At 38.3% G+C, this 60,948-nt stretch overlaps 10 protein-coding genes and 1 pseudogene across 12 annotated transcripts; 1 reads left to right on the top strand and 10 right to left on the bottom strand.

The window, feature by feature from the left end:
• On the bottom strand, window positions 1,029-2,114 carry LOC18771569. The gene is made up of 2 exons (XM_007203687.2): window positions 1,517-2,114; window positions 1,029-1,403 (listed from the first exon to the last, which is right to left on the bottom strand). The coding sequence occupies exons 1-2, from the start codon at window positions 2,036-2,038 to the stop codon at window positions 1,350-1,352; spliced, it is 576 nt and encodes a 191-aa protein (XP_007203749.1). The 5' UTR covers window positions 2,039-2,114; the 3' UTR covers window positions 1,029-1,349.
• LOC18770769 (calmodulin-like protein 1) lies at window positions 7,153-7,993 on the bottom strand. The gene has a single exon (XM_020568581.1). It carries the CDS (start codon window positions 7,938-7,940, stop codon window positions 7,371-7,373), a length of 570 nt encoding a protein of 189 aa, XP_020424170.1. The 5' UTR covers window positions 7,941-7,993; the 3' UTR covers window positions 7,153-7,370.
• LOC18771741 (protein DETOXIFICATION 49) lies at window positions 12,123-13,855 on the bottom strand. Its single transcript, XM_007203675.2, has 2 exons — window positions 13,721-13,855; window positions 12,123-13,605 (listed from the first exon to the last, which is right to left on the bottom strand). The coding sequence occupies exons 1-2, from the start codon at window positions 13,853-13,855 to the stop codon at window positions 12,193-12,195; spliced, it is 1,548 nt and encodes a 515-aa protein (XP_007203737.1). The 3' UTR covers window positions 12,123-12,192.
• Window positions 17,256-19,907, bottom strand: LOC18770989 (eukaryotic initiation factor 4A-I). Of its 2 annotated transcripts, XM_007204675.2 has the most exons (7): window positions 19,775-19,906; window positions 19,619-19,667; window positions 19,404-19,541; window positions 18,727-18,960; window positions 18,035-18,074; window positions 17,856-17,953; window positions 17,256-17,685 (listed from the first exon to the last, which is right to left on the bottom strand). In XM_007204675.2, exons 1-7 carry the CDS (start codon window positions 19,834-19,836, stop codon window positions 17,668-17,670), a joined length of 639 nt encoding a protein of 212 aa, XP_007204737.1. In that variant the 5' UTR covers window positions 19,837-19,906; the 3' UTR covers window positions 17,256-17,667. The 2 variants fall into 2 exon arrangements, with proteins under 2 accessions (XP_007204737.1, XP_020424961.1); XM_020569372.1 differs by lacking the exons at window positions 17,256-17,685; window positions 18,035-18,074 and having other exon boundaries at window positions 17,862-18,034; window positions 19,775-19,907.
• Window positions 22,190-32,338, top strand: LOC18771198. Of its 2 annotated transcripts, none has more exons than XM_020568356.1 (9): window positions 22,190-22,381; window positions 22,579-27,900; window positions 27,988-28,241; window positions 28,324-28,456; window positions 29,131-29,329; window positions 29,427-29,753; window positions 29,845-29,958; window positions 30,141-30,835; window positions 31,131-32,338. In XM_020568356.1, the coding sequence occupies exons 2-9, from the start codon at window positions 22,768-22,770 to the stop codon at window positions 31,779-31,781; spliced, it is 7,506 nt and encodes a 2,501-aa protein (XP_020423945.1). In that variant the 5' UTR covers window positions 22,190-22,381; window positions 22,579-22,767; the 3' UTR covers window positions 31,782-32,338. The 2 variants fall into 2 exon arrangements, with proteins under 2 accessions (XP_020423945.1, XP_020423944.1); XM_020568355.1 differs by having other exon boundaries at window positions 29,845-30,045; window positions 31,131-32,258.
• Window positions 32,439-33,569, bottom strand: LOC18770086 (ethylene-responsive transcription factor ERF109). The gene has a single exon (XM_007204110.2). The coding sequence runs from the start codon at window positions 33,467-33,469 to the stop codon at window positions 32,669-32,671; it is 801 nt and encodes a 266-aa protein (XP_007204172.1). The 5' UTR covers window positions 33,470-33,569; the 3' UTR covers window positions 32,439-32,668.
• On the bottom strand, window positions 35,839-38,772 carry LOC18769715 (putative pentatricopeptide repeat-containing protein At3g05240). The gene has a single exon (XM_020569002.1). It carries the CDS (start codon window positions 38,770-38,772, stop codon window positions 35,839-35,841), a length of 2,934 nt encoding a protein of 977 aa, XP_020424591.1.
• Window positions 39,348-41,197, bottom strand: LOC18769161 (probable calcium-binding protein CML20). The gene is made up of 7 exons (XM_007202608.2): window positions 41,084-41,197; window positions 40,730-40,850; window positions 40,594-40,630; window positions 40,494-40,521; window positions 39,968-40,120; window positions 39,746-39,848; window positions 39,348-39,657 (listed from the first exon to the last, which is right to left on the bottom strand). The coding sequence occupies exons 1-7, from the start codon at window positions 41,084-41,086 to the stop codon at window positions 39,593-39,595; spliced, it is 510 nt and encodes a 169-aa protein (XP_007202670.1). The 5' UTR covers window positions 41,087-41,197; the 3' UTR covers window positions 39,348-39,592.
• On the bottom strand, window positions 42,104-45,797 carry LOC18769492 (annotated as a pseudogene).
• LOC18769442 (red chlorophyll catabolite reductase, chloroplastic) lies at window positions 47,260-49,085 on the bottom strand. The gene is made up of 2 exons (XM_007202364.2): window positions 48,677-49,085; window positions 47,260-48,121 (listed from the first exon to the last, which is right to left on the bottom strand). The coding sequence occupies exons 1-2, from the start codon at window positions 49,028-49,030 to the stop codon at window positions 47,507-47,509; spliced, it is 969 nt and encodes a 322-aa protein (XP_007202426.2). The 5' UTR covers window positions 49,031-49,085; the 3' UTR covers window positions 47,260-47,506.
• Window positions 50,216-52,740, bottom strand: LOC18769662 (heat stress transcription factor B-1). Its single transcript, XM_007202310.2, has 2 exons — window positions 52,115-52,740; window positions 50,216-51,298 (listed from the first exon to the last, which is right to left on the bottom strand). Exons 1-2 carry the CDS (start codon window positions 52,316-52,318, stop codon window positions 50,603-50,605), a joined length of 900 nt encoding a protein of 299 aa, XP_007202372.1. The 5' UTR covers window positions 52,319-52,740; the 3' UTR covers window positions 50,216-50,602.

Raw genomic sequence — 60,948 nt, 5'->3', positions numbered from 1 at the left:
AGACAAGCTACGTGCTGGCACTGAGGTAACAAATCTGCATCTTTGACTTTAGGTTTGGGATAACTAACTGCAATTAACCAATAATCATCATTAAGAAAAAAGTAAAAAATCAATAAAAAAATGTTGCGGCTGTTGCTGTTGTGTGGAGGGAGATTCTGTTTCCATCAGAGTCCAGCAGAACAGAATTGTGGCAGTGAAAATCAGTAAATCACGGCTATTGAGGGAAAGAGCCAAGGAGGGTTGGGTGCATACGCTTTAATGCCTCCACTCACAGTCCTCTGTAGTGGGATGGGATCTTTTAGATTTTGACCATCAATCTTGTAACCCTGTTCTTGTTTTGACCAACTCCATGTTGGCCACTCTTTTGGCCCTGCCTTCGCATGTGGCACAGATCTAGCCTGAGTCTGCGAGACAATTCATAAAAGCTTGAACAACAGCCTTGTCTTGGCTGTCACATTTATAGTAGCCTGCCTGTTGCACCATATGCACTGCATTGAACCCTCATTCATCTGTAAGGAGTAAAGTTCGATTTCTCCTTACTTTAATATCGCCTGTACCAGACAAACAAAAACGAAAAACAAAACCCTCACTCGCTCATCCAAGACTTAAACTTCTCTTCTTGCTGTCCAACCTAGTTCTGTATCAGACAGATTACCCCTATTTCATGCACTAATTATTTAGTATGCTTAATAACAACATTTTTATTAGCTAATCTGCTGATGTAAAATGTATCAGATTGACACAGGAAGTTTTGTTGGCTAAAGAGCCTAAGACATTTATCAACTATGACCAAGTTCTGATATATCTTCAATACTTGGTGTTTAAGTCTCTTTCTCTCTCTCTCTCTCTCTCTCTGGGCAAAAGAATGCTAAACATGAAGAGTAGATGCAACTGTATTAAAATTAAGAAGCTGAATAGATCCAAGTGAAACCCATAATTAATAACTTTGGTGGGAAGAAGAATTATGATCTAACGATACACATCAATGCTCAAGGTGTTTCGTGTACCCCAAAAATAAGAGCTTGACATTGCAACAGGTTCTTCAACTGCAAACATTTTGTACAGTGAACAGCCAAAAGACCAAATTCCGATCCACAAACTAAAAATAATTCAGAACCACAGAGAGAGAGACTCTGAAACAAAATACACCAGAAAATATATAGAGGCTAATTTGATTAACCGGCCACTAACAGAAGTCAGAACCTCTATGTTTAACCAAAAACCAGTAGTAAAAATACAAGAATAATAATAATCATCCTCCTTTTTCTGAAGCCTCCAAAAGGAAAAAAGAAAAAGTACTTCCCACACCTCTACAATTTCATCACCACACACCCCCTAAAACAATGCCTCTATATTCCAATCTCCACATCTCTCCAACTTGACCCTCCTTCATTCAAGACCTCCTGCAACAACAAAAACCAGAACACCATGTCATCATACAAACTCCAAATCCATGCCTACATACACAGAAACTTCAATTGGGGTGAATTAATTTAATTTAATTTAATTTTCTCACCTGTGAAGTCTGATTATTAACATGATGTTGGGGTTCCTCATGCACCACCACAAGACCAGAACTCCTACCATCCACAGACCCATCATTCCTGTGAGCTTTCTTGGAGCCAATGTGGGCCCTCTTCCTGCCCAGAAGCCCCTTCCATCTTGTTGATGATGATGACCCCTTTGGTGGCCTGGATGACACTTCATCATCATGATCCTCCCCATGAAGAAGCTCATCTCTGAGAGTGGTAGTGCTCCTCTGCATCTGTTTGCTGCTGCTGCTGCTGGTGCAGCTGTCCTTGAAAGGCAGCAACCTTCCCTTACAGAAGAGCTCATCAGCGCTCATCATCGAATAGTTGGTCACTGAGAACTCAAAATCTGAGGAAACTGGAGCTTCTCTGGAGCTCCTTTCATGCTTGATGGCATGTTGGGCATCTGCAAAATCATTAGAGAAGGAGATTCTTGGGCTCATTGGAGCAAATGGATGATGACCACCATGACCCTTATGCTCTGAGTTGTACATGTCTAAGCAGGCCATGAGATTTCAAAACAACATGGGAAAAAGATTGAAAGGAAAAAAAGAATGTGACCCTATTGATATTATATGAGCAGAGCAGAGGTATGTGTGTGTATTTATATCTCAGACTGGTGATCTTTTATGCACTCATAAATTTGTAATTTGTAAATTTATTTTTATGCATGCATGCCTGATGTGATGTTTTTGTCATGACATGATAAATTGGGCATTGAATGGTGACCAATTAAATCTTTGAGAGATACAGTCTCCAATGTTTCACTGCTTTCCCTGGATGTTGGGTGAAGTTGCCAAGAAGCACACTTTTCTTCCTTTTTATTCCAGTTCGGTAAAAGAAGAAGCTCTCTAACCAATCCACCCCTAGTTGCATTCTTAATTATGATCAATACAGTGGATATATATTTATATATAACTTTCAAGAAGATTCTAAGAAATTATTGTTTGGGTTAAAGAGGCATTTTAAAAATAACTCATTTTATTATATGAAACTTGCTTGCACAACATCAAATGTACCAAGCATGTACAAATAGTACAAAGCTCTGAAGGTCATTGATTTGGTGAAAGAAAGAAGAAGATTATAATAGTAAATTAATAATGATGATGAGTCATCTTGTTCATGAAATCATTACTTTTTTTTTATATCCAGGGAAATCATTACTTAATTCACCAATTTTCAGACTGAAACAAAACAACACAAAAATCAAATAGCATATCTTTTCTTGATTCAGGCTGATAGAATCAGGGGTTTTCACAAGAAGGGCATGCAGCAGTGATATTGAAAAACATGCGCGCAGGTTTTTGCCAAGATAACAAAAATGTGAAAAAAAAATTCAGAACCAGAAAAAAGTGAGAAAAAAAAAAACTGGGGCCATGAAAGATGAGGAACAGAATGGGAAGGGAGGACAGTGCATAAATGTCCAAATTGATAGATGCTTGGGGTACTTATAAACTTGGGGCCAGCCAGAGTTACCGGGATTGTTTACATTTGATCCCATTGCTGGATAGAAAGCAAGAGCAGCAATGTTTTTCAAATTAAAAATACAAAAAAAGAAAAGAAAAAAAAGATGGGTTTTTCTTCTTTTATTTGTGGTAAATTAAATATTAAAGAGGTAAAACAAAAAAGCTTTAAATGTATAGAGGAAATGCAATGCAGCAATGGCAAGGTTTGGGGCACACAGTCACAGTGACACAGAGAGGCACAGTGGCTAGCAGAGGCTCCAGAGGGTCATATGGTTGACCGAGATTTGACTGCTAAGTAGAGGTATGCAGTGAATGAGCTGGCGATATCGACTGGTCAAAAGGGACCACGTGACCAGGGGGTTGCCTTTGCCCTTTTCATTAAATAAATAAATCATATAAATTACACATAGTAAATTAAAATTAGAAGATTGCATAAGAATAGGAGGATTTGCTAATTTGGGCACCCCAAGAGATGAGTGGTCAGTATGTAATGTATGAGGCATGTGTTATTTGTTTATGTATCTTTTTTTTTTTCTTTTTTTCTTTTTTTCTGATTTCCAAAACCCTAGTGCCATTTGCGTTAGGGTTACTTGTACAGTGGAAGAGATCACGTGAGCACGTGCAGAGCTAATTTCCTTTTCCTAAGATAGTGCCTGGTGATGGTCTCGTTTTGCTGTTTGCCACTGACACAGTTGCACCATTTCTTCCTTGAGAACGTTTGGGTTTTGGCGAGGGAGGGTTTTGGTGCATCATATTATTATAAAGAGGTTTGCCAATATGCCATTGCCAACTAGTTGAAATATGGTATAACAGTAAGACATTTGATCAACCCAAACTATTACGGTTTGATTTGATTTTAAAACGTTTGATTTTTTTTTCTCTTGGTTAAAACAAAACTAAATAGACTATTACGATTTCGATTGATTAATTTGGTCGAATTGATGCCTTACCCTTAAATCAACAACTAGATAATGATGATTTTTCATGCATAAAACATTTTATCTTTGTTAGTGGGTCGGGCTGTCACCTTGCCTTATTGGCTTATTCATATGCTTGAGCGAGATGTAAACATTGTGTTGATAAATAAAACTTTATTATCATTTAAATTAAGGGAGTTGTTATTAGCACTCTAGAAAATCTATTTTGCTCTCTAACTAGTGCAATACGACTTTCTTAAATTTGCCAAAAACTACTTTCTGAATCAATAAAGTTATTCATTACGAACCCTAATTCTTCCCTCCATTTCTGAATCAGACACAAGTGAGCCAAGTATGTTGATGAGAGTTTTACAAGGCCATACAATTCACCTCTCTTCTCTGTCGGTATCTTCAATTAAGAAAACGTCTAACTCAACATGATATGTTGACTGAGTTTTATTAATATTTGATAACTAATGCGAGTGATGATCAACCAACTTGTATCTTTGATTTGGAAGATACGGATATTGGGTATCTAATTAAATCTCACACATTAGTTGGCAAAACTCGGTGCAAACTAGGTTTTTATATAATTAATTAGCCAGAACAAGAGAAATTAGACTTTTATTTCATTCACTTCAATGGCTTTCAAGAATGAATAATACAAAGGGATCTTGTCATTTTGGATATCGTACAAGTCAATGATTCAAAGGATAACTATTGGGAAGAAGAAAGAGGCCAAGAGAGGAGAAATGGAAGCCTTTGAGTACTCAACTTGCAGGCTAAAAACATGGCTGTCACTCACATGGTTTAACCTTTTCTTCTGGTGCCATGACAATAAACAAAACACTTTTCTTCTTCTTCCTAATGGGTCATTCTAATGGGGAAATGACACGTGGTGGATTCCTATAAGCACGTGCCTTGGAGTGTGGACCAAAAACCCCAACACAAAAGTTTGATCGTGCAAGGCCCCTTCTGCTGAGCCTGAGACTGAGCCTGAGGTAAGTGTCCATATCAGTTTGGTCCCCCCACCAGGCCATTGCCCATTAGGCCATGCTTGGGGTAGCTATAGACATTAGAAAGAACTTGGATCATATGGGCTTCTAATACTAACTAAACTTGCTTTAGGTCTAGTGTTTGGGCTGAAACTGGTTGATAAGTCCGTTTACACACACACACACACCATATATGTCGATATTTCTTTTATTTTATCCACCGGTTCACGGCAGGGTCAATGGGTTGGACAAACGCAATTATTATTTTTCTCCTTATCATCGCCTCAATCTTCAACATTAATCATAAGATGTTTGATGAAATATCTCTTAGGCGGTTCAAAAGTAAAGGAGAATACTAAAGTTGTGAGGTACCTCAGGCTGCTATTGTGAGATTATTGCACGAGTGTGATAAAATTCTCGTTTCGTCACTGTATGCTATTCTTTCTTTATGTGACGATTTTTTAGTTACATTGCATACAAGGGATATAATCTAATCTAGGCACTTTCTTCAGCATTTGTGTATGAGTTTATTAGCTCACTTGAGGACTATGTCTTTTACTCTATAGGTTATATCATTAACTTGCTACCATCTGAGCTTTTGCTTTGTTCTCTTCCTAGATTGAATCATCACATAGCGACCAAATTTGTTTATGTTTCCCCAAAGATTTACTCCCGTCCTCTTATTTCTATTTTTTGTCCTATTTCTCACGTGCTTGTTGTCATATACTTGGAAAAATATTAAATCAATTGTAATGATGTACCAAAAAAGCAACAATAATATTAATAATCTTCTCCTTTTTGTTGTCTAAGAAAAGAAATACTACAAGACAACAAAAGAAAATCATTATGAACTCTCTTCCTTTCAGTACATATATATATATATATATATAAGGATTAGAGATATCAACTTGTACAGGCACAGGGCACATGTGTTTTGGGTCGACCACACCATGCATGATCACCAACAATTATTTTCAAGAATCTTCATGCCCAAACGCTGCTGTGCATAGCTCACCAGCTTTTCAAACTCTTTGGGGTTGTCTATTTGGCCACTCTTATTGCAATCTGCTTGCTTCATTCCTTGACGAGCCCTCCACCATCCAAACCAAACCCTCAGGCTGTGGAGAGCTTCTTTCAGCTCTTCGCGGCTAATTTGCCCGTTGTGATCGCTGTCAAACCGGTGAAGCCACGCTTTGAACTCATCCACTGTCATCTCCTGGTCGGGCTGCACCTGCAAACAACTTACTATGGCCATCAACGAATTTTTCTCTAAGCAGATAAAAATCTCTTCAAAGAAGATAGAAAATGGAAATGTAGCTAGATGGGCAAGCTTTGTTTGCTTCTCTTCTGTTCTCTGTACAAGTACACACGACTCTTAAAGTGGCTTTAAAGTGGATTTTACTAGTGGAGAATCGAATTCATTTTGCCTTTAGTGGGCTTTCTTTTGGCATCTTTTAGCACAATCGCTAATACTTCTTCAGGGCCATGAGTAACTTTATTCTTCCAACTAGGCATGGGAACAACAATGTTAAGTGTAATTATATAAAATTCTAGGCATATGTGACAGCTGTTTAATTTTCTTAAAAGGGTTATATATTAAACCTCCATGGCCTATTGGGTCAGTGCCATCTGTAATTATTAGTTTTAGATTGGACTTCAATTGAAAAGTGTTTGATCTTGTCCACACAGATGAGAATCTTCATTCAAGAGCCATCCATACTTGTCTGCAAATTGTGCATCTAATCTTGTCATCCTGTATTGGATATGTATCAATATCAGCTCGTCTACTTCAACTCTTTCATTTCTTCATTTCAGTTATGTTTCAAATTTTATTCATCATATGTTTCACTGCAGCCTGGCACCTTGTTGAAAAAGTTAAGCAATTTGATTTCCGTGTATGTTTAAAGTGTCGGCATAAAGAACTTCCTTCTTTTTGAAGTGCAGAGTTGCTTATTTGCATCAGGCCCATCTCAGCACACTGATTCTAGGCATATATCTAAGCTTTTGGACTCTTCGTACCGTGGATTAGGCCGTAATGGCTAAATGACATTAAGTACTCTTTGTAGAGGGAGGATTTGAACTTTGGACATTTTCCAACATTGGAAAGAGAAGTATCACTAGATCAATATGTAGTCGTTGTTTACTTCTAATCTCATCAATTTTATCATATGTACATATATATATATATATATATCAAACTACTGACAATATTCATCCCCTTTAGATTGATTTAGTCATGAGCTGATCAGTCCAAGTTTGGACGTGAAGGCTAGCAAGTGCTAGCTCCAAAACATAATGGATGTCATTATTTTACTGTTTGTAAAGGTAAAAGCAAAGGAAGACAGCATATTATTCTTATTTAAGAACATGGGCAGACAACCCTTACAGGTATTATTATAAGCAAGACTAAATATATGGCCAGAACATAGGATATGAGATCTAAAATTTATATAAATGATCTCTTTAAGCAGTTGGTTTCTTGAAGTTCCCCATCATTTTGGAAAACTCATTCATGTCAATTAAACCATCACCATTAGTATCCACTCCTTTCACCATGTTCCTGCAAGCCCCAAGACTGCAATTCTCTCCCAGCTTCTTCAGCACCAGAGACAACTCCTCTGCACTTATCTTCCCATTGCCATCCAGATCGAACAATCGAAATGCACTTTCGATGTCAGCCTCTCGTGCCTGATCAGCTCCCATGTTGAACATCTCCGCAAACTCCTTGAACCCTATGAACCCATCTCCGTCACTGTCAAGGGCCTTAAAGGTCTTGGCAATCTCAGCTTCTGCTATTTCTTTGTCAAGGGTCTTCAGGGCTGACTTGTACTCTTCCCTGCTGATCCTCCCATCTTTGTTGGTGTCAAATTTATCGAACACATATCTTATCTCCTCAGCTTTTGGCTGGGATGAAGGCCTTGACAAGCTAGACCTTTGCCTCTCTTTGGAGAAACTCAACTCGGGAGATGGTTTATTTGGAGGCTTTCTAGGAGAGCCATATTGAAACCTGAGAAAGCTGAAACTACGTGACATAATTTTTTTTTCCAAATGGTTCCAAATTCTGATATGTTGATGGAGGCTACATGCATTAACTAGTATTTATATAAGCTCTCTGGATTTGTGTTGTTTGAGGTCTGATCCATTAAGGAATAGTATAAAGATAGACGTTCACGCGCATTGTTCACATCAATTCTGATTCAAAGTTGAGGGAAAAAAAAAGGAGCACATCTGATATTGGTCTTTGTTTCTTATTCTTTTTCCACCCACATTCACTTTCCAAGTTCATTTGAAGAGAGAAAGAAGAACCAGATATGGACACATTACATATATTCTTACCAAGTTGTACATATCTTGTTGATTCCTATTCTCCTATATGATATGAACCCTAATTTTTGGTTTGCCATGACGCCACTAAAAGTAATAAAGTTGTAGATTCTTGTGTTACTTGCGTGGAATCTTCTATATGATTAAGAAGAAACAAACATCACATTCGTAAAGGTTGCGGATCTAATATCGGTACAAGCAAATATTCTATCTCAAGAAAAAAAAAATTATTATATATGTAATGTCCAATACTTGAGTGAGATATACTGAAGGGAGATATTGTATTTGATTTTAAATTGGGAAATTTACTCATAAAGAATACAATACATGAATAGAGAGAATAAGAAAGAAATATTTGAGAATTTTACATTAGAGTTAGTTGGAGCCTCTATTCCCTAGTTTTCCTATTTTACATAGGAATTTAACTTATATTTATAACTTGAAATCAAATTATTTTTTTTCTAAGAGATATTGTGGGAGGAGCATTACTTAGCTACTATCGTTTGTCAATAAAAAAACATAGGAGGACTCTGACAACATTTTAAATTACATGGAATTTGGAAACACTCATGATATTTTTTTTACACAATTGATGATAAGTTGAGTGATAACTCACAAAGATTGATGCACGCATGAGACAGCAACTGACGTTGCGCGTAACTTAGAAGAGAAAAGCTCACCTTACTAAGTGGTTGAATGCTCACTTGTGATTTGCAACTTGGTAAGGTGGGCTTTTCTCCTCCAAACTACGTGTGATCCGTCAATGTCAGTTGATGTCTCCTCCAAATTAAAAAGGATCACCGTTTCACATTCTTCAGGGGAACTTAAAAAGAGTCATAGCGCCATAGTGGCTAAACCCATAGTGTTGCACTGGCTAAACCCAAACCCAACATCTTCCTTGTATATATGGGCTTAAAGACATCGATTATTTCATAGCGACGACTGTGTTTCATGGCGGCTGATTCCACATCCCAAAATAAAAGAACAAAAAAGAATCATGAGGGGAAAAAAGGGGGGAGGGAGGGAAGGAGAGGAGAAGATAAGGGAGGTGGGTAGGGAATGAGGTCACCTACCCCAAAAGGAGGCGGCGGTGGGAATTTTTCCTTCGGGTTTTCTTAGAGAGAGTTAAGGGTTTTCTCTTTTTAAATAGCATTTTGCTTTAAATAAATAAAAACATAGTAATTTTATTGATAACACAGAAAAAAGTACAGAGTAGTCGCAATGCCAAAATGAGTACAACATCTCCAGTGACCAAATACAAAAATAAATTGGTTTGATCTGGAGAGAATTACGCATGCCAAAAAAACCTAAAACCTTCAATCAAGCAGAGAAAGCCACCTATACTCAGACCTACAATACAGATCCACCGCACAACAGTAGTAACGACAAATCCACACCGAAAAGTCGAACTCTAAATACAAACATCAACAAACTCCTATTGAGTTTCTGAGAATTATTAGACTAAAATAAACACATAAACAAGGAGACATCTTCTTCAACACATCAAAGAGACTCGTAGCAGCAACATGACAAAACCTCTTATTTTGCACAGGCAAAACCTGATCTCACACAAACAGGCAATAATCACTTCTCCAACTCCAAACACTGAATTGGAGCAAAATCCCTGTGAGTGGACCAAAAGCTGCAACAAAATCATGGCGTCTACGGTGGATTGCAGTACTTGCTTCAAAAACACAACGAAAACCAAAGAAAAAAACTGGGTCGACAACACCATACTGTAGCCATAGGCAATGGCGAAGCCAAGATTTCATGTGTGTGGGGGCCTCTTACATATTATAAATAATCAAAACTACGAACTCACAATACATACGAAAAATTATATATATATCACATATGTCAAGAATTATATTGCTTATTGGTTGCAATCATAATTGTCCTTGACAAAAGGATAGACAAATGCATTCTGAGCAAGAAAAATTGCAAGAGATAGACAAAGAGTAGCGATTTAGCAAATATATTTAAATCTTTTCCCCCCATTAAGCCCAATAGAAAGAAAAAAAATCAAAATTTCACAAACTAAAAAAAACCTTAGGTCCCTTCATGCATTCATATCATACATGAAATAAATGTTTTATGTAAAAATATTGACTAAATATGAAAAATGATTTTTTGGAATAATCATTTTCTTAAGATAATTTTTGGTGGCTTTTATTCCTTACACATCAAATAAGAAAACCGAATTTTACTATAGTAAGACATTGTTGTTACGTGTTAAAAGAATATCTTTTAAGGCGGTCATGCACCACTTGAGTCATAAGCAATATCTTTATTATGTTATAATATTGTTCTAACTTCTCCGAAAAAATGTATTTCTATGTTGTCGTTACGCATTTAAACAATATTTCTTAAAATAACTTGGCAACCTTTCCATCCTAGTCCCCTTTCTCCCAAAAAATACTCTTAGAGCCTTTTCCACTTTGAGGGGGGAGGAAGCCATTGTTCTTCTCCCTTCTCCCCTCTTCTCTTCCTCTCTTCCTCCTTTAACCTCTTCCCCCATTTTCATAGACAAAGGGTTTTTCCTATTTGTCTTAGTTTTATTATGATTTTCATCCAACTATTATAGACGGTTGCGGCTCAGCGTCGGATCTTCACCTGCATTTCGGCATTGGATCTCCATCACCATTTTTTTTGCAATTTCTTTATGTTTGGAATAAGTTGCAGAGACTCTTTGGGTTCTCTGTGTAGTTTTCACCTCTCCTTTTGTGAGAGTTTTTCATCTCTCATTTGTGAGAGTTTTTCATCTCTCATTTGTGAGAGTTTTTCATCTCTCCTTGGTGAGAGTTTTATTTGTATTGTTCTGGCTTGATTTTTTCAAGCTTTATTTCTTTTTTATTATTCTAAGTTTGCAATCTTAGTTGGGATGCCTATACCAGAGTTTCTTCGATCTTGCCTGATCGTTAGTGGAGACATACCTGATTTTCTTAATTTTGATATTAGACCGCTCCGTTATTGTAATGGCCATTTTGTGACTAGTTTTTATTGGCCCTTTGTGGCTAGTGGCTAGTGACTTTTTTAGCTGAATTATGAATGCAATCATAGAATTTCTCAAAAAAATAAAAATAAAAATATTTCTTAATGTGGCCCCGACACCATGTGAGTCATAAACGACATCTTTATTATGTTATATTATTGTTCTAAGTTCTCCGAAAAAAGTGCTTCTATTATATTACGTGTCTAAACATTGTGTCTTAATGTGGGTTCAGCTCCACATGAGTTATAAGCGACGTCTTATTTGTTATGCCTTAAATCTAATCAAATTTTTTTTGAAAAACATAAGAAGCATTTATGGTGAGCCGTGACAAATTGAGTTATTATCAGGGTGTGACATAGAGATGTGAAAATATTAGAAAATGGATACAAATCTTGACTATATTCTCTTCAAAGTTGACATTGGAGATAGAACTATTAAATTTTTTGGATTAAATACTAATTTGGAATTTTATTTTTATTTTTACAACAAATATTATGACATAATAGAAATATTCCTTTTTGACAAATATAATTGAATTACTTCAACAACTAGTTTTTAAAAATCATAAATCATAGAAAGATGCAAAACATTAAATCGTTGGTAATGTTATGTTGTTAAATATGTGACAGAACACCGTGAGTTTAACATCACACACATGTAAAACAAAAATTAACATACTTGAAATCAACCTCTTTCTTCAAAAAAATTAACATACTTGACATTTTGATTGACATTTTAGTAAAATAATATCTGAGAATGTTATGCAAGTGAATAATACCGTATATGTCAGTTTTCTTTATTTAATAAACAGAGCCTTTTTCTTTTTTCTTTCTTTTTCGGACTGAAACAAAATCCTAGAAAAACAAAATTTAACTTTTTTAAAATATAAAATAAAAAAATTTAAATAAAAAAAAAAAAAAAAAACCATGCCCAGGGGAGAAAAGACTCTGTACAAACTCCATCGTTTGCCTAATTAATTAGCATAATTGCAGATATTAATCCCTCATTGGTCTCATCCTCTACATACTCCTCCACATTAGCACTGGTGAGCTCTTTGGATCTCTCCGCCTGAGCCGTCCAATCCGTCTTGATCAACACAATCACCATCAGAGCAAAGCAAACCAACTGGGCAGCCAGAAGGCCCAACCACAGGCCCAACAAGCCCAAATCCATCGCAAACGCCATAAAAAGCGACACAGGCAACCCAACAACATAAAAAGAACCCAAATTGATAGCCGCACCCAAAGTTGGCCTTGCACTGCCCCTCAGCACACCACAAACGGTGGTCTGCGGGCAGTTCCCGAGCTCACACAGCCCCACGATCGGCAACGCCGAAGCCGTCAGCGTTATAATGGCGCGATCGGCGGTGAAGATCTGGCCCCAAGCGTTGCGCATTGTCACCATGAACGTGGTTGATAAAAGTCCTGTGAGAACAGCACATGACAATGCAACAAATGATGACTTTTTAGCTTGCTTGGGGCGGTTGGCGCCTAACTCGTTCCCCACCCGAGTCGACACGGCTTGACTAAGCGCGAAGGGGAACTGGTAGGCGAATGCGGTGGCCTGGATCAAAATTCCCATGGTAGACACAGCCTCAGCTGCATTGCTGAGAAGGCCTGAGAGAATGATCATGATCTCGTACCACCACCACTCCAAGCACACAGAGAAGCAGCTGGGGATGGCTTGGCAAATAATGGGCTTCCAGTCTTTGAAGCAGAAATGGAGTGACCAGCCTTGCCATGTGTTTGTATAAATGCCCGAACCGCGTAAGTAGAGAATAAGGTAGAGGAGGATGATGAGGTCTGTCAAGACCCCGGCAAGCGCCACACCGCGAATGCCGAGGTGGAAATGACTGGCCAGGAGGTAGTTAGCGGGCGCGTGAATGGCGAGGGCCAGCGCGGCGCTGAGCATTAAAGGGAGGGTGACCTGTTGGGTTCTGAGGTGGATTTTAAGGGGATTTATGAGGGACTGGAAGAAGAGAGTTGGGATTGTGAACGTGAGGTAGGTTGTGGCTGTGGAGGAGATTGCTGGGTTTTGGCCTGAGAAGAGAAGGAAGGACTCACAGTTGAGCCACATGATGGAGATGGGGATGGAGATGAGGATGAGGATGATGACTGTGCCCTGGAGGGTGTGTGACATGAGAGGCCATTGTTGGGCTCCAAAGGCTTGGGAGGAGATGCCTTCCATGCCAGAAGCGAGGCCGGAGAGGACGGAGTAGCCGCTGATGTTGGCCACACTGATTGCTAGGCTGCCTCCTGCTAATGCCCCCTTACCTAATCTGCCCAAGAAGAACATCGAAATCGCCGCTTTCGCGTACACCAGAAGGCCCGCCAGGATCATTGGCAGGGCTATAGTGTATAGCTGCTTGATCTCTTGAACAACCTGGTGATGAAATTATTAAATAAAGTAATTAATTTAGAGATACACAAAAATACAAGGCGTACATGCAAAGGTTGTATGAGAAAAAAACAAAGTGTTGGCGTCATATAGGACTGACCACAGAAACAGCCGTGGGTTGGCGGTGCTGAGAATCTTGTCCACCTTCTTCATCATCCTTGACGGTGGTGTAGAACAGGTTTGATAAAATTGGAATATATAACCACGAAGCAGCATTAGCATTGTTGTACGACATCTCGTTGAATTGACAAAGCAAGAATTGGATTTTCAGTGTTTTTGGAGATCTCAATGAGCAGATTGATGAAATGAGGAGAGCAGAGGAAAAGGGTTGATCTCTGTAGCTTCTCAGGAATTGGTAATGTAATCAGAGAAACAACCTTCCTTATTTTCTTCCTCTCAAAATAAATATGTTGCAAAACCAGGGAGACTAGACACGCAGATAAATAAACAAGGTTTTCACCATCTGTAAGTGCCTGGTAAATTTTTTTTCTTCTGTGCTCTAGAATTTCTACAGGCTTTGTCTTTGTGCTGAGGGGTTAGTTAGGGTTTGGTGGTGAGAAATGGACGAGTGTGAGGAAGATGAAAATGGGGAAGTGGTGGTCATGAGGGTGGTTCGAATTCGTCGTTTTCTCCTCTCTGGATTTCTCAAAGGACTGAAATGTCTAGCTTTACATCAGATTGCACCACTCTAATAAAGTTGGTGGCAAACTGGCAATGCATCCAAATGCCAAAGCATGAAATGCTTGAATCGACTCAACATGAATGAATGTGATGACTAAGATGAGGATGCTAATTAGAAATTTAGGGACAAATTAACATCTTCTAATTTGGACTAAGATGTTATGAGTTGAGTTAACTGCTTGGATCAAGATTAACAAATAAAGAAAATGAGGAAAAGATCTGCAACTTTTTTTCCTTCTGTGTAAAGATTTTTTGTTTGGGCTAATTAATGGGTAAAGATTTTGGAATCGTAATATTATAGGAGGATACTCTACATATGGTAGATATAGAATGTTTCCATATCAATGCCTGAATTCAAATTTCAAAATCCTTTTCTTGTTTAACATTATTTGGTAACCAAATAGTTGAGATTCAAGTATGTAAAATGCAACTAATTAATTAATGTGTTATTACTTTCCTCTCAACAAAGAAAAACATAATATTTTCTCACTCAAATTTGAAAAATATTTTGCAAGTTATAATTGTAATTTCTTTTAAAAATTCATATTTAAGTGTTCACGAGTTCCGGTTTGTTGTTGTGATAAGAAGTCATCATGAGTTTTATCAATACACTTAACTTTCTCAAGTCACGACAAGATATACAGCAAAAATCGAAATCGATACACAGTTAAACTTAAAACAATGAGCGAATCTCTTTCTGATTGCAGAAAACAGGGTTGAAACAATTAATATCGCCTGACACAGAGAGATGTGGTCAACACAACTCGTAGTTAATGTAGTGAACGTGGCAAAGTTACTCTTACATCCGAGTGTCCGCGCATGCACAAACGTCCGCACCTATGCAAGTGATAATGTTCCATTTATCTTTTTATTTTTTTGTCATTATATATTGAGAAACTAAATAATCATGAGTACCTCCGGAGGAGTATTTTAGAGTAACCTGCAGCAATCTTGCCACGCCTTCAATTAGAAGGGTTAAATCATCCTCAACCAAGGAGGATAAGAGCTATGATCATCACGAGACTTTTGGCGACAAATTTGTGACGAAGTGAGCTTTCGTTGAAAATTCTTAGTACAACCAACGACACATTGTGTCCGTCGCCTATAGTTTGGTCAAATTTGGGTAATCACTAATATAGTATTATTTTTTTCTAGTAAGACAAAAATACCCTAAATCCACTAAAAAGAACGTGCCACATCAACATAAGAGATTACTTTTCTTCTCCAAGACTGAGCCGAACCCTCGAACTTAGTTTTTTTATTTTTTATTTTTTGTTAGAACTTAGGGTTTTTTTTCATGCATGATAATATTATCTGGAAAATCTTTTTTTGTTTTTTTTTTTCCTGCTAACCTTTGCTATATAGCCTATATACATGTCCTCTTTTTTCTTTCTTTAAGAGATCATTGTTAGATTTGTTTACAGAGATTTATTGGTCATCAAATTACTATTTAATTAGAGGGCTGCTAACATATACACAGTTAAGTTAAGGAGAAAAGAAGAATGAAAAAATTAGGTCACATATATATAAGCAAAGATAAAGGAAGTTTATCTACTTTATTCTCACGTATGCTCGGTTCCTAAACTATGCATTGACATGTATTTTAACTTTTTGATATGACAATACGTAATATACTTGAAATACCGTCACATTAACATCCCGATTTACATTTAAGTTTGTCTTGACCATGAGACATAGAAAAGTCTATCTACTTTATTCTCAAGTATTCATTAATTTGAAAAAATATTTATAAGAAATAGACCAAGTAAGTCATTATGTTTCCCGATCTCTAGACCACAGGGGTCCAAGAGATTATGATCACCCACCGTTAGATGTCAATTCAATGGTTCAAAAAAGTTTCCTAAAAGGAGTGCAAGAGCGAGTGAACCGTTGAATTTACATCCAACGGTGAGTGACCACAAATCTCTTGAACCCTTATAGTCCAAGAGATTGGGACTGTATGTTTTAGTATGTGTAGTTAAATGGGTTCATCGGCAACTTGTATTTATTTTCACACTAATAGTCCTGATCTCTTGAACTACAGGGTCCAAGAAATTTGTGGTCACTCACCGTTGGATGTAAATTCAATGGTTCACTCACCGTTGGATGTAAATTCAATGGTTCACTCACTCTTGCACTCCTTTTAAGAAACTTTTTTGAACCGCTGGATGTTACATTTAACGGTGGGTTACCACAGTCTTTTGGACCCCTATGGTCCAAGAGATCGGGACTGTTCACATTAATCCTATATTAAAGGAAAATACTTCTCTCCTTATCATGTAAATAGGAGCTCCTACATTTCTGTCAATAGTAATATGACATGTGTGCAGAAGTTTTTATTTTTGTATTTTTGATAAATTATTTTTGTATATATGTCAAACTGTGATTCGCAGAAAGAAGGAGTATCTCCTTACAGGATAAGTAGGCAAGCAGTATCCATAGTTAAATGAGCATATTGTTTCAGGGAAAAGATGCTCCAAGCGCCTATTGTTTTGGTGTGTAATGATGAACATAAAGAACGAGACAAATGCGTACAACCTGAACAACAATGTCCTCTTTAATTATATATCTCTTTATTCTTTTTCTCTCCTGTTTGAGAATAAAAACTAGTTGCAAAACAGATAAGAATTGTCATCAATTTCTACCATGGGCGAGCCTAAAACCAATGTTCTTTCTATGATCTCATCTCTTTCCTTTTGGAGCACTGCAGCCAGATGGCACCAAGCACAATCCAATGGACACCATCTGCATTTCATATATGACTTTCAATTTCGTGTTAAAAAAAAGCCACACAAAAAATACAACTTTCTGCCATGAATTGAAAAGCTTCAATTGTGTGGTTTATTGGGTGAGCTCTAATTGAGTCCCATAATATCTCCAGCCCACTCATGTGAAACCTTGGGAAAAGAATCGAGATTTATGTCATTTTCTTGTTAGAAAATTATAAGATGAGATTTAAGGGGCTGCAAACTAACAGATTGTTTGACGGAATCGAACAACATTGAAAGTAAAAAACATAAAACACTAAAACTGATAGTTTCGTGAACTCAAGCGCATTGTGATAGAAACCCTTTTCAAATTGAAAGCTTGGAAAGATGGATAATTTTTGACTCCTACTGGCCCAACTTCAAGCAACTCCATAAATACACAGAAAAAGACCATGTCCAGGGTCACGGGGGTTTGATCAGTATAAATTTTTATCTTTTTATTTATTTATGAACAAGATCAGTATAAATTTGATATGATTGAAACCTCCTCAAAACGCACCCAGATCACCTTCAAATGCTTCAACCAAATACCAGAGTGAGTACATGGGATCTCATCTGGTCCTTTAACATGTCCGCCGGCATAGCAGATCGTATGCCTTCATAAAATCTCAGAAATCTGCAATACCATGAATCATATATCAATATCAAACTGAGCGTCCATCTATCTGTCTTTTTATCTTTTTTTTTGTTTTTGTTTTTTTATAGGGGATGAGGAAACTGAATGTCTATGTATCAAACAAGATGACAAAATGAAATGAGGAAACATTGAGAAGGGGGTGAACTTACATTTATGGGCATCTCAGCTATGACCAGGTTGCTACTTTCTTCAATGCTTTTGAGAGTAACTACCTCACCCCCAACAACCATATTGATTACAATCCCATCTGCACATATTATATGAAGTTATTGCAAGACCGGGGAATCCCATACTATGCAACCAACAAAGCAGTACAGCTAGGAAGAACCTGCAGCCAAACAAGTCGTCAACCGCCTCATATATGTTTCCTGCAGAAAATATTGTCCGGAAAGAAACAAAAACAAACATTCGTTATGGTAGCAAAGCAAACACATGCACACAGGTGATAACTACTGTCAGAATATAAAATTGGCAATGATCAGCGACCTTGAGGAATGAGGATGGCATATAACCAGTAAATCTAAAAGTACCACAACGCACGGTACAAAAACAGCCAATTAAAAAAGTACAAACAATAAGAAATCAAACTTGAGAATGACAAAAACATGCTTCCCTTCTTATGGAAGCTTGGAATCTCCTAGATGCAGATAAAGAACATAAGGAAGCATTCTTAAAATGCTTAAGATCCAAGGAATGAAGCAAAGTTTATAAGAACTATCCAATGAACTGGCGAAAGAGTGCAACCCTTGCAATCTGAAATTTAAGCACAACACAACTAGAAAAACTTATCTAAAGTTTTCAGTTGTTTGGTTATGGTCTTAGTCTTCTCAATGCACTAACCTCAAAAGCATCTTGTAATCAAACAATTTGAAAACAGTGAATCAAGATCACGTCATTTATCTAACAATGTGCAGTCTACATCTACAATGAAATAGGAATATCTAACAGTTACCATAATAGAGTCAAATGCACAAGAGTTGCAGAACATTATAAGTCCAACAGGAAGAATGAGAAGTGCACCTTCTTTGTAGGCAACTCATAATTTATAAGAACGTGAGCAGAAATGGGTGACTCCCCGGAAGCAAGAAGTGGAAGGCATGCATCTGTTGCAACTATCATATGAGATTTTTGTTCATCTTTCACAGGCTCATTGTCATCCGCTGGTTGAGCACTGGCTTGTGGGTTCCACCTCATTGTTGCTTCCCGAAAGCGCTCTAATATCAAAGAACGGTCTGCTTCAGCAAGGTCAGTGTACTGGGATACAAGATATGACACGCAGACTAATTAGGAAACGTTAACAGTATAGGGGAGTTCCAAGTTTCAATGTCTCCAAACATGGGTAATGGCGCTGGGCATGTTCATGACATAACTAAAGAAATTACCTTAAAAGAAACGAAATATCATGCCTTGAAAGGCACAAAATCCCTTTAATTGTTAGAAACAAGTTTAATTCTTTACCCCATCCAAGGTCAGCAACAACCCAAGTATGTAGTTGAAAATATAGTTCAAGTGCTCCTAATTTTTCCAATCTTTGTGAAGCAAATGCTCCCAAAACTTATGCCCTTTTGTGTATTTAACAATCTAATGGTAAGAAAATTTGCAAATAGTTATGAGTTAACGACACTAGAAAGCATTCTTAATAACCCATGGAACAAAGTTAAATCCATAAAAATTATGAATGGCCAGTAAGTGTGTACCAGAGAAGCTAAAGAGATATAGGGGACGTTGGCGACGGCGGAGCTGACCGCGTCGAGCTCATCACGTGAGCTGCAGCAGACCACTATAGGTAGGCAGGGACGCCTACCCGCCACGCCAAACAGGTCCATCAATGTCTCCTGCCCAATTCAATTTACAATTTCACTTTCTTTAATTATAAACTCAATTATTTATAAGGGGAAGTGAAGAAAGAGACCATCTTGAACTGGAGCCTGTCAACGGCGAGATAGAAGTGGCGTTGTTGACTGCAACCAAAACTTGGTCTTGTGAGCAAAAATGGAAGATTGTACAAGAAAATTAAGCTTCAAGAGAAATTATAAATTAATAAAAGGAAAAGGAAAATGAATGAAACCTGAAATGGGAAGAAGGGGGGTGAAGGGGAGGAGAGGGGGTTTCAATGGCATCCACCGCCATTGCGTCGAAGTTCAACCAAACTCTCTCACTTTTCCCCTTCGGTTTCAATGGAAAATCCGCTTGGTATATTCTCGGTTATTTTTTAGTAACATACAGTGATGCTATAAACTATGGGTCATACATTATACTGGCCCAGTATGGATGCTAGCCCATCAATGAAAACTTTCTGTAAGGAATAGGAAGAAAACAAAATTGTTTGGGCCTAGTGTTGAGGCTTGGGTCAGGGCCCATATACTAGGCCCAAAAGGTTAGACTTGGACTTGAGTTTTGAGGCTCAAAGTCCAATATCAAGGCTCAAGGTGATTGAAGTTGGGATTGGTATCATGTTTGGTTTTAGAGTATAGTGCTTACTACTTAGGTCCAGCCTAGGTTTTTTTTTATTTTTAAAAAATTTATTTATTTAAATTTAAATTTTATTTTTATTCTTCTTTTGAAAATATAGTAGATGCGTTAATATGAGAGGCAATTACAAGATTACACATGAAGAACATTGCCTTAGAGAAGGGTTATTGCAAACAAGAAAGTATAAATATAAATAATAAAATACAACCAATACAAGAACAATGAGCAAACTCCATATGTATTTAAACCCCAGCTCACTCATAGTTGAAGATGAGATGGTCCATAAGAACTAAGGAATCAGTGCTGAACAGAGATTGTGTGGATAACCAACTCTGAAGCATCTTTGGGATTGGAAACACCAAAAAATGAAAGAGCACTTACCACTCAAAATCTACCTTCACTTTCATATGAAGTCACAGTATCTCCAACACTACTCACGATCCCACAACACCAAAGGATGGTAAATCCTACCAGATCCATAAACTCCACCTCCATAGAAAGATCTTAGAATAGCTACCACCAAACCCTTAAATTTCAATAGCACTGACAAAGGGTAAATATGGAGATCTACCAAGATCAAGAAAAATCAGCCCAAAAGGCTGAGTAGTAGTCCCTAAAAGCCTAGCGGGGGAGCAATAGCTCATCAAAAAACTAAAGGGAAAACTCTCCACAACATGACGGGGAGAGAGAGGCCCGGTTAATTAGCCTAAAGGAGATGATTCCAGGGGAAACCCCTAGAATCAAAAGAGTTTGCAATAGCTTTAGACAAGGTTTTCGGGTCGAAAGAGAAGAAGAGGAAGTTTCAAGAAGAAAATGAAGTTTTGGTGAAAGTGAAACTTAACTAGGTCCAGCCTAGTTCAAGGTTTAGAACTTAGAGTCTAGAGCTATGAGCACAAGTGAATCGTATGAATGACATTGATAAATCACCTCTAGGTTTGGAAATGTTCATTCCATTAATTTGGAGAAATCAAAATGCTCATTGCCAAAACTATATGGTGACAATTGTTTCTTGTGAATTTGTCATTCCCATCTAAGTGCATTAACTACATAATACGGTACAATGAACAATATAAGTGTTTGATGACAATGACTTTGTAAAAACAAACAAGAGTGAGACTAATGAGATTCTAATATGGTGCTCACTAAGAATTCTATAGTGGTTAAGCCATTGATTAACTTCATAAAATTGAGAGGAAAGCACATAATGACATTTTCTAACATTGAGAGGAAATTTCTCTAGACCAAAGACTAAAGGAAAAGATTGATGTTATTTACTACCAGTGTTCGATACTGGGTCGTTCATAGCATTATTATACCTTTCTTATTTATTTCAAGTTGGTTATTTGTCAGCACGGATTTAGCTTACGATGTATTTAGAAGTCCTCTTCCAAACGAGTATTTTACAAAAAGCCGACAAGGAATTCCATTAATAACTGGCCGTTTTGACCATTTGGAACAACTCGGTGAATTTAGTAGATCTTTTTAGGAGGCCCCAATGACTATAGATAGAACCTATCCAATTTACCACATAGTTTTGGATAGTTGCGAGTACAAGGCAACTCAGGTTAGGTCAACCCACACAAATTCCCCCGAACCCAATCCGGTTTTTAACCCAAATGGGCAGGAGCACTACGTTGGTATGACTCATCCACATAACATGATTCAAGCTTAGAGCTGACTTCCACACATACAACAAAACAAAGAAGCTAATAAAAATGGTAAATGAAGATGTCAGAAAGTCAAAGACAAAGCTACTCTTGTTTTTCCTTCAAATACAGAAACACAAAGCTACCGACTGTTTTAGTACTTGTTTCCCAAACTTCTCACACAAAAAGGGGGTCCAAATCTCTCCCACTCGCCCGTTTAATTTCAACGGTGTCCGTACAAGTGAAAGGATATTTGCTTTTAGCCTTCAGATAGAAGTAGGCGATTAATCAAAATCACAAAAGTATATGGGGGGTATAAGTAGAAATATCACAAAATGAAGGGGAACAAACAAGAAGACAAAAAAACCATTCCTTAGTTTCCTCTCCTCTCTTGCTTAGCTCATTTTTCGGTTTTTTTTTCTCTCTCTCCTCTCCTCTCCCTCTCCTGCTTTTTTTCTTTCCGGTGACAGTAGGGCTTCTTCTATCTTACGCTTTCGCACTGTTGTTTCTCCGCGGCGCACGTTAACCCCGCCGTTCTCTATCTTACGCTCCCGGAGGTAAGCTCCTTATCCTACTTCCTCCCTTTTCCATTTTTCATTTTCCATTTGATCTCATTAGCTCGCTCGCACCGAAACCCTAATCAGACCATAATCGCACTTTAATATGATATTGTTAGCAAGCATTATAAGTTAATTAGTTAAATTAATCGAGCTACGAGATCTATTATCTGATAATTAATGTTTTGATTGATCAGGGTTAGAGGGAGACTCTCTAGGGTTTGGTTCCGATTCTTTTATCATTTACTGTGAGATCCGTGAAAGGGGAACAGTGTGTGATTCAATATCTGGGCGGGCGGGAGCAGAAAGTTAGGGTTAGGGTTTTTGATGCGTTGGCGGACATCAGAGCCCGCTAATTGGATCGTAGTGTGGGTCAGGCGCGTGACATGGCTAATCCCGGAGTCGGGACCAAGTTTGTATCCGTGAATCTGAACAAATCGTATGGGCAGCCTTCTCACCATCCACCGCATCCTAGCTCTTACGGGTCGAACAGGGGCCGGCCCGGTAGTCATGGCAGTGGAGGAATGGTGGTCCTTTCGAGGCCTCGCAGTGCTAACAAGGCTGGGTCGAAGCTATCTGTTCCACCCCCCTTGAATCTGCCTTCGTTGCGCAAAGAGCACGAGCGCTTTGATTCGTTGGGTTCAGGTGGTGGAGCTGCCGGTGGAGGGGGTTCAGGTAGTGGGTCAAGGCCTTCTTCATCTGGTGTGGGGTGGACGAAGCCCACCGCGGTTGCTTTGCAAGAGAAAGAAGGGGCTGGTGATAATGTAGGAGCTGATGGAGTTGACCAGACTTTGCATGGTGTTGATGGGGTGAGTAGGGGGATCGGTTCGGGGACCAGTCTTTATATGCCACCTTCAGCCCGGTCTGGCTCAGTGGGACCCCTCCCTACTGCTTCTGCTCTATCTCATCAACCGACAGAGAAAGCACTGCTCTTGAGGGGCGAGGATTTTCCTTCATTGCAGGCTGCTTTGCCTTCTTCATCAGGGCCTTCACAAAAGCAAAAGGACGGTTTGAATCAGAAACAGAGGCAAGTTGTCCATGATGAATTGTTGAATGAGCAGAGGGATAGTTCTCATTCAAGTTTGCTTGTTGACATGCGCCCTCAAGTGCAGCCGTCTCGTCGTGGTATAGGCAATGGACTGAAGGAGAGTGGCAGTGAAAGTAAGGGTTTGGGTGGTAATCGAGCATCAGAGCAAGTAAGGAAGCAGGACGAGTATTTTCCAGGTCCATTACCACTAGTTCGGTTGAACCCAAGATCAGATTGGGCGGATGATGAGCGTGATACAAGTCATGGTTTCACAGACCGGGGCAGAGATCATGGGTTCTCAAAGACTGAACCTTATTGGGATAGAGATTTTGATATGCCCAGAGTAAGTGTTCTACCACACAAGCCAGTTCATAATCCTTCTGATAGGCGGGGTCTGCATGACAATGAAGCTGGAAAGAATTCTTCCAGTGAAGTCCCTAAGGTGGACCCATACAGCAGAGATGCAAGAACACCTAGCAGAGAAGGAAGGGAAGGGAACTCGTGGAGAAATACCAATCTTCCAAAAGATGGAATTAGTGGTCAAGTTGGAAATGAAAGAAATGGTTTTGGTGCAAGGCCATCGAGTGTAAACAGAGAAACAAGTAAGGAGAACAAGTATAGTCTGACAACCGTTCAAGAAAATGCTCAAGATGATTTTGTAAGGAGGGATGTAGGGTATAGACATGGAGGGAGACAGCCCTGGAACAATTATACGGATTCATATGCAAGCAGAGGGGCTGAATGGAATAAACGAGACCGATATGGCAGTGAACAACACAATAGATACAGAGGTGATGCTTTACAGAATAGTTCAGTGTCCAAACCCCCGTACTCTCTAGGTGGTAAAGGACTTCCTGTCAATGATCCCCTGCTCAATTTTGGAAGGGAGAAGCGCTCATTCTCAAATAGTGAAAAACCTTATGTAGAGGATCCTTTCATGAAAGACTTTGGAGGTACTGGTTTTGACAGCCGGGATCCCTTCTCTGGAGGTCTTCTCGGAGTGGTTAAGAAGAAGAAAGATGTGATTAAACAAACTGATTTCCATGATCCTGTTAGGGAATCTTTTGAGGCGGAACTTGAGAGAGTTCAGAAAATGCAAGAACAAGAGCGACAGCGGATTGTTGAGGAACAAGAAAGAGCTTTAGAGCTAGCTCGAAGAGAAGAAGAGGAGAGAATGCGGCTGGCTAGGGAACAAGTAGAGAGGCAGAGAAGGTTGGAAGAAGAAGCTAGGGAAGCAGCGTGGAGAGCAGAACAAGAACAACTAGAAGCCATGCGAAGAGCTGAAGAGCAGAGAGTAGCCAGGGAAGAGGAGAGACGGAGGTTGTTTATGGAGGAAGAAAGGAGGAAGCATGCTGCTAAGCAGAAGCTTTTGGAATTGGAGGAAAGGATTGCCAAGAGGAAGGCTGAAACTGGAAAGGCTGGTGGTAATTTTTTGGCTGATGCAGATGAGAAAATGTCAAGGATGGAGAAAGAAAAAGATGTGTCCAGGGCAGCTGACATGGGTGACTGGGAGGATGGTGAAAGAATGGTGGAGAGGATCACAGCCTCAGCATCTTCTGATTCAAGTTTGAACAGGTCCTTTGAGATGGGTTCTAGGTCTCATTATTCTAGAGATACTTCTGCTTTTGTGGATAGAGGAAAACCTGTTAATTCATGGAGAAGAGATGTATATGAGAATGGGAACAGCTCAACCTTACTTATACAAGACCAGGACAATGGCCGTCATAGTCCCAGACGAGATTTATCTGTTGGTGGGAGAGGTCATTTAAGGAAAGAGTTCTATGGAGGCGGTGGATTCATGTCTTCTAGGACTTACCACAAAGGAGGGATTACTGAACCTCACATGGATGATATCACTCATTTAAGGGGGCAGAGGTGGAACCTTTCTGGGGATGGGGATCATTATAGCAGAAATATGGAGATTGAGTCTGAATTCCAGGATAACCTTGTTGAAAAGTTTAATGATGTTGGATGGGGGCAGGGCCGTGTCCATGGCAATCCGTATTCTCCTTACCCTGACCAACTGTATCCAAATTCTGATGCAGATGGGTCTTATTCTTTCGGTAGGTCACGGTATTCCATGAGACAGCCTCGTGTTCTTCCACCGCCATCACTAGCTTCCATTCACAAAACCTCCTACAGGGGGGAAATTGATCATCCTGGCCCCTCAGCTTTTCCAGAAAATGAGATGGAGTACAATCATGCAGCTAGAAGTGAACCTACCCTGCAGTCAGGGTATGATACTAATTGTGTGGAGAATATCAGACAACCTGAAATAATTGATGTCAAAGAAGAAAACACCGGTAATGAGAAAAAGAAACTGGACGGTAACACCACCCCAAGGTGTGACTCACAATCTTCTCTTTCTGTGTCTAGTCCCCCTAGTTCTCCAACTCATCTTTCTCATGACGACTTGGATGAATCCAGAGATTCTTCAGTGTTATCTGCCCCTGGGGATAGCAAAGATGTTCCCCTGTCTGGGCAGGAGAACGAATCACTTGCATTACCTACCAATTCTGGAAAAGAAAATGTGGTGAATGCTTCTAGTTCTGTCTCAACCGGTGATGATGAAGAATGGGCTGTTGAGAACAATGAGCATCTTCAGGAGCAAGAAGAATATGATGAAGATGAAGATGGATATGAGGAGGAAGATGAAGTGCATGAAGGAGATGATGAGAATATTGACCTAACCCATGAGTTTGAAGGCATGCATTTAGAGGAAAAAGGGTCCCCTGACATGATGGACAACTTGGTCCTGGGCTTCAATGAAGGTGTTGAAGTTGGAATGCCAAATGATGAGTTTGAGAGAAGTTCAAGGAATGAAGAAGGTGCATTCATGGTACCTCAGGTTTTGTCTGGCACTGTTGAAGAGCACGGGTCATTTGATGGAATTCGTACTGATGAACAGACCCTTCAACATATGGATGGTTCCTCCCTAGTGAATGTAGGTAGTTCTTCTAGAATATTCCAGGAAACTGAGAAGGCAATGCAGAATTTAGTTATTCAGCCTAATAATGCCTCCCATATGTCAGCTACAACTGATCGTGTGGATCATGTGGATGCCGCTAGTAGTTCTCGGCCATCTTCTCAGCATCCAGTTGCATCTTCAGTTAGCCTTAACTCCCATTTGTTGTCTGGTCAGGCTGTCATGCCTACAGTATCTGCTGTTCCAAATCAGACAGAAGGATCTGTTAAGCTTCAGTTTGGGCTGTTTTCAGGTCCATCTCTGATACCATCTCCGGTCCCAGCTATACAAATTGGTTCTATACAGATGCCTCTTCCTCTGCATCCTCAGGTTGGTCCTTCTCTCGCCCACTTGCACCCGTCACAGCCTCCTCTCTTCCAGTTTGGCCAGCTAAGGTATACATCTCCAATATCCCAGGGACTACTGCCAATGGCTCCTCAATCAATGTCTTTTGTTCAGCCCAATCTCCCATCCAGTTTTTCTTTGAATCAGACTCCAGGAGGTCATCTGCCTATTCAGACTGGTCAAGGAACTTCTCAAAATAGAAAAAATGATGTTATGTTACTTTCGGTGGATAATCAACCGGGGCTTACTTCAAGGCAATTGGATGTATCTCAAGAGAATGTACCAGAGAAGATAAATTCAATGCCAGCAGGAGAAAAGGCTGAAACCTCTGTTATGGTGCAACGGGGACCAGCGGTATCCCGTATTGGTGATAGCAATTCAAGGTCTGAGACAGTGTTTCAAGCAGATCAGAGACACCATAATTCGGTTGGGAAAAACTTCAGTGCTTTCTTTGGTACGAGGGAATCTGAAGGTCAGGCTCAAACTGGAGCGGCGCCATCTCAGTCGGTTTTCAAAGAAAAAGACTTTAGTGGGCCAAAGGCTCATGGCCCAGCATCTGGTGGCAGGGGAAAAAAATTTGTATTTACGGTTAAAAATTCTGGCGCAAGATCATTTCCAGATACTGAGCCAAACCACGTAGAATGTAGTGGGTTTCAGAGAAGGCATCGACGCAATATGCAGCGTACTGAGTTTCGAGTTCGAGCAAGTGCTGATAAGAGGCAATCTACAGGTTCTGTATCTTCCAACCACGTCGGACTGGAAGAGAAATTTGTCTCTGGAAAGGGTTTCGGGCTTTCTGTAAGAGGTGGGCCTAGGAGGGTTGTCATGTCAAATAAACCTTCAAAACAGATGTTAGATTCAGAGGGCTTGAGCCCTGGTCGAAATAATTCACATGAAATAGAGTCTGGAAACAGGGCTGAAAAGGGAGCTGGAAAAGATGCCACGACAAAGAGTCAGAATATCCCGAAATCTGGAGAGGGAAACCTTAAAAGAAATATTCATTCTGAAGAGGATGTTTATGCTCCTCTGCAAAGTGGTATTGTGCGTGTTTTTGAGCAACCTGGCATAGAGGCTCCTAGTGATGAAGATGATTTCATTGAAGTGAGGTCAAAGAGGCAAATGCTGAATGATCGGCGTGAACAGAGAGAAAGAGAAATCAAGGCGAAGTCTCGCGCCTCAAAGGTTGTAATGCATGTAATTATTCAGTTTGTCTTCTGCTTTGCGTTGATTTAAATAGAGTTGCTTAATTGCATTTATTTGCTCATTCAGGTGCCACGGAAACCTCGTTCTACTTCAAAAGGTAGTACTGCCTCTGCCAACTCAGGTAAAAGTTCTGCAGCGACAAATGGAGAAGCAGGAAACAGCATTCACTCTGATTTTGTTGCCTCTGAGGGACGTGGATTGGCAAATATTGAAGTATCAGCTGGATTTAACACTAATGTAGTGTCTCAACCGTTAGCTCCAATTGGCACTCCTGCTGTGAAAAGTGATGTCCAGGCTGATATTAGATCCCAAACAATCAGGTATTGCTCTCTTTGGAGAAATATACAACGCCTATAATGTGCACACATTGATTTCTAATGGTTTTCTTTTTCTTCTTAACAGGTCACTCAACACAAGCTCCCTTCCTGTAGTATCAGGTAGTGTAAAAAATATTGGGCGAGGCTCGATTATCGAGAACAATAATAAGGTCCTGGATAATGTTCAAGCATCTTTGAGCTCATGGGGTAATCAACAGGTGTGCAAAACAATTATGTTTTTGATCGCAAATTTTTATTGTATCCTAGGTTTTTCATTTTAAAGCTAAATAGAGTCTGTTAGAAACAAGTTCAGGTTCCGGTGTTCCTTTTTTGTTGGTTTCTTCACTGTGTTGCTTTCATGACTCATAATGGGTGCTTCCATTTGCCCAAAAAAATAAATTCATTTTCAGATTCTCTGGGAAAATTAATGTGTTCCATGCTTGTAAATGAATTCTTAATTGCATTCCATTCTACCTATCGAGCATTTACTTCATAAGTGAAATCCAGAATGAAGGAATTTTTTAGATTTGTTGTACTTTTTTGACTTTTATTATACTGATGAAGCAACATATAGTGATTTCTAGTGGGGTGTGCTGGGTTCTCTGCAATTATCCTTGAGACCAGAGTGGTGGGAGGTCAAGCGATCCTCTTTTGTTTTTTTTGGTTTTTTTGGGGGGGGGTGGGGTGGTGGTGTTTGTTGCGGTGGTAGAAGTTTGAGACCATTGAAACAAGGTAGCTCCTTGGACTGGAAAAACATAGATCATTCTACCTTGATGTATTTCGTTCTATATAGACAGTTTCCTTTCAGTTAGCGTGCTTGCATCCTCTTCTGTATTGCCTAGATATCTGTTTTTTTGTATAAGAGTCTGCAACTGATTGACTACACTGCCAGGTTATGGCCTTGACGCAGACCCAACTTGAAGAGGCTATGAAGCCTGGGCAATTTGGTTCTCATGGTTCTGTTGGAGAAATTAATAGTTCAGTTTGTGAGTCCAGCATGCCATCGTCATCCATCATGACAAAGGAGAAGCCATTCTCATCGGCTGCAAATCCAATCAATTCCCTGCTTGCTGGCGAGAAAATCCAATTTGGTGAGCATGTTAAGAAAATTCAATAGCTTGCTAAATGTTGCAATTGCCTTTTTTTTTTTTTTTTTTTTTCGGGATGATTTTATCCCCCTATACTCAGGTGCCGTTACGTCTCCAACAATACTGCCTCCTAGCAGCCGTGCTGTATCACATGGAATCGGCCCACCAGGACCATCTCGGTCAGACATGCAACTCTCCCACAATCTTTCTGCAAGTGAGAATCTTCTCTTTGAAAAAGAGAAACACACCACTGAATCATGTGTTCATTTGGAAGATTGTGAAGCTGAAGCTGAAGCAGCGGCTTCAGCTGTTGCTGTTGCAGCCATTAGCAGTGACGAAATTGTTGGGAATGGTTTGGGTGCTTGCTCTGTCTCGGTTCCAGATACCAAAAGTTTTGGAGGTGCCGATATTGATGGGGTAGCAGAAGGTGTGAATAATTTTTCTGGTTTACTAATGAACCTTGCTTTTCTCCTTTTAATGGTTGTTGTCTTATTAGAGTGATTTTAAATCTCTGGTAGATAAAGCCGGTGATCAGCAATTAGCCAGTCAATCAAGGGCCAAACAGTCTCTCAGTGTTTCCTTTCCAGCAGATCTATCTGTTGAGACCCATTCATTAAGGCCACCATTACCAGGTCAGAATAATTTCCTTATAACCAATTTCATAGTGGCTGCCCTTCCCAAGAGTGTTGAAGGTGCTGATATTGATGGGAGGACAGCAGGTGTGATAGATTTTCTGTTTAGTAATGAGTCCTCTTTTTTTATTTTTTTCCTTTAATGATTATTATCATATTAAAATCTTTGGTTGGTGGAGCAGGTGATCAGCAATTAGCCAGTCAATCACGGGCCGAAGAGTCTCTCAGTGTTTCCCTTCCGGCAGATCTATCTGTTGAGACACCACCAATTTCGCTATGGCCACCGTTACCAAGTCCTCAGAATTCTTCAAGCCAAATGCTTCCACATTTTCCTGGTGGCCCGCCTTCCCATTTTCCCTTTTATGAAATGAATCCCATGTTGGGGGGTCCTGTTTTTGCATTTGGACCACATGATGAATCTGCATCTACTACCCAGCCACAATCCCAAAAGAGTAGTGCACCAGCTTCAGCGCCACTTGGGACCTGGCAGCAGTGTCATTCTGGGGTAGATTCATTCTATGGTCCTCCTGCAGGTTTTACTGGTCCTTTTATCAGTCCAGCTGGAGGCATACCAGGTGTTCAAGGTCCACCACACATGGTTGTCTATAACCACTTTGCACCTGTTGGACAATTTGGACAAGTTGGCTTGAGTTTCATGGGTACTGCCTATATCCCATCAGGAAAGCAGCCAGATTGGAAGCACAACCCTGCATCTTCCGCCATGGCTGTTGGTGAGGGGGAGATGAACAATATAAATATGGTTTCTGCACAGCGCAACCCTACCAACATGCCTGCTCCGATCCAGCATTTGGCCCCTGGGTCACCACTGCTTCCTATGGCTTCACCTTTGGCCATGTTCGATGTTTCTCCCTTCCAGGTAAAACTTCAATCTATTGACCTAAAATATCCCCCCATCCCTGGGTTTTTAGGTTTTGAAACATAGTGGATTTTGGGGAAGAGTTCTCTCTGAAAAGAGTGGGAAGGGGGATGCTTTGAGGTGTGGATATGATGCCTTTTCGAATTTGTCATAGATACAGGAATTTGAAGTGGGTGCACGAAGATGATAGAATTATTCATTTTTAATGTGTTGCTATTTGGTTGGTGAACATTCACCGTACTCTTTCTTTCTGGCATAACTATAACTAACGATGGGGTAATATTGTTTTGCCCAGTCCTCTCCTGACATGTCAGTTCAAGCCCGATGGCCACATGTTCCTGCATCACCTCTTCAGTCTGTTCCTATATCAATGCCATTGCAGCAACAGGCAGATGGTATACTTCCTTCTAAATTTAGCCATGGTCCTGCTGACCAATCATTGCCGGCCAACAGGTTCCCTGAGTCCCGGACTTCTACAGCCTTTGATAACAGTCGTAATTTTCCTGTAGCAACTGATGCTACTGTCACCCGATTCCCAGATGAACTGGGATTAGTAGACCGCGCAAGCTCCTCCAGCACTGGGAATTCAACACAGAGTGCTGTCACTAAGAGCTCATCTGTAAGTACCACCGTAGATACTGCCAAGACTGATGTTGATCAGAAGCTCAGTACCAGTGTTAGTGGACATAGCGCTAGTTCTAATGCCAAGTCTCAGTCATCTATGCACAAGAATAACACCTCTAACCAGCAGTATGGCCATTCATCTTATTATCAGAGAGGTGGGGGTTCTCAGAAAAATAGTTCAGGGGGTGACTGGTCGCATCGAAGAACGGGGTTGCATGGAAGGAATCAGTCTGTGGGTGCAGAAAAGGGCTTTCCACCTTCTAAGATGAAGCAAGTATACGTGGCTAAACAGACCTCAAGTGGGAGTTCAACAGCGCTGTGAGGAGCTACAAAATGAGCTGCTTGGATTTGAGAAAGAAAAAAAGAAAGAGAGCCTGCAGGTTGAAGGAGATGTTCAGGAATAAAGAGTTTTGGTTGCTTTTTTTTTTTTGCAGCGTCCATTGCACCGGTAGGTGCGTGTCTAGTATTGAGATTGAGATTTTTTTGAGATATATCCCAATAGATAGGTATGCTGGTTTTCCCAATGAAGGTTTCTGAAATTTTGGGCCTGCCTGGTGGTTGCTCGATTAGAAGAAAAATGACGATTAGCTCGGAGACTAAATAGTTGTATTGACAAGTCAACTATGATATTGTTTTCAGTTGTGGTACATCATCCATGGGGGTTTGAAATCTTTGTTGGTCTGCAAACCGAACTGTCAATTTATTGGGGATTTGATGTACTGAATGTTGTGTCCAGGTAGCATTCTTTTTTCAACTTTAGCAAATGATAAATGCGGCCTTCGAGGGAGGGATTTCTTTCTTTCTTTCTTTCTTTCTTCACCCTGTTCTGTATTTGTATTTATTTTTAAATGAAATGTATTTTGTAGTTGGAAGAAATTTGAAACAATTGGGAGAGTGATTTATTAATAATACGAGATCGGTTTGCTAACGTGTGTACCCGAATCGACACGTGTCCACTAAAGTGGTCCACGTCAACAGACGAGATATAGAATGTCCTTGTAACCTTTTATTTCATTTCCAACAGAAGAAAACAAACGAGAACGACAAAGCCACTCATCGATGTGTTATTAGTACGGGGTGATGTTGTACGGTAACAAAAATACCGTTGACTTTTCTTATTTTTGAACTAATTGAATCCTAATTTGAAATGGGTCTCTAATGAAAACCCCTAACTTAACTTGGCTTCATCAAAGCAGAGCACGAGGTATTTTAGTTGGCTGACATCCATGCTTTCAACTCATCGTCATCATCTCCATCTTGAAGCATGTCCCAGAGAAACTGGTCATTCTCTTCCTGCGAGGCACTGCTCTCAAATATTTCCACCTTCTCTGATTGTTTCACAGTAATTGGTTTGACTTTGTCCTGATCAGCCTCTTCCATGCTCCTATTTAATTGTGAGCTAGTCCTAGTTCTTCTGCTACTAGAAGTGATGTTGTTATTAGTGATATTGCTGTGCTGATCGGACGAGGTTAATGAGAAATTGAGCTTGGCTTTGTCCCCACGGAACGCAATGGCAGCTTTGTCGTAAGCCCTGGCTGCTTCCTCCGCCGTCTCGAACGTCCCCAGCCAAACCCTCGCCGCCCGCCGCGGGTCCCGAATCTCCGCTGCCCACTTCCCCCACGGCCTCTGCCTCACTCCCCTGTACTTGTTCTTCCCCTTCCTCGTCCCCGCATTCGCCCCGCTCCCCAAATTCAGTTGCTTGTTTCTGTCTGGCAATGTTGTTGACGGGAAATAGTTGCACCCAAGACACCCCTCGATCCCGCACACCCGACACGTATCGCCCTCTGCCGAAAACGACAGCATGTGTACTTGGTCCGTTGCTGATTGGGTCCCGTCCCTCGTCGAGGGGACTGACGACGTGGCAGAATGGACGGCTCCCATTAGCTGCTGCTGCTGCGAAGTGGGTCCACTACCACCGGCATTGATGCCGCCGGAGATTACATGCTTGAGGGCGGAGACCATGATACAGTGCTCCTGCTTCTGCTGTATGCGATTGGCGTGCAAGGGCATTTGTTCTTTCTTTGGGGTTGTTCTCGGAACAAAGGAAAACAAAAAAACTGAGGATCAGTGCGAAGTTGGTAGAAGGACATCGAGAACAAGGGGACCCAGGTTGGGTTTTAAAATATAGGCGGGGAGAGTGGGAGGGCGGGACACCCCAGAATTCCAGTTGGCTGCCATCTGTGCACACCGTTCTCACACGCTTGTGGCTCTGCACTGCAGCAATGAGAAAGGAGTTCCAGATTGAAGGTGGGGCCCGCGTTTATCCAGCTAGAGTTTATACTTCCACGTAGACCTACCGAGCTTTTTCTTTTTGGGTCTGCAGGTCTTGACTTGAAGACCTGCTGAGCTGATCGCTTTCGTCACCTCCTGGCATGATGCAAGGCTGACACAGCGCAACTTGCTCAAGGGTTTTCAGGGTTTTGTTTGTTGCACAAGTGGGTCAAACTCAAATCACCGACTTTCTACAACATTGATGAAATTGACTCTTTCCTCCACACTTACCCAAACACGCGGACATAAGAGCAACTCCACCCATTTGTCCTTAGCCTTCTTGCAAATAGTATTTTATGTTTTCACCCATTGCCATGGCTAAGGGCAATTACTATTCATTTTTTTATTTTTTTATTTTTTTCACAAACTTTTTAATAAAAATAATTAATTTAGATAATATTTTCGGATAATATTTTTGGGTTCGTACATATCAATATTTATTATAAAATTCATATCTCAATCGGATAAAATTTTGGTATTTATAGAAAAAAAAAGGAGTATTTTTTTGGTATTTTTTTAAAAAAAAAATTCAATTTTTTTCATTTTTTTATTGCACAAAAATTGGCTGCCGTTGGATTAGAGAAAAAAATATGATCGGAGAGCCCAGAGTGCGACACGTGGACTTTTAGTGGTACTGTAGCGCCAGATACTGTAGCATCGCTGTAGCAGAGCTACACTGTAGCGGCACTGTAGCACACTGTAGCGATGACGTCAGCACCAAAACGAGGGCTGGAGCTCGGGCCAACCTTGCCTTCGGGCCAGCCCAGATTGCTGGGTCCCACCTTGCACTCGGGCCTGGGCTGCTCGCTGGAACACCTTTTTTTTTTTTTTTTCTCCCCTAGCCTCGGGCTGGGCTGTCCGCTGGAGTTGGTCTAAAAGATAAATTTAGTAACAGCCTTTAAAAACATTGTTGAACAATATAATTGTACACTTTAGGACCAAAAACAATGTGAAACAATGTACATTCTTAAGCAGTAAGTTTTTTTTCCTTTTTTTGCCTTCTTTTAATCTGTTATCCAAAACAGCCGGTTCCTATTGTTTTTAAAAAATACAGCAAGTGCCTGTCATGTGAGTGGCTGCACTGTACCACATTCATTGGCGTGTTTGTTACACCGTGTAAATTTGGATTGGCTTGACTAAAGTTTTATCCCATGTTTATTTCACCTAGTTTTAATTTTAAATGGAATTAGTTAATATTGGGCCCACCAATTCTTAGCTAAACCCGTCCGGAGAGGAGGGACTAACAGTGCCGACGACCCAAGCAACTAGCAACCACACCCAATCGCCCCACAACCAACGACCAACCAAGCAGCAGCCACAACCACCATCCCCAGCCACCAGATACAACCACCCGCCATGACCACAAGCCACAGCCACCAGCCACAGCCACCCAAGAAGGAGATGACAGAATAGAAGAGGAAGAGGAGAGAACAGAAAATTTTCTAAAAACAAAACAGAGAAGAGGAGAGAAAATGGAGAAGAAGAGATGAGAGAAATTTTTCGAAAAAAATAGAGAAGAAGAAAGAAAATGGAGGAGAAGAGGAAAGAAAATGGAGGAGAAGAGGAAAGAAAATGGAGAAGAGGAGGAGAGAAAATTTTAGGAAAAAACAGAGAAGATGGGAGAAATTTTTTGAAAAGAAAAGAAAAGTAGACAAAAGAAGAGGAGAGAAAATGGAGAAGAAGAAGATAAAGAGATGTAGAGGAGAAGAAGAAGAAAGAGATGTAGAGGAGAAGAAGAAGAAAGAGATGCAGAGATGTTCGTCCAAAATGAAAAAACGAGATGCAGAGAGGAAGAAAGAGATGGAGAAAGAAGAAAAGTCAAAAAAATATAAAAAAATCTAACTTTTCAAAAAAAAAAAAAAAAGTCATAGTCCAATCAAACATACACCAAACACAAACACTGTACAAGTGTTATTCAGCTTCATAATGCATGTTCATAACATGACTGTGTCTTGCTCGGTTGGTCCTCAATGTGCCCCTAAGAGCTGACTTCTCAAGTCATGCAAAGGTCAACTACTTACTGGTTTCAAACAAGTCAAATGGAACCCACCAATGAAAAGAACAGAGGATCACAAATTCACAATCCTTATAAAAAATCTTAATTTTTCTTATGAGAGAAGACTAAATCCTGGTACTTTCCTCAGTTGTCTATCTTCCATCTCAGATCTCACCATTTCAGCGTCTGCCCACCTCCCAGTTGCTGCATAGATATTGTGAAGCATCACATGTGATCTTGAATTTTCTGGGTCCAATTCAGATAGCATCTCACTAATTTTTTCTCCAAGTTCAACATTTCCATGGATTCTACAAGCACCCAGCAAAGACTCGAGTATACTTGTTGAAGGTTTACAGGGCAGTTTTGTAACAATGCCATAAGCTTCAGTCAAGTTGCCTGTTCTTCCGAGAAGGTCCACCATGCAAGCATAGTGCTCCATTTTGGGTGATATCCCATGTTCTGCCATGGAATTGTATACCATGCGGCCTTGCTCAACCAAGCCAGAGTGGCTGCAGGCTGATAAAATACTTGAATAAGTGATGCCATTAGGTTTTGTTCCTGACAGTTTCATCTGCAAGAAAAGATCAATGGCAGCTTCACCATCCCCCTGCAAGCCATATCCATTGATCATCACATTCCAAGACACTTCATCTTTTTCAGCCAAACCATCAAACAGCTTTCTTGCAACCAATATGTTGCCACATTTTGCATGCAAATCGATTAGGGTGTTACTGATGAGCAGATCTTTGTCAAAGCCCTTTCTTATGATGTAAGCCATTACAGAATGAGCAAGGCTGAGGCTACTTAATTGAACACATGCAGAAATTAAACTCAGAACTGTTACATTGTCGGGTTCGAATCCCTTCTGAAGTAAATCAGAGAACGAGGCAACTGCAATTTTGCTATTTTTTGTTCGTATGTGCACAGAAATAATGGCATTCCACAAAGAAATATCCCCCATATTTCCCTTTTGGAAGAGTAAGAGACATGAATTTGTGTTGTCAAATCTAGCATACATGAACATAAGTGATGTAAGGAGAGGGGTTTCTTGTACTATTCCTGAAATAACGGCCATAGAATGGATAGACTTACCTTGTAATTGTGTGTAGCATGCAGCCAATAAATTTAGCAAAGTTACAAAGTTTGGTCTCTCACCACTCTTCATCATTTCACCCAACAAGACCAAAACCTTTTTCTGTAAATTGTGGTATCGGAAGCCAGTCATCAGAGCATTCCAAGACACCGAACTCCTTTTTGGCATGACTTCAAAAAGTAGCCTACCAGCATCAAGGTCTCCACAGTTGCAATACATGCTAATGAGCGAATTAACCATAGAAATATCAGAAGAGAACCCGTCTTTTATAGCGTAACCATGGATAGCCATTCCTTGCCCTAAGTTTTCCTTCTCGCTGAAACTAGGGAGTATGCTTATCAGGGTGACCAAGTCCAACTTGAAGCCCTCTTTCTGCATCTGGTGGTAAATGGGAACCGCCTTTTCCATTTCTCCACGGTGCACACAACTTGATATTAACGTATTCCATGTTATGGCATTTCTTATAGGCATTTTATGAAACAAAGTAACTGCATAGGAGAGGTGATGACAACCAGAGTAAAATGCCAACAGTGCATTTGACAGATTGAGGTTTGAGTGGCTACCCTTTCTAATGCTAAATGCATGTGCAGACCTCCCCAGCAAATCAGCCTCAAGTTTGGAGCATGCAGGAAGAATACTAACTACGGAGACTGCATCTGAATCAAATCCTGAAAACTGCATTTTCCGAAATAAATCGAGACTTAAATCCCATAGCCCGTTGTACACGTACCCAGAAATCATTGAATTCCACATAAGAAGGTTTTTACTGGGCGTCTGCTCAAAAAGATACCTGGATGAATTAATATTACCAAGCTTGGCATACATTGATACAAGGGCTGTTAGTATTGGAAGTTGATTTTCTGACCCATGCTTAATTACACCAGCATGAAGTGATTCACCAAAAGCGAGGCTGCTGGAATTCTCACATGAGGGAATAATGGACACGAAAGTGATCAAATTAGGCTGTGTGCCAACTCGAAGCATACATCGGAACATCTTGAAAGCTGACATGGCCTTCTGCCTTTGTGTGTAGGCAGAAATCATAGCATTCCAAACAACAACATTCTTTTCCAGTACAAAATCAAACAAGTTTCTAGCACCACATAAATCTTCATCCCCAGCGTACATCGAAATTAAAGCAGGAACAAGAAAATCATTGAACACTAATCCAGATTTTACAGCAAAGCAATGGAGGGACTTACCAGTATGAATACACCCCAAACGAGTGCAAACCGGAATAATGCTCGCCAGAGTGCTTAAATTTGGCTTCAAATCCATAAAAATAATCTCTCTGAAAACATCAAAGGCTTCCCAATTAAACCCATTCGACGAATAACCAGCAATCAATGCATTCCAAGGAACCAAATCTGGTTGGGGAATTCTATCAATCAGTGCACGTGCCATCTCCATACAACCAGTTCTGGCATAGAAATCAGTCAAAGCTGTCTGTATAAAAAGGTTTTGCTCAAACCCAGCTCTGAACACAACACCATGAACCTGTTTTCCAATCTTAACAGCACCCAGAGCTGCACACGCTTTAATTACAAATGGAAACGTGAAATCATCAGAAGGGCAGCCTAAAGCCCTGGAATTTAGATAGACATATAAGAGGTCTTGGTATAAGCCATCATTGCAAAGGCACCTGATTATCAGGTTCTGCAAGCCAAGGCTTGGCCTTCGGATTTGTTGGAACAAAGAGAGAGCTAAATGTGAAGCACCCAGATGAAAACAGGACCTAACAAATTGCTCTATTGGAAACACGTCGTTAACAAGTCCATGAACTATGAGAAAGGACTTGAGAGGCTTCAAGTCCTTGCTGGTTTTGCAGAGGTTTAGCAGACGAAGGAAGTGGGTGGTTTTGGCAGTGATTGAATAATGTTTGTGTCTGACAAAAGAGAATATTGACGGCGACGAAGAAGAAAGAGTGTTTAAGACTCGGAAGAAGAAACCCATTATTCCATGAAAGCTCTGAGATTAGTGACACAATGCATTATGCATGTAGGATTTGAAAACGTAGCTAACGGTTGATGCCTATATTTTGTCCTGGGTCATCTTAGGAAGACTAACTTTAGATACCAACTTGTGTACCAATTCTCTAATAGAGGTGGAGCCCACCAATACAATGAGTCTCACACTCTATTAGAGAGTTGGTACACAAGTTGGTATCTAAAGTTGGTATCCCTAATATTTTTCTTTTGTCCTCTGAGTTTGCCGCCAATTTTTCATTTCCTTTTGTTTTGGAGACCAAACGTGGATATTGGCAATTGTTAGCACTAACAATTTTGGTGGCCTAGTAATGTTGGAGCCATGTATTATTTGAAACCTGCAAATGCAATTTCTCCATTACTTTTTAAAGGGATATATTTTTATAAGAGAGAACTGCATGATGATTTTATTGGAGTGTCAACAAGTTCGAGAAATTATTATTACCTTAAAACTTGAGGTTAGCCGAAGTGGTGAAAGAGAACGGGAAAACGAGTTAGGACTACGAGCCAAGGATTTGAAATCTTTTCCATTTGTCACAAAAGAAGTAATAATAATGATACCATCAACCATGATGGTATTTTTCATACTTTCAAATATTTAAAATTTTACAGACATGTACCACCACCACACTACACTAGGCACCATGTTGTGTCTAAGATTATCATTCTACAGAAGCATGTCAAAGTGAAACAAAGAAAGGTGTTTGCTTATAGCTATAAAATACATAATAATTCTGCATCGGATCAGGCTCTCAACATCCCTGCAGAAGGCTAAAACCTTTCCAGTTCTAATACCCATATGCTGTTCTCTTCATCATCCTGATGAACTCCTCAGCATTAACTTCTCCATCACCTGTACATTTCAAGTCATAACCTTAGGGTTAGCAAAATGATAAATTTTGAGGCATTAAAAAAAATAATGGTTATATTTAAGCACGCACGATCTCGGTCTGCTTCCTCAATCATCTCTTGGATCTCTCTATCACTTAAGTTCTCCCCCAGATCCTTTGCAATATTTTTAATGTCAGCAGCAGATATCTTACCCTAAATTCAAATGTGGAAAAAAAAGAAAAAGGAATTAGGTATTGACAGATTGAAACAAATCCAACATTCAAAGTACTATCAACTGAAAGAAATGCAATATTTAGAAAGCAAACCAATACATTGTTATCTTGGTCGATGAGATGGAAGGCTTTCATGAGTTCCTCCTTTGTGTCCCGTTCCCCAATTTTGGCTGTCATCATGTGCACAAATTCATCAAAGTCAATAGCACCACTGCCATCCTTGTCAACATCTGCAATCATTTGAGTGATTTGCTGCAATGAAACAACAGATCGACATGTTAGCAATTCAGTCAATGTACCAAATACATAAGTTCAAGAAATTCAAATGCTGACAATGTTCACTTAAGAACTTGCAATAAAAATTTAAGGATGAAGTTCTAGAGAGCATAAACAAGAATGGAAAGATTAAAGTGTTGAAATCAACAAATAATCAGGAAGACAAGAAGATAGAATCCAAGCAAAACAAATGGCAAAAGATATTTAGGTCGAATTTTGGCAAAACCACACATCTGAATTATATCTAAATATTATGGGAGTGGTTTCTCAAACACACTCACATTCCAAAACACAACACACACGAACAAGTTTAACAAGTGTGTTTACATGGGTGGATAATCTAAGTTACCTCTTCTGTCATCTCGAAACCGAGAGCCCTGTGTCATAAACAAAATATAAAATCAGTTGTAAGACAATTAATCCACTGTGAAAAAGACAAGGATTCATACCTCATGGCAACATTGAGCTCCTTGGCATCAATGGTGCCTAAACAACACAACACAACAACATGGTCAAAACCAAAAACCAAAAGTTGAAGAGTATAACAACTTTAGAACCTTAATCAAAATCCCAAATTTGCCTCACCTGAGCCATCGGTGTCGAATAACTCGAACGCTTCCTTGATCTCTTGTTTCTTTTGTGTAGGTAACCCATGATGTCTCCCTCTGGGTTTTTCTTTCCTAGAGACCCCTCTGTAAAGGCTTGCCTATTTTACCCAATACCAAAATTCAAAGAACTAAGTCAGTTAAAGCCATACCCAAGACCCAAAATTTCTTGACTTCAAATTCCCAGATCTTTCTTTTCGAATTCGCATCAATCTCTCAAGACATTCATTCACATCGTTAAGTATGAAATTCCCAAAATAAGATTGAACACATATTGCATGAAAAATAATAAAGATTGAAAATTTTCAGCTGGAAATTGCATTGAGAAGCTAACCATTTATCGACGCGTTAAGTAAGAAAGTCGAAGAAAGTTTCTCTGGATGAATTTGATCTTCCTATCCCCACAAGCTTAGAAGCTCTCTGTTTGTTTTGTAAATCAAATTTGGGAAAGGACATGAATGTTTTAGGGGTTTTTATACTGAGTCAGATTGGGCTTGATTAGTTAATGTCAAATAAGGCCCAGTTTCATGGTCAACTGAAATCTAACCATAATGTCATGTTTACTAATTTGTAGTTAAATTAGGAGAAATTAAATTAATGACCGGTTGGATTAAGGAGAATTAGATTTTGGATTCCTATTGAAGTTGTTTACTAAACCATATAAATTGAGGAGAGTTAGATTCCGGATTCCTATTGAAGTTTTACTAAATCATATACATTGAGGTGAGTTAAATTCCGGATTCCTATTGAAGTTTTACTAAACCATATGAAATTGAGGTTAAAGTGAATATAATTACTAAAATGTCATTGTGTTGGGTTAAGGTAGATGGAAAATTTTAAAATTTTAAAATTGTGTGAGGATATAATTGGTATTTTTAAAAAAAAAAGAATTCCTAATAGGTTAGTTCTCCAGAAATTAGAATATCACCTCCCATCCAAGAATTGAATTCCTCAAAAATCAGGAATTTAATTCCTAATTTTGTATGAGTCCGACTTACTTTTTAATTCCTTGATGTGAAGTAAACACAAGAATCCTCCATAATTAAAATTTAATTCTTGATTTAAATTTCAAAACCTGATTAATAAACACACCATGAATGTAGGGAAGCAAACACTAAAACTCGAGTATATGCATAAATAATTTTTATTACTTGAGTTATAAATTTATTTTTTTTTTTGTGTTACGCCCTTTTCGTCAATTTCAACCAAATATTACAGTAACTAGTTTTAGTTCGTTGAAAGTACTTGTTATTGAAAAACGATTATGCGGTGTTATCGCCACACTAGTAATATGCAGAGTATGGTCAAGGCAGGGAAAGGGGTGGGAGTGTGGACTGTTAGGACTTAGGAAGGAGGGTCCGGTTGTCCCCTCGATGACATGGAGGTCCAGTCAGTTTTTATTTTTTGGTTTGAAGAATTTTTTTTTTAATATTATTTTTTTCTTAATTTTTAAGCATCAAAATGAGATTTTTAATCTTTGTGTTGAGTGTCAACTTAAGTACTCATTTATTAATTGCTTAGGAGGAATACGTAATTTTCAGTGTGATAGTAACACCGTATAACTAAAGTGGTATAAAAACAAAGAAAAGAAACATTTACATGATATATATATATAAATTACAGGATATATAACAATTTTCACCACTACATATATGGATAAAGGGGTACCATTTTATAGAGGGAAGAATATGATGTAGAAATTCACAAGTTTATATTTCATAGACAATTTGGTGAAGATTTTGAAAGTGCTAAAACATTGGCCCTTTTTAAAGCTACTTCAGCTTGCTTTCCTCCCTGCTTGCTAGCTTTGATGTCCTTCCTTGGGTGCAGGTTTCTTTCCAAAACTTGGCAGGAAGTCCTCGCTGGGGTATTGGAAATGGGTCATAATGAACCCCACCGGACCCTAATACTTCCCACCTGCACCAGATCAACACCATCTCTTTCTCAATATATAATATTAATTAATATGCGGCATTAGTTTTTTTTATTAATTAATTAAACCAAGAACAAATGTGCAGTTCTCTTTTTAATTCATGATTTGATTTACGTTACCTGAACTTGTTAACAAGATGGTGGATAAAAATGAGTGTTTGTAGCTTGGCAACTTCATTTCCTGGGCACGTGTGGAGTCCATTGCCAAATGGCATGTATGTGTTGGGTTTTATTCCAAGCTTCATGCAATCAAATGGAAGCTCATGAATTAGTTTTTCTCTTATACATTCAAACAGGAAATTATGAAAGAGAACAGAAGAGATAAAGCTAGGGATTAAATTTCAATTAGGTTATATCTCTCAAGTCTTTCATACCTCAAATCTTGATGGATTGAATTTATGCGGATCAACGAAAAAATCAGGATTGTGATGAATGTTACGGAACAAAGGCAGTACCTTCCATCCCTTTGGGATTAAGTATCCTGTTGTACACGGCAAACTCAACTAAGTTAACGTACGTACTATTTTATAGGATTTTTTGTCTTTTTTGTTTCTTTTTTTCTTTTTTTGTAAGGTAAAGTTTTTCTAATTAAAATTAATTTCACTACTCCAGAGTTTTAGCATGCCATGCATGAGAAATAATGTGCCCATATACTTACAGGGTTGGAAAAGGACTTATACAGTTCGTGTGGCTTTTAATAGAGTGGGGCTCGTGTGCCATGTTTTTATTTTGTTTCTATACTTAATTTTCCTGAATAATTGAGTTGGAATCTATCCATTTTCAGGCGATGTCATCTGTCACCAACAGTGTTAAGCACTTTTACTGTCGTTTTCAAAGCTTCAATGATTCGTGTACGTGCACGGTGCATGGTAATTAAACTCTTGCCAGTTTTTTCTTTTTTCTTCAGTTTTTTAGGTACAGGCCAAACACCCTCAGAAATTCATAAAAGTTTACCAGATTCTCATATGATTTCCGTTGGATAAAGAATGAGATTATTCTAAGCCTACCTTTATATTTAACATCTTCGACTGCTTCTCTAAAGGTGAAAGAGATGATGCTTGCCATCCTCAAGCTCTCCTTTATAGCCTGAGATCATACAAAGCTTCTCATTTAAAGTGACCTTAATACATGCAAATCACTATATATATACATATATAGAAAATCTCTTTATAAACACAAAAAGAAAAGTTTATTATGCACTTGTGAAACTGTAATTTGTCGGTAAAAACGAATAAGAAGCCAAGATTTTCTCGAAAAGTACTGTCAAATTCTACTTACCCTGCTGGTAAGGGGCATGTTTCTAGTCTGAGCCCAACTCAGCATATGGTTTCCTCCTTCATTTGACTCAAAAATGGCCTTCTGCTCAATCTATATTAACGCTAATTTCCCATTAACGTTCCATGGCATTGGTACTAATTAAGTTTTTTGTCACAAAAATGGGGCCATGCATGCTATAAATTCTGACCTGGATAGCTTCTCGAGTGTTTGAGTCATCGTGAATGTATTTGATCATCCAAGTTAGGAGACTGGCTGTGGTGTCCTGAGCGGCAAACATTACCCCGATGATGTTGTCCACGATTTGATTGTGCGTTAAGGTTTGTCCCTTCTCATCCTTGAAGTTCAGTAGGCTGCCCAATAGATCTCTCTGCAACAAACTCTTTTCCTCTCTTTCCTTTATTATCTCACTGACAATTAAGCTTAGTCTTCTCCTTGCCTTTACAAATGAATTTAGATTCCCATTCCCCCACAAAAGATATTGAGCAAGAGAATATTAAACATTAAAAGAAAAGAGAGTAACTTAGTTTGATTAGTTTACCTCCTGAAGAGATTAAGATACAATTAAACTTAATCCATGATCATGGCATTGCTATGCTTACCAAGACCGATTTATTGTACGAAGAGCCAGGTAGGTTTGTGGGGAAAGAATTCTAACCTTTGTCTAGTGTGTAGTAGTTTTCCCTGAGCAGTTCTTTGTGGTGGTGATTCTTCAAGTGACCAAAGATAAACAAGACAGCAACATCAAATGTGAACTGCCATCATGCAGAGTAAACACCCGTAGATATTGAAGAATTCATTAGTTAAAGCAGCATATTGATTCAAAACCCCTTGAGTTTAAGAACATAACAAGTTAATTATATTAGGCATTAAAAAAGTTTTTATTTGGAGGTAAAAAAATTAGGTTTACCAAAAATGGAATTGTTTAAAAGTTTATGTAGGAAAAAAAAAAAACACTAAATGTACACGTGCATTTTACTTAATATTTAGTTTGAGTGTAAACCCTATGTTTATATCATTTTAAACTTTCCAATATAAACGAAAACTTCAAGTTTCGAACATAATACAAGTCAATATCAACACAGAAAATATAAGTAGATTATCCGAACAGTTAACTTTTGCTAACTTATCAAAAAAGAAAGAAAGAAAGAAAGAAAGAAACTTTGCCCAACCTTCTTTAATTCATAAAAGGTGTTAACAACTTTTCCAGACCATGAATCCAAGAGAGAAATGGCAATGGCTTCAATATCTGGGACCAAGTTCCGGGTAACATCCAAGGACAATGAAGCTTGAACCAATCTTCTTATTTGTGCATGGTAGTCGTTTTGGTGAAAGAAAAGTGCTGAAGGACCAATTAATTTTTCTTTACTTTGAGGGTAAGTGGGTTTAAACAAGTGTGCTTGAGTCACCAACACAAACCTCACTGCCTCTGGGCTAGATAGCATTACACAAGGACTTCCAAGTATGTGAGTCTTGAAAACTTCTCCATACCTATATGTGTATGTATAAATATATATATATATACATACACCATATAAATTAATTATATAATTAATTGAATTATTAAGATCTTAATTCAGTCTTGAAAAGTAGTGAATTTGATTAATTACCTGTTTTGCCTAGTGGCAAAGAAGACATTTGGGTTTTGAGAGTAGAGTTGCAGGGTTTCACCTAGATAGGGCCAACCCATAGAGCCTGGAGGTAGAATGGGTGTGGGTTTTCTTGATCTCAATTGTTTTGCAAGTAAGAAGATGAATGAGAGTAGAGCAAAAAGAAAAGGATAGTAGAGAAGAAAAGTGTTCATATCTGAAGACACTCTCTCTGACTGAGATAGCTAGGAAAAGGCAGTGAGTAAAAGTGTGGCCTAAGGGATGGGTTCTGCTTAATTATATAGGGTGAGTAGAAGGCAGACTGTGACAATATGATTATGTGAGTTATTCTCTGCCATCCAATTTCAGTGGACACTACTTGCTTGCCTGCAACTTAGGCAAATTGGATGGGTCTAAATACTACTACAAGTCCAATTTTTTTAAACCAAATTTTGGTGATTAAATGATGCAACATGTTTTATTTATTTAAATTCAAACTCGCTTGTAAATATGAGTTAAGTTAATTCTCAAAAATGAATCACCGATAAAAGTGACCCGAAATAGGTTGAGCACCCTACCCGTAATTTTGACAGCTTTCGAGAAGAAATACGATAATTACGGTGGTTATTGGCATCGAGGGTTGGGTGGGTTACGGCACTAAACATTTTCCTTGTTTCTTTTTTTTCTAGTGTTACCACACTGAAAAAATCACATGGACATTAGATTGGCGCTTGACGTTTGGTTTGGTTTATATAGCTACACTTGCATATCAAACTTGTTTAGGGGTCATGAATTGCATATGGAACTATATACATAACAAACATCGAAACCTCTAGGTTTTTAATCGGATCAAATCAAATACGATGTTCTCTTTTGTTTTGTTTTTTTTTTTTCTGGCGAACTCAACTACTAAAATGCCACTATCAATTTCATTGTCCAAGGCGGTTACCGTTGCGGATGGACAAGGTCTTCCACAAAACTCATCGGACGGCGGGCATGACATCTGCCGAACCACGTGGGGACTTAAGTCGGTGGTGCAGACATGGAAAGTACTAGAATGGGATCCACTCCAGCTGGACGGTCCTTGATACATTTCTGATAAGCTCGAGATGTCAATCTCAACGGTTAGGACGTTAGGTGGCTGTCATGATTTGATTTTACTGTACATGAATGGCGCCTGATGTACAAGATCAAAAGATGCTACATGAGAGTTGGGACCAGAGAGTCTAGAAGCTACTCATGCCCTTGCCTTTGGGCCTTGTGGTTGAAAACACACTAGATTTTATCACTTTGTGTGGAAAGATTCAACCAAACCAAGCCACTACCACATAAAATTAGTCAAATTTTCATCAATAATGACATATAAGTTATAACAAATGAGTAAAAAAAAAAAAAGAGAGATGGTAAGTAAATCGTGTGGAAAGAAATTAAACACCACCATTTCAGTTGGATTTGAAATTAATCTCGAAATTTTGATTCGTGGAGACCTTAATGTTTGGTCTCTCTCACATATAAACAAATGAAACACTGTGACTTCAATTGGATCCGAAAGAATCTCAAAAAAATTTCCTAGGCTTGCCTCTTGGAGGAAGTTCAAACCACAAAGCTTATGAATTATGTCATTTCTTTGGAGTTGTGTTGGGTGATTTTATGTGATATGATATGAGGTTAGTTACTATTGGAACTTGGAATGGTTTAGGCAAGAGTGAAAATATTTGTAGCACCATATTTTCCTTTTAAAGGCAACAAATGTGGTTATTTGTACAAGTATTCATAGCCCAATCCAAAAGAAGATGATTTCAAGCTAAAATTTATACAATTCTCGTTGTTTTTTTTTTCTTATTTAAACTCAGGTAAACACATCAGACTTTGCCAAATCCTTCCTATTAATATCATATCACTGGTATTTGTTATCTTCCACATTGATCAAATCAAGCACATTAGTCCCATGCTTGATCTGATCATACCCTATAAACTTCTTTAATGGCACCCAATACTCGATCAGCAGCATCAGGCCCAAACAATCTAGGAAAATTGGACCCCAAATCAATCTCAATAGTCTTCCTCTTGATCAAATCATCCCTCTTCTTTAGGTAAGCCCTCTCATCCTCTTCCACTTCTCTCTTCCCACAAGCACATTGATCCAGCCAAATTCCCAGCACCTCCTTTGCAATGGGACCCACATGGTTCTCTATGATCTCCTCCAGGCTTTGTCCCTGCCCATCAGCCTCTGCTTCAATCCGAACCAAAATGGCTGTTGGAGACACAACACTGCGGATGTATAGCGCTGAGGAGAAGTAGGGTTTAGCCTCAGCAAGTTTGTCAAGCCTTTGCCTGGGTGTGTCCAGTTGGGTGTCTTGATAAAATGTTTGCAGGTAGTCAGGGTGGAGGACAAGGTCTTTTCTGGGAGGCAAGTCAAGGATGAGGACCAGGGAGGTTGGGCTGCTCTGGATGAGCTCAAGTAGGAAATTTGGTGCATCTGTGGTTTGGTTCAGATAGGATGAGAGGCTTGTAATGTTCAATGCTCCACCTGTTGGTAGCTCACAGTGCAGCCAACTTCCTAATATGAAATCAACCTGAAACATAAATGTCAATTAAGAGGTATAAAATTATTCATCCCTAGACCATGTATATGTAAGAATCAAAAAGTTTATCTACGAACTTCAAGAGCAAAGTCTAAGGTATATGTACTAAGTTTTATTTTATTTTTTTGGCATATGGAGTTAGGCAAAAGATTGTTTCGTACCCGCTACTAATATGCAGTACTTGTTACATCGTCGATATTTAGTCAGTATATTTTTATGCAACTGATATTGAAGAAGGTGGATTCGAACACAAGACTTTGAATGCAAAGTAATTATCCAATTTCAGCCCCCCCCCCCCCCCCCCCCCCAAAATGATCCATAAATGAAAGAAATCAACCCAATTTACTCTCATAAGCTAATCACCCATTTAAAACCCAGTTTGCATCAAACCATTACTTATCCACATTTTCACTTAATGAAGTGTCCAAGTTAGCACCAAATAACCACACATTGTTAAGTAGCACAAGTAATTAATTATATGCATCACCCATGATTTTGTTTGTGAAAAAAAGAACAAGAAGAAACAGAGGGATTGAGAAAAATTACAGGGGAGGAGGCGAGGCCGGATCTGATGTGGAGGGATGCATGGTTGGTGCCAGTCTCGTTCTGGTAGTATTGTACGTCGGGAGGGAGGGTACAAGGGAGGAGCTCCGAGCCAAGGCGCGTCTCTAATGTCGATACAAGATCAACCATGAGGTTCCTGTGTGGGGCCGACACGTAGGGGAAGTCTGTGAACTTTATTTTGCTCGCTTGGTTGTGAATGTCCATGGGAGATGATGCGGCGCGGATGCAGGAGGGCCTTGAGAGAAGTGTAGATGAAGGTGAAGAAGAAGCAGGGCGAGGGAAAGAGGAGGAGGGCGGTGGTGGAGTCTGTAAAATGTGGCGGAAGATAGCAGCCATTCATTCAGTGTTCAGTGGCTTTCGTGTTATCTATGAGTCTCGTGCGATATTTATGTGGCCGAAAATATACTTTTAAAATATATTAATATTTAAATAGTATAGCCGGGCGGCTATACTAATATATTTTAAAAGTATAGCCGTGCGGCTATATACTAATATATTTTAAAAGTATAGCCGTGCGGCTATAATCTTTAAATACTTAACTTATTGCAATTATATTTATTCCATTATTTTCCCGCCACCGATCTCCTGTTCAATTCACTTTCGTTTGTACACAGTTCAACCTCTCTAAGACGACACTGTTTTTCATTTCAGATTCAATACTTTGCTGCCTTAATAATCGGTGATCATTTGTTTTTTTTTTTACAATGTAATTTTACTTTACATTTGTGACCCCGGGTTTTGATATTGCGCTGAATTGCTTCATTTTCGGAGTTCTCTGTTCTGGATATAGAGGTATTCTTCGTTTCCAATCTTTACCTCTTGTTTTGTTGCTGAGAAAGCTGTGGCGAAGATAGAATTGAAAAAGAGAGTTTGAACTTTGGCTACTTTTTGTTGTAATTTGGGTTCTTTCTTAATACAGTTTGTTTCTTCTATAAAAAAAAAAACAAAAAAACAAAAAGAGTTTTAACTGTAATGGTCTCTGTTGCCTTTTTGTTTTTAGGTATAAAAAATTCAACTCTACTTTGCTGAGTACTTGTGTAGAGCTTAGTTGAAGATAATCTGCGTCTTTGAAGATACTGCATATGCATTTGGAACTGGAGTTTCAAGAATGCCCTCTTTAGATTATAAAAAGTTTAGGGGGAGGAGAGGCTATCCATCCCAAGGCCAAGGACATACCAAAGCCTCTTTGAGGACTTACAAATTGAGTCTTAGCCTCATTTTTTGTTTTTACAATTTACTCACCAAGATGAAATTGTCGGTAGCTTAATTCGAACCTAGGCCTTGATAGCGAAGAGAACGATCCTTACCAACTCAACGAATCCTCGTTAGCAATAATGCCCTCTTTAGTTACTCACATTTTGTAGAAAAAAAAGAGGAAAGAATTTAATAGAAATTGGAACCTACTTTTTTGGTTATTTTGGTTTAAGAAAGCTAAAAGTGTTAGTTCAACGAAATATGAGCATTTGCTTTAGTTAGTTTTGTGTCGAAAGCTAAAAGTGTTAGTTCAAAGAATGAAGACAGTTCCCTTAATTGCCTCAATTTGAGATCAAACAAAATCTAGAATCATGAATCCAAATTCATTTACAAGAAAAGTGGAAAATGATTATGAAGTTTCAAATGATGGGGGGCAGAGGGACCCTTTTGAGTCGGATTGCCTTTTGATCTCCACAGCCCAAAGTAGCAGCATTTGAACAGCAGACTTCCAATTCAAAAACCATTCATCCTTATTTCAACTACAATATTACACAACCGTAACTTTTCTGTCTATTGCTTCTTTACGGAACTACCTTAACCGTTTGGTGTTTCATGTAAAATTAAAACAACTTCTACAGTAACAAAGTTTTTCAACATCATCCGGGCAGGCGCACAGACCTTACCATACACGCCTGCCCCCACTTTTCAGCTAGCTCAGTTGCACACCTTCCCGCTCTTCACCATCGGCGCGCCGAACTCCGCGCTCTTCATCTTCTTCGCGTAGGTCCCGCCAACACCAATACCAACCCCAAATTTCTCATCTCGCTCCGTTCTCTTACTCTTCTTCTTCTCGTTCCCTTTCACCCAAACTCCAAACAGCTTCAAGCCCTCCTTTTGTTTTCCGTCGTCATCGTCATCATCAGCAGCGTCATTCTCATCACGATCAAAATCGAGATCATCATCTTCATCTTCATCTTCATCACGGGTGGGCACATAGCTTCCTTGCCGCATGATGCGATTGATCTGATCGGGCCCCACTTTCAGGTAATCCATCAGGAATCCCACGAGCTCGTCGCATTGCTTCTTCGTCTGCGCCAGCTCCGAGCTCAAATTCTCGTTCTCCTTCTTCAGTTTCTCGTTCTCGCCCGACAAATCAGACGCTTGACCCATTGCCGCCGTCTCCACCGACCCCGGGTTCTTCGAGTCCGGCGACGACGTCGAAGTCGACGCCATCTCCTCCCCCGAGTTCGATGGAGTCGACGGCCCTCCGGATTTCTCGCTGGCCGTAGCCTTCCCCGGCCCTGCCGTCACCGATTTCCGGCGACGGATTTCGGAGAGGAGCTCCTTCTGCCCTCGCCGGAAGTTGTCGTTCGCGAACTCCCATTGGTCCGGCACCGTCTTTCGAAAGCCCTGTAATTGAAGCAAAACGCACGCTTAGTTAATTGATAATTAAAATTTAACACGTCCACGGAATATTTGATTAATTTGGAAACTTCGATTTTCCGCCGTCGTATTTGGAAAAATGGAGGCAGATGGGCCACGTTTGCAATTTTTTATATTATTGAGTTGCACAACCGATAATTTAGAAAAATTATAAAATACTACAGTAATATAACTACATAAACGAGATGATTTCTTTTTCTCTTTCTTTTAGATCCTACTATCTTACAATTTACATAAAATAATTTTGCATAATTGATGTCATCTTTGATTAATATAACACAAAAATCAACCATAATTTTTTGTTCTTATCTAAAAAATTACTCAGTCGCAGTTTCCCCGTTAATGGATTGATAATTATTTGTAGTTTATTCCTGGTCACAATTTCAACACCAACAAAAAATGGAAAGGCTCAACCAATACCCAGTTGCAAATAAACAAATTGTATTGACCATTTGCAATTATTTTCAACGTTTTTTTTTTTTTAAATTGACAAGAAAGCTTCACCAACTATTTTTATAATAAAAAAAAGAGAACAAGAATCTCTATGGAAAATTATCAATTTCTAGTTTTGATCTCATCTTTGTAACTAATATGTAAAATTGAACATATATTGGCGCAAATGTAAAAACAGTAAATTTAAAATAAATAAATAACCAAACCAACGTAATTTAAGATGGTAAATAAAACTAAATTTCGTTTGGTGTAGAGTAGTCGCATAATCCTCAAAGACATAGTTCGGTAGTTATAACAAAAAAAGGTAAATAACAGAAATTAATTACTCACATAGGTGTTAAGCTGGCGGACGAAGCTTGAGAAATTGTTGTGCTTGAAATATTTAGGCAACATATCCCTGGCAAAATCCACAGTCTTCCAAACAACAAACGTTGTCCCGCTTTCGTTCCACGAGATGACATCGTCCCAGCTCGGATCGTCCACCAACTGATACGTCTTGGTCAAAAACGGCGCCGGAACGGACCTTTGCGCCATCTTCAACCGATGGATACAGAAAAAAAAAAAAAAGATACAATAATAAAGACGCAAAAAGTGAAAAAAAAAACTTTGGTTACAAAATGTAATTGAGCTAGCAAAACCCACAACCGCTTTTGGTTTTGGGGATTGATTGAACTAATGGGTTAGTTTGGTTAGGAATTTAGGATGAGGAGGAGGGATTAGGACAACTAAAAAGGAGAAGGGCAGTGAGGAACTCCCAGCCCCAGCAGTAAAACCCAGAAAGGAAGAAGCGCGACAGGACGGTGTTGGTTCGAGCTTTGCCTCTACCAGCTTCCATGGCGATGGCGGTTTTGGGGTGGAAGCAGAACCAAGACCATAACTCTTGTTTCAGTTTCTTTCTCAAGGCTCAAACAAAAGCTAAGCAAATACAAACTCTCATCTACCGCATTCGTGTACGTGTGTGTCTCTTATAATGGAGGAAGAGCCCACAACAAAATTAAAGAAAGTGACGCGGGTTCTAGAAATTTTTAGAAACCAACACTTTCTTCCTTATAAATATAATATAAAATGGTACGGTAATTTTTCTTTTTCTTTTTCTTTTTTTGCTAGATTTATGTTTGAATCTAGTCCTTATCTCGTCAGACTCCGAAGAAATTATAAATTAGTACTGTATTATTATGTTTTCGTTGAAAATATATCATGTCATTTTTAAAAATAAATAATAATTTTTTTTTTACTGGTGGATGAAATACTTTTTTTTTAACTTTAAAAAATATATATATTTTATTTTAAAAAAAGAAATAACTTAAAGAAGCGGCCAGAAATCACCTCCCACCACAACTCAATCCCCATCCTCACACAGCCACCCAACCCAATGGCCCATGGATTAAGAAAATAAAAATTAAGAAAGCAAGCTCATTTAGGTAAGTACTATTAGTTGACGTGGTGGTACGATACTACTGACTAGTAACATGATATAAATGCACATGTAAAAGTGAAGTGTCTGAATAGAACGCATGAGTGACACGTTAAGTAACAAATTGTATTCTTGTTAGTTCGTGAAATGCATCAGCAACTCGTCGAAATGCGTATAATTTAGACATTTTATTCAAATGTTTCATATATAATGTTTTAATAATAAAATTATGATGTAAATGCATTTTATTTGAGTTTTTTTCTTTTTAAAAAGGATAATCTTTTTAATAACGGATAGCTAACGAATTTAGTTGATCTAATGAGTTGAATATTCATTCAATATTTATTATAATTAAATTTCTAAATGGGTGAAACGAGTTATATTGTATTACTTGTTATTATGTCGGTTGTTTTTTGTATTTAGATTTTTTTACCCGTCAATTTAACATGTCTTTTTCAAATTGAACTAATTTTCACATCACGCAAACCTAACCAACACATGACCATTTACAATATCCTTGTTAATTGTATATCTAAATAAGAATCAATTTAATTGAGGATTTTTTTATTTTATTTTAAGATTTTTTATTATTAAGAGATGTAATATCATACTAAACTCACACACACTACACAGATGTAAATTTAATCTAGATTCATAAGATAACATCATAAACATTTTACCTTCCTACATTTTGTGATAGATTTGATATATATAAATATATATATATATATATATATAAAAGAAACCCCACCACACGAACCCCACTTTAGTTGTGTTTCAAAGATGAGATAATTAAAAGTGCTTAGCTTAGGACAAGGGGACCAACAACACGCTTTTTCTTTCTTGAAGAAAATTATGAGAGAGGTGGATCCATTTTAATATATATCTCTAATGGGAATATAGGTAGGAGTTCTTTGATCGCTTCTTTCTTCTTTGAGGGGGAAGCTTCTACTCCATTTCTTAAGATTAGAGGGTGGTCGTCGATCTCTCACTTGCATCAATCAATCTCCATCCACGTGGCATTCACCGTTTTTTTACTTTAAACAATGTGTAGAGAGACTTTAGAAGAAGAAGAAGAAGAAGAAGAAAGAAGCATTTTTCTTAAGCGGGACAAGAATAACAGGTTTAAATATAGACTTATATTGGCCAACAAGTCGATCAAGAGCCTTTTCTCTCCTCACCTAACTCCTTCAAACTTTGATTAATTTCTTCCTTTCTTCGTTACCCCTTTTTTTTAAAAAAAAATTGACAAACAACTATAGACCCCGTGACCGAGAGAGACTTTCATGCACGGGGATAGCATTTTTTGCTATTCCCGACTAATAGCGCAATAACACGCGATATAATTTTTTAACATATTATTACATTATTGGTCAAAGATAGTAAAATAATGTTATCCCTATTATAAGAAAGTTTTTCTGCTCGTGACCGTCCAAACAAATAGTTGTTGTTGAAACTTTAAAGAATAAAAGCAAAAAGTTAACCTTAATATCCAATCTGAATTATTTGCCAAAAGAAAAAATCTCATTTGATTTATATAGTATAGTTTTATTAAACTAAATGAAAACAAAAGCTCACACACCACAAAAAACATATATAAAGGATTTTTAAAAGCAAAATCAAAATTTGAGGAGCGTAAAATGATTTTTTAAAGATGTATAATGATATATTGTTAGTCATAAGACACCTCTTTCCTCTTTCTTTTAAAACTTGATATATTTTGGTGCCTCGATGGATTTTTAAAGGAAGATATAAGTATTTGGAGAGAGGGAGATTTCACATCTATATTTTAATATCTTATCTCTCTAATTAAAAACAAACAGCCTAATGACATCTAGCTACTGCATAGTTTGATGTTCCAATTACTTCAACTATATATATATATATATATATATATATACAGTCCCCTTCTATTGAGGGATCCCTCAAATAATTTTATTTGAGGGACGCCCTTTAAGGTACCCTACAATTTTTTTCCCAATGATCCAGACCATTTATTTTTTAGGTCTTCATTTATAGATCATCCTTACAAAAAATTAGACAAATCGGAAACCGTTTCGACATCCAATTGTGTCTTACAAAATCAATGAACACGGTGCTTCAAGAAAATGCTAAAATTTCAATAACTTAATTGAGTGGTCAAATGATATCGGATTCAAGTGATTTTTTGTAGAGATGATCTTTGAATGAGTATCTACAAAATAGACGGTTTGGATTAGTGAAATACAATCCGGAGTGGGGCCTACAAGGGGTGTCCCTCAAATAAGCTTATTTGAGGGATCCCTCAATGGAAGCTCTCTGTATATATATATATGTATCTTATTGTAACTACTTGGTTATCTTTTACCTAAAAATAAAAGGATCCATTTAATCAAAGAGGAAAATAACAGGAGAAAATGCTTTGCTCTGTGGGCCCAACTTTTGGAAAAGTCTAGAGAGTTAATTATCTCACTAGCATAATGTAAAGGAAAATACTTCCCTCCTTATCGGATAAGTAGAAGCTCCTACATTTTTGTCAATAACAGTGTGACATCATGTGTGCAAAAATTTTTCTTTACGTGTTTTTAATAAATTATTTTTGCATATGTGTCAAACTATGATTCACAGGAAAAAAGAATATCTCCTTACCGGCAAGAAAACAAGTAGTATCTTAATGTAAAATAGATTACCAAACACCTTTGACCCCCTAAACAATGGGTATTAGGGTTTAGTGAGAGAGGTCTTCTTTCGTAAGTTAAGCTGCCGACATGTCACGAATCAATGATTAGATACTTACTTATCAGGTTCATCTGTCTCAAATGAGTACATTGAGTGTTTTTGTGAATTAATGCAAACAACCTTATCAATAGCTTAAGTAACTTCATGTCGAAGTTAGATTGCAATGGAACTATATATTTTCTGGATGATCTTAAAACCTGTAAGAAACCAAAAATGAATGGATATATATATATATATATATATATGATGTTATACATATTAAATTTTATTGGAAAAATTATCTTTGTAATTTTTTTTATTGATAAAACGATATTCTAAACAACTCTAATGTATAATAAATAAATATTTTTTCAATTTATGATCTTCGCGATGGAGAGGGTTGCTTTTTTTTTCTTTACGTGTCTACCTACTGGGATATGGTAGAATAAGAACAAAAATTGGTGAAATACACAACTTCTACGAACAAATTTTCAACATCAAAATTTCTTTCCCATACCAATCATGAACAACAAAGATCATACTAGAGAAGTTTTCTTCAACGAAAAGTATAACTACAATTAGAATTTTGTCAAGGAGAAGGTTGATGAAAACGACAGCCTTGTAGCTCTAGGTGATAAAAATCCTGTGGCACAAAAACAATTCTGTAGCTGTCACAGGTTAGAATTGAAGAAGCAGCCCAGCCTTCGTTTTCCAGGAGCAGAATAATCTTTGATAAATCAATGGTAGCCTAATATATAGCGTGAAGTAGACGAAGCCTCACATATTCATTTCATGCTACGACAAACTTTGGAATTTTGTCACAGAAAATATTGACTGCCTGCATCTCTCTGCCCTTCCATTTGACTTGAATGACCCTGTGACCAAAGGACAAAGCCTCACACATGAAATTTTCAAGAGATTTAAAGAGGTTTTCTTTTTAGTTTTAGTTTTATTTTTATTTATTCGCTTTGATTTTTTTTCTTCTTCACTTCTCTCATTGTTCATCTACCTGTCTCAAATTTCTTCCATATCTTTTTTCCTCTCGATCGGTCTCTTTTTCTTAACAATGACATTGGTTGTCAAAAGCGTGTTTATCTTTCCTAGTGTTGACACTTTATTTCTTTGGTGCGTTTACACCTAATTGGTAAAGCTTGTTTTTTTTTTTTGGTTTGATTCAATACTTTCGGAAATTTAAAAGCACAAAGAAAAAATTTAATACGATTAGTATTATGAAAATAAAACTGGCGATTTATGATTGGGTTTCAAAAAATTCTTTACACTAGAGATACTATATTTTCTAAGAAATGAACATAATTTTTATTTTTATGAGAATGAATACGTTGACAGATTAAAAGACGAAGTTGATTGATTGACATGTTATTATTTCAATGGTTAAAAACACGGTGTTTTGATAGACAAACGGTTTTTATTGACTCTTTCTTAGATAGTCCCAAAATTCCCTCTCTCCTGGCGACATGATTGACTATATGTTATGGTAGAATTGTTGTTTGAGCTCAAATTTTAGGTTTTAATTCTCGAATTTTGAGTACTGAAAGTTAAACCTAAAATAACTAATAAGAATCAGATGCCAAATACGCAGAGAGAAAAAAAAAGAAGAAGAAGAGAGAGTTAAAGTTGTTGATGGCTGCGTTTCATAAGACAAGTCATAGATTCATAACAAGTTAGGGTTGGGATAGAAGAATTATTTTGGGGTGGGGAGGTAAAAGAAGCGAGAGAGTAAACGATTTGGTCAATTTCAACAACTTTCATAATTTAAGGAACTTGGTCCTCCCAATTCAAGGAAAGTGGCCTCTCGCATCGCTGAATCAAACTGTTGAAACAGTAGGTATGTAATTTAAATGGAAGTCATTTTCATAGACCCAACATTTGCATGCGCTTGTCGAATGGGGCAGGGCCAGGCCAGCCATCGATCGTAGGGTTTTGTTGACACCATAAAGGCTCATAATTAAATTATTCTTGCTTCCTTCCTAAGCCTGCTGGCTATGGCTCCTGCTTTGTAGGCGTCCAGAACTTGCAAGAGGCATTGAAATTTCATACTCAAGCAGTCAAAGAGACGACCAGTTTAAATAAATACACACAAATATCATTAAATTCCAGATGTCCGAATGTTATTCTGACGTCCACATAGAAGAGTTTATATATATTTAGGGCAGCAGATTATGACCATTGAAACAGTCATGTTTTAGACTGACGTGGCTTGAGGTACATACATGGTCTTTTTCGATTGTTCTTATGTATATAGTTTAAGTGTAAAAATAAAATATGGAGCGTTTCTTTAGGTCACAGAATAGAAGAATTTTTCAAATTAAATTAGTCATTTGAATGAATCGTAGTAGCTAGCCGTAACTGTAAGCATGTAATGGAATTTCAAAACATTTTTCAAACGCGTCTTTGAACAGCAAATAGCCTTCATCACGACCATCTTGTAAGTTTCACGTTTTTAACTGGCGAAGTTGAACTAACATGTGGGGAAGCTTGATTTTAAACAATTCGATCATCCCATTGAGAGTCTAGAAAAGAGGCAACCTATCAATCAATGTCTATACGAAGACAAAAAAATTGGGACGAAAGTTCAAAGATCTATCCAACTTATCATATTCCCGCGACAAAAAATTCAACTTTTTATAGATGATTTTTCATAAATTGTAAACTAGAAGAAAATATAATATATATTGTCAGCCATTTGGAAGTTTGTTTGAGTAGATTTTTTGGTGCTATGCATGGTTCCAAAGGAATAAACAAGGAGCGAATGTCAACTCACACCAACTTTGAAAGCTTGAGAAAAGGATTTAAGTCCTTTACAATTAGCAATTTGGCTTTATTTATTAGCAACTTGAGCAATTTATATATACAAGGAAACTGAAATATTATGCTTGCTTAACTTTGAATCTGTGCCGTTTATTGCAAAGAAAAAAATATATCAATGTCAAATCAATACGATTATGGATTGTCAAATTGTCAATTAAAACTATTGGCATTCAGAAATATGTCTTAACGTATAATTTTGATAAACAATATAACCATATAAGAGTATTCGCAATGAATTTTGATTTAGAAATATGTCTTACAAAGAAGATGTGAAAAACTCTCTCAAAAGAAAAACTATATGGAAAACTTAAGGGTCTCTGCGATTTATTCCAAACATGAAGAAACCTTAAAAAAAGATGAGGTAGAGATTCAACATCGAAACGCAAGTGGAGATCCGATGTCGAGACACATCTGCATGTGATGAGTGGAGGAAAATTATAACAAAACAAAAACAAATAGAAAAAATCTTTTGTCTTTAAAAATAGGGAAAGAGATGATAAAGGAGAAAGGAAGAGGGGAGGAAGAACAATGGCGTCCTCCGCTCTCAAAATGAAAACTGCTCTAGAACGTTTTTTTTTTTTGGAAGAGAGAGAGTTAGGATTTTTTGGGAGTCCACTCCCACTAATTCATTTAGCAAGAGTTTATTTATTTATTTTATACCAACAGTGATTTTAACAGAACAATAATTTTAGTCAACTATCAAGAATGGATCTTAAAGGGCAGAAAGATGAACTGCTACACGACATAGACGCACAAACTGGTCTCTTTGTTTTTGGGCCCTAGCAAGAAACTGAAATATATTTCAATGCTTTTGGTTGGCTTGGGTCTATTGTAACTTTGTGTTCCTTATCAAAACCCAAAAAGAAGAAGTTTGTTGCTCAAATGCACATGCTCTGGATATGCATTTTTGATTTGGATTTGGACAAGGAAAGTTAGGAATACTTCTCTTTCCACTCATGATATTTGGAAGGCAAATTTAAAAACATCCCTGATTCACCTCCCTCTGTCACCTGAGAAAGAACTTAGATCGTATGGGCATGGGCAATCATGCATATGACCTGATAATCAAACGCATGTGTTCACTTGAACTCGACACACAGGCTGTTAGCTAGTGTACAACGTTATTGTGTTGCAGTATGATGGCCTATTGTTCTTGAGTTTTATGATTATACAGGTCCACAACTGTGGGCCCTGGTTGGCCCACAATGGGCAAATATTGGTTGGAAATCTTGATGAATGGGCCACTTATGGTTGACAACACTTGATTGCTCGTATCAATATTCAAGGCCTTTTCATTTTGTTAAACCGATTCGAGATGTTATGTTGTTAAATTATAAATTTGAAATTTATTTGTATTTTAATGAGGTTTTTTTCCTTACTATAAAAGAAGTTTTAAATTCGAATTTCTCTTTCTCGTTTACGAGGTAAAAAAAATCTTAAAAAATAACATTTTTCATGTTTTGAATTGGAGATCCCACTTTCAGTCGGTCACAGTATGATTTATACATAAAGGGCAATTGCATTGTGCATGTTTTTAATACTCTTTTGCCATATGATAAGGACCAGGCTTAGTGCTTTTGGTGGTAATTGTTGGAGCCAGCTGTCTGTTGCACATGTTACCAATTCAGATTGACATTGACAAAACTCTATTAGTGCTAATCCTTTTTTTTTTTTTTTTTTAAGTGCCAATTATCTTTTATTTTAGTCGTACGTGTTGAAGTATCAACTAGCTCTTATTTTAGTCATATGTTTCTTTTTAACGTTAAATATTTAAGTACCGACTAATTCTTATCCATATTACTCGACCGACTAACTCTTATTCTAGTCATATTTCTCTTTTTAATATTAAAAAAGATCTCAAGTTGTATTGTCCTAACCTCAATTGTCGGATGGAAAACATAAAAAACAAAACACAAAAGTTAAAGTGAATGAATAGGTTTTTAAGGTAACTTGCATTTTGATTAACACTAAACTCTATCATCCCAATTAAAATATTTTTTTAAGATATCTTAAACTTGAATGGATTAACATGAAAGTTTAACATATGTAGAGAATCTTCTTCAGGGGTTCCACTTCATTGCCTTCCCCTTCAAGAAATAATATGAGCCGATCTGTATCCATTAAAAGTATGACAGATAGGAGCTTTCTTGTTCAGTTTCCATAGCTAAACCACGAAAAAGTAAAAAGGCAAATTTATCATTCTTTAACAACCCTTTGAACCTTC

This window comes from Prunus persica, chromosome G7 (assembly GCF_000346465.2).
Source record: "Prunus persica cultivar Lovell chromosome G7, Prunus_persica_NCBIv2, whole genome shotgun sequence".
In the NCBI taxonomy this organism is placed as follows: Eukaryota; Viridiplantae; Streptophyta; class Magnoliopsida; order Rosales; family Rosaceae; genus Prunus; species Prunus persica.
Note: the sequence above shows the minus strand (reverse complement) of the source record. Positions and strands in the feature narration are given on the sequence as shown.

Coding starts and splice junctions, on each gene's coding strand:
- LOC18771569 (XM_007203687.2), bottom strand. CDS start 2,038: ATGGCCTGCTTAGACATGTACAACTCAGAGCATAAGGGTCATGGTGGT. Junction 1,404..1,516: donor TTAATAATCAGACTTCACAG/GTGAGAAAATTA, acceptor TTGTTGTTGCAG/GAGGTCTTGAATGAAGGAGG.
- LOC18770769 (XM_020568581.1), bottom strand. CDS start 7,940: ATGTCACGTAGTTTCAGCTTTCTCAGGTTTCAATATGGCTCTCCTAGA.
- LOC18771741 (XM_007203675.2), bottom strand. CDS start 13,855: ATGTCGTACAACAATGCTAATGCTGCTTCGTGGTTATATATTCCAATT. Junction 13,606..13,720: donor AACCCACGGCTGTTTCTGTG/GTCAGTCCTATA, acceptor TTTCATCACCAG/GTTGTTCAAGAGATCAAGCA.
- LOC18770989 (XM_007204675.2), bottom strand. CDS start 19,836: ATGGCGGTGGATGCCATTGAAACCCCCTCTCCTCCCCTTCACCCCCCT. Junction 19,668..19,774: donor CCCCCTTCTTCCCATTTCAG/GTTTCATTCATT, acceptor TTTTGGTTGCAG/TCAACAACGCCACTTCTATC. Junction 18,075..18,726: donor ATGAGTTGCCTACAAAGAAG/GTGCACTTCTCA, acceptor TATTTTCTGCAG/GAAACATATATGAGGCGGTT.
- LOC18771198 (XM_020568355.1), top strand. CDS start 22,768: ATGGCTAATCCCGGAGTCGGGACCAAGTTTGTATCCGTGAATCTGAAC. Junction 28,242..28,323: donor ATTAGATCCCAAACAATCAG/GTATTGCTCTCT, acceptor TCTTCTTAACAG/GTCACTCAACACAAGCTCCC. Junction 30,046..30,140: donor TATTGATGGGAGGACAGCAG/GTGTGATAGATT, acceptor TTGGTGGAGCAG/GTGATCAGCAATTAGCCAGT.
- LOC18770086 (XM_007204110.2), bottom strand. CDS start 33,469: ATGCCCTTGCACGCCAATCGCATACAGCAGAAGCAGGAGCACTGTATC.
- LOC18769715 (XM_020569002.1), bottom strand. CDS start 38,772: ATGGGTTTCTTCTTCCGAGTCTTAAACACTCTTTCTTCTTCGTCGCCG.
- LOC18769161 (XM_007202608.2), bottom strand. Junction 40,121..40,493: donor GTTTCGAGATGACAGAAGAG/GTAACTTAGATT, acceptor GTTTCATTGCAG/CAAATCACTCAAATGATTGC. Junction 39,658..39,745: donor TGAGGAAGCAGACCGAGATC/GTGCGTGCTTAA, acceptor TGAAATGTACAG/GTGATGGAGAAGTTAATGCT.
- LOC18769442 (XM_007202364.2), bottom strand. CDS start 49,030: ATGGCTGCTATCTTCCGCCACATTTTACAGACTCCACCACCGCCCTCC. Junction 48,122..48,676: donor CCGGCCTCGCCTCCTCCCCT/GTAATTTTTCTC, acceptor TTTATGTTTCAG/GTTGATTTCATATTAGGAAG.
- LOC18769662 (XM_007202310.2), bottom strand. CDS start 52,318: ATGGCGCAAAGGTCCGTTCCGGCGCCGTTTTTGACCAAGACGTATCAG. Junction 51,299..52,114: donor TCCGCCAGCTTAACACCTAT/GTGAGTAATTAA, acceptor CTTCAATTACAG/GGCTTTCGAAAGACGGTGCC.